Source organism: Curcuma longa, chromosome 18, assembly GCF_044706935.1.
Source record: "Curcuma longa cultivar G26 ecotype Majalengka, Jawa Barat chromosome 18, ITB_CL_G26_1.1, whole genome shotgun sequence".
NCBI classification, from domain to species: domain Eukaryota; kingdom Viridiplantae; phylum Streptophyta; class Magnoliopsida; order Zingiberales; family Zingiberaceae; genus Curcuma; species Curcuma longa.
The window spans coordinates 3,349,553-3,413,106 of NC_133878.1; the positions used below are offsets into that span (position 1 = coordinate 3,349,553).

Sequence of the window (63,554 nt, forward strand, 5' to 3'; positions counted from 1 at the left end):
GATAATACTGTGGAGGATACTGATTAAGATTAATCACCATAGTTTCATTTCACTTCCTCAATTACTTGAAGTTTGTGCCATTGTAGTATTCTATATTCTTACGGATAACTATGTAAAACTCATTCCTAGCATTGGTACAGAACCGATCATGGAAGATAGAGTCACATTAGAAACTATTAAGATTACTGGGATTCAGAACAATAAACAGAACATCCACAATGGAAAAATAACATTCCAACCTTAGCAAATCAACACCATCAGAATTTTGCAGTTTAAGACTCGGGCAGAGCCCATAAGACAAGAGATCTACCAATAAATTCAGAACCTGATGTTGATGGTGGCATGGCAGTGCATTCTGCTGCAAGATCTGTTTCTGAACTGATATACCTTTGGGTCCCCTGGTTGTAGGTGCAGTGTCAACAGTGAAGTCCTTTTGTTGTCAGCCAGGCAACCAACTGGATAAAATTTAAAAATGATGTGATCTGAAATAGTGTACTGAATATTATTCATGGATTTCAAACTTGGTTCGTGTCTGTAAACTGGTTCAGAATTTGTGATCTGATTTTCATCAAGGAACTTTATTGCATTAGTTTCTGTTTGGTCATATCTACTAAACTTAGTCCCATATTACACTGGTTCTGACCCCTCATATCTAACGGGACAGCATACAAGCAACCTTTCACAGCATGCCCTGACACTGATACTGAACTTCAGCTACATTTACAGAAACAGACTCTTCTTGTGGATATACTAATGCCTGGCTCTGTTTTACCAACTGCAGATCAGAATTTGCACTAGAACAGCATGCACGACTCTCTACTGCCTTATCCAATGCAAATGACATGGCTAGCACGCTAAAAGTTGTAGGCCAGCATCATCAAAAGCTAGTGGGAAAATGCTATACCTGCTGGCACAAAGTCAGTGGTAGTACTGCACATGACAGTTTCGTTTCTTTGACATTCTGAGATGGGAGGGCCATAAAATTCTAACCTCTGTAAACAGCAACAAACAAGTGATGAAATTAACAGCATTTCTGAAGTCCTGGAACCTTACAGATCAGTGAAATACTAAGGATGCTGAGCTTACTGCTATTGATACCGAACAGTGTATAATTGGCACAATTTCAGTTTCAGGTTTTGGTTAACAGATGTAACAACTTAATTTGTCCATATTTGAGCAACTGTAGGAGCAGCCACATACACTCCACATACTATACCAAAAACCTATTGTAGATAAAATAGTGGGTTGCTGCAACATTCAGTGTTCCAGACAGTAGCATGCAATCTCAAGTGGCAGTTGACAGTGGTCCACCTTACACCGTATGCAGAAAACCAGACCAGCCTCTTTCTAGCACCAGAGACTTACTTGAGCATAGGATTTCGATAATACAGCAAGAAGCACCATAAACAGCACACTTAACTAAGCCTCTGAATCTATACATGAGAATGGTGCCAAGTCACTCATCAAATTCAGAGAACTGTCCCAGCAGCATATGAGGCAGCTTGATTTGAATTTGTTATTGGTAAGAAACATTCAATAAGAGTTGGCACAAGGACTAGTTCCACTTAATGAGTTCCCTGCATTTTCCATATGGAATGTAGGATAGTTCTTTTATCTTTCCAGTATCCTTTATTATTGAATTGATAGAACTTGAATTCAATTCATATACTGGATATAATTAGCATGATAAGTTGGCACAAAACAGGGTTAAGATGTCAAATTGTAAAATTTTTCTGAAATCCTGTAGAACCTATGGAGAATATCTGTGCAGACATCTCTTGTGACCATCCCTTAGTATCTAATGCTTATATAGACACTAATTCCCAGAACCAAAGTGAATTAGTATTTGCTGGGAATGGTAGAAAAGACACTACTGCTGTCCTTCATACATTTACTTCTGATGCTTCTCTAGACAACAGTCTCCTGAAATTTACAGCACTAAGCAGCAGATTTGTAAATTCACAGATTCTGAAATTTTCAGCATTAAGCAGCAGAGAATTCAAAGCATGTTGTGGGGGAACCAAAATAGAACTAAGTGACTTCATCAAATGGTAGATACTCAACAAAAGTTCTGGGATTTTAACAGAATGAGATACAATGTCTTCATGAATCAATGCTTCAAGTTTAGCATATACAACTTCCATTAATTCAGAATTTAATTTGAGAGAGTCTGAATTTCCAATAATGACGGTGGTCTCAGTGTTTCTGTTTTACAAGCTGAGCTAAGCACATAGGATAATGATGGTGTCTCTCAATTTGATCTAGTTCACTGAAAGAACTAAGTATGCCAATATCTTCTAAATTAGAATTAGGCAGTCTGTAGCTTAGGTCAGATTACTCATGGAATAAAGTTAATCGGTCCTAGACCGACTTTATCCATAATGGCAATCGACTCAAATTTACGTCTTGCTAACTATAGCCGAGACTAGACTGTAAAAGGTATCTCTCGACTATGCATAGTATGCTCGGAAATTTCCGGCTCTACCGGAATAACAGATCGTCTAGATGATCGATCTTGTCCTCGGTGTACAGAGACTATATAATAAGATAGTACCTGATGTAACCATTACTATAATTTTCTAACCAATACAGAAGTATACTAGAAATACTTACAGCTTTATTGCCGGAGATCCTTTGCCGTATCAGCTCCATCTCACAACAGGATCGAGTAAACCGAAATCCGATAAACCCGATGCAACGACGAATCCAGAAAACGGTGGATCGTAAAACTATCAGATAGTCCAAAAGTACGGCAAATCCCAAAAGTACTAACCGTCTCTGATACCAATAAATTGGTATCAGATAAACTAAAATATAACGGTAAAATCCAAGAAACTAAGTAGGAACCCTAAAACTAATATGACGAACATCCTAAAATCTAATGCTTAGTCTAATATGAACCCTAAAATCTAATGTAATGATAAATCCCGATACGTCGACAAATCCGAAGTAAACCAAGTCAAAACGGAACTCAAAGCTCCGACAAATCCGAAATTCTAAGTATGATTCTAAACAAAACTAAATTGGAACTCAAATGTGCTATGATACCAACTAAATTGGTATCAAATAAATGCAAAATCCCGAACGGACTAAACCGCTCTGATACCAAATAAATTGGTATCAGATACACTAAAAATGCAACAAATCCCGAAAGATCGAACTGCTCTGATACCATTAAATTGTCACGACCCGGGAGACGGCCGTCCGAAAAATTTCGGCAGCATCTCCCCTGTATCTATGACAATTCCCTGGATACATATACATATATAAGGCCCACACGGCCAATCCATAACAGGCTATGGATTTATACAAGTACAAAAAAAATAAATGTGACCCACACGGTCACTCAACACATCCTACTATATATGAAATGCATCCGAAACTCTACTAACGAATAAAACTCGTTAATTCTTCGCAAAGAGATAGTAAGCAGCGGAAAACCCAATAAACCATAGTCTCGAATAGAGAACCAGATCCGTAATCACATATACGATGAAAACGAAACAATAAAACCCAAAGAGACAATACGATACATGAACTCAAACTGTAAGTAAGTAAAATCACTACAGAGACACACAAACCAACACATAAATCCACAGTACAAATGTATCATAGTCTGCAAGCTGCTGTGAGATGATAAGACGGGCAGGATCTCCTCGGCATCAGCTGTAGTCTCCTACCTGATATCTGGGAAGACAGAAAATCCCAGAGTCCAAGATAGTGAGTACAAATATACTCAGTGGATAATCAGAAAGAAGTACATGCTCAAAAAGGTAAATCATATAGAGCAGGTATGGAAGAGGCATAACAGTAAGCAACAGGAGACTAGTGTAAGGAACAGTAACTCCTACAGGTATCATATAAGCAATGTCATATCTCAGGTACATATAGTAATCCATATGCATGATCATGTTATGCAATGTGCCAATCAAGTATCAAACAAGTACACAATCATTTCATAATGTAACACATGCAAATGAAAGGTCCAATGCATGTATACAAATCTCAAAATGCAAATGTATGCATGATGCAGCTGTCCACACTCACTACAGCACCTCATGTATATATATGAGTCTGAGGGTGTCCGACATCGGGTGGCTATGGATCCAGCCCTACAATATAGTAGCCTGGTAGCCCAAGTAGGTAGCCCCGTCATGGCTACGTACATCCTATAGTCAGTACTGTCCTCAATACTCGTCCAGAGTATAAAACTCTCGACTGCGTACACTGCCATACAGTCGGGCTGCGTACACTGCCATACAGCCGAACGGAGTACCACCCCGAAGCGATGTCGAGATCAAGCTACTGACTGGCTGCGTACACTGCCGTACAGCCACCATCACCGCGATGGAAATAGGGTATCATAACCACCTATATCAATCTAGCACTATAGCCAACTACCAGCACGATACACCCAATCTTTGGGATTTACAATCAAGCTCATGCGTAATGATGACATGATCAAGTCAAAATAATCATCTCTACCATGTTAATTAACACCGTGTTAATTAACATACGTAGGTACTAAAGCAAAATCCTACTGATCACAGGTATCAAAATATGATGATGATCGTATAACAGAAATAGAAATAATCCAACCTAATCATAGGTAAACAATGATCTCAAGTATTGAGGTATCAATAGAACTGAAGCGAAGGTCAAAGAAATAAGATCAAGCATGTGATAAACATGAGTATCATAAGTGTCTAATCTATAACGAGTATAGGAGCATGATAGGTAATCTAATCAACAGAAATGAAAGAAAGCATGCACTAAAAGAAAGGAACTGTATTGACCAAATACAGTAGACTATCCACCTGTAACCGTATGTCGAATAGAACATCCAAAATATATCCTCGTATAGGATAAGATCCTATAATCGCTCAGGATCCTGCAAAAGAGTAATAACAACTCTAAATGTAATGATACATCAAAGAAGTCCTGATCCAAACTAAGAAAACTCTAAGGGTTACTTTAACCCTCTTTAACTAACTTTAACTCGGGTTAGACTAATCTAATTCTTAGGTCGATATTAACAAAGGTTTAATCAATCAATTAATTAGTTGTATTAATCGAATTGATCAATACAACTAACTTCATGTTTAATCAAACCTAAGCTAATCAATCAATCTTAGGTTAGACTAATCCAATCTTTAGGTTGATACTAATAGAGATTAACTAATTAATTAATTAATTTCATTAATCAATTAATATAGCTAATTCCCTATTTAATCAATCCTAAGTTAACCCACGTTAGATTTGATAGGCATAACCTAATCAAACTATTCGTGGTTAATTAGATCCGAGTTTAGGTTATCTTTAACCTAATCTAAGGGATAAGCTCAACCTTAGTTAACCAATCAATTTAACCCATTATGATATCTTAACAGATCCATCAAATCTTAAATTTAAGGATCATGTACATAACCAATCTCCTAATAAATCAGATCAAATCCTAATCTATTAATAGTTCTAAATCAATATAACAGTAGCTACTTGAACCGATCAATTTCTATGATTCCAAGTAAAATCTCTACCTCAAAACTCAAATCTTCAATCCTTCGAACGCACGACCAATTTAAACTGAACTCTCTGATCAGAAACCCTAGTCAAGCCAACTACTGAAACAAAACCAAAAGTCCAATAGAACAGTGAACTTCCAATTGGCCAAATCCAAATTACAACTAGAATTCAGATCAAACCTTAACCAGAATTCAAGATGAAAGACTTACCTCAGATTAATTGGAAGCCTTAGACTTCTTGGCTCGGCCCGATCAATATCCCTTCTCTGCCGATCCATAAGATTCAATATCAAGAAATCTTACATCGGAGCAGATCAATTACAACCCAACTAACACTCCAAAAATCCAAATGTAGAACGAAATAGAAGACACTTACCTGATCGGAAACCCTAGCTCAGCCCGATCACCGATCAAGCCGCCGCCGATCATCAAGAATCGCCCGATCATAGATCCGAATTCTAATCCAAAATCCAAGCTCTATAAATCGAAAATCATAGAACAAAGCCTAAGTAACCCTAGATTTAAGAATCCAAGTTGACCCTTACCTTCTTTCTTCCTCTCCCGGCCGATCCTCCTCTCCAACACCGCCCGCCGAATCGCGCCTCTACTAGTTAGATAGCGCCGTCCTTTAGCAAGGAATCGGCCTAGGTTGAAGCCTTCTTGACTCCGGCACCTTCCTCTGTCGCTGGCCTCCGCTGATCCGGTCTCGTGGTCGCGGGATCGAAGACGAAGGGGAAGAACAGAGGACTTGTGCGGGAAACAGAGTAGTGGAGATCGCGAGAATGAGAAGGAAATCGCGGATTCTAATGGTTACTTAACGGGCGGGTTCTAAAACGAGATCCGAATCCTATAATCATATAACCCATTAAACCATTAACCAATTAAGATTTGGATTTAGACCGGGTTCGGTTCAGACCTTACTGTAGCAAACCGGACCGACCTTGGTTCGCTTGGTTCACTAACCAATCGAACTCCGATTTGATCCAAACTAGATTTGTTCAATTCGTCTTCGCAAGACGATTCTTGAAGTAGAGAAACAACTTAACAAAAGTATTAAGATATTTCGATCTAATCGAGGTGGTGAGTACTTAAGCCAAGAGTTTCAGGATTATCTTAGAGATAATGGAATACTGTCTCAATGGACTACGGCGTATACACCTCAACATAATGGTGTATCTGAGAGGCGAAATCGAACCTTGTTAGACATGGTAAGGTCAATGATGAACCATGCAGATCTTCCTAGATCCTTTTGAGATTACACACTCGAGACTACTATTTACTTGCTAAATAGGGTTCTGACTAAGGCTATCTCTTCTACTCCATATGAGATATGGAATAGTAAGAAACCTCACTTATCTTATTTGAAGATATAGGGTTGTCCTACTTATGTGAAGAGGATTATGTCAGATAAGCTAGATGCTAAATCCGACAAATGTCTATTTATTGGATCTAAGGAAATAAGGAGTTACCAATTCTATCATCCTGTGGAACAAAAGATGTTTGTTTCAAGGCATGCTGTGTTCCTAGAGAAAGAGTTTCTCTTGCAGAAAAACAGTGGGAGTAGAGTCGAACATGCTGAAGTTCAAGAAACACAAATAGACATTGACGAGACGCCTAGTCAAGTACCACAGCCGATTATTTATAATGATGAGCCATCGGATAAACCTTCAGAGGCACAAGTCCTTCAAAAATCCAGTAGGACACGATATATTCCAGAGAGATAGATTTCTCGTAAGTGAATCTAGAGACGTGTTACTCATTGAAGATGAGGAACCTACTGGATATGAAGAAGTGCTGAAAAGTTCAGAAAGGGACAAATGGTTAACAGCCATGAAGTCGAAAATGGATTCCATGTATAAAAATCAAGTTTGGAACTTGGTAGACCCACCTGAGGGCATTAAGCCCATTGGCTGTAAGTGGATTTTCAAGAAGAAGACTGACATGGATGGTAATGTGGTTGATTTACTTGGTATCTAATAACTGCCTATTTGACCGGGTAAATTAGGATCATTTTGGGCTGATTTTGATTATATTTCATATCATGAATTAGGCTTTTACCTTATTTTTCTATCTTGGATTAATTGTGGTCTTCATTCTATTTTCTATTATTTTGAGGCATTTATCGATATTAATTTGTGGTAATTAATTTGGCAGGAAATTAGGATGAAGATAATCATATTTGGAGGCCCAAATTGGAAGAAAAATTAACTTGGTTCGAGTCTGATTCAAATCAGAGTCAATTTGGCTTAATTTGGTGCACGCATGGTTAATTCGGTTCAAAGGGGTTCAGTTAGATTCAATTTGGGCTCGAATCCAGATCAATTCAGATCAAAGTTCAACTAAATCAGTTCAATGTGGCTTGAATTGGGTCAGGTTTGGGCTTGGTTCATTGGGCCGGCTGATCAAAACCAGACTTAACTTGAATCCTAATCATGGTTTGGCTGGTCAAATCAAGTGGGGAAGGGAACAAAACGCGCAGCTCGCGTTCCACGAAGGTAGCTCGGATTCTAGGTTTTCCCCGATTTCTCTCTCGCAGCGTCGTCTTCTTCGCCGGGCTCCCGCCGCGACGAGTCCTTCCCCCCTTCCCAATCGCCAGCAGGGCGGCGACCGGCGTTCAAGACAGTCGACGATAATCAACTCTTCCGCAGGGGACTCCATCGTGAGTGATTTGCTCCGGTGGACAGCTCCTTTCCCCCTCCGGTGTCTTGGCTCTATGGGTGATTTGCTCCAGTGCTTAGGGGGCCGGTAGTACATCGAGAAGTCAGATCCTCTGCCGTGGGTGATTTGCTCCGGCAGATACTTACTCCTCTTCATTCACCGGCGCTAGACAAGGGACGCCTTGTCGGTTCCGATCCGCTTCATCCACCGGAGAAAGAGCAAGGTAAGGGATTCCAGTTTCTTGTTTTCTAATGATTGGTCTGTGATTTGCAGCTGAGAGTTAGGGCAGAGGCTGGATCCTGAGTCTTGTCGTCTCCGATTACACTCCGCTGTGGGTGATTAGCTCCAGCGCGACCCGTTTCCCTAGTTTTTGTGGTCTGACCGTATGAAGCTTGGATGCCTTCTGTGCAGATTTGGAAGAGCACAACCATCAGTTCACCTTTCATGAGTTGCATTTTTGTTTTCCGGTTCTTTACTTCCTGTTATCAGTTGCTTGAATCAAAACCCCTCTTCTTTGTGAATAGATTGTCCTAACCCTAATTATGGTCTAACCTGTAGTTCCTAACCCTAATTCTGATTTAATCTGACTTCTAATTCCGTTCTTTGTTGATGCTGTGTTGTTAGGATCTGATAGCATGAGATTGTGTAGATGTCGGTTTGGAATTGAATGATTTGTGTTGGCACTTTATAAGATTGTGGATTAAACTGTTGGTTAAATGTATTGGATTGTATGGAAATTGTTGAACAACTTGTATTGGTTGGAAATAAAAGTGATTAGGGAATTCATGTTATGTTAGTAGCTGATTTAATTAAAGAAAACCCATTTGATTAGTTGTTCTGTTAATTGTTGTTAAGTTGCTAGCAATCTGAGTATGAATTTGATGCATGGAATGTTGAATGAATCGGTGGGTTTAGTTGTGTTAGCTAATGTGTATATGATGCATTGAATGAGATCTTGTTATGTATGCTTGATAGATTGGAACATAGGTTGTGTTTTAGCCTTGTGATCATGAGTGGATTTCATGTCGATGTATTAAACTTTTGCTAGCAAGAATTAATTGGATGTTGTAGTGAATGTTGTTGAGCATGTTCAAGTTGTTTTGAATGAACCGGTTGTTGTATAATATGATGTCTGTTGTGTTGTATATATTTGATTAATTCTTGTGAATCAAAGATATTGGATTGTATGTTGTATAGTATTGCTATGGTTGTTGTATGAGTTGGTATGTTTAATACATGTTGTATAGTCTATGTATGAAGAGTATTGTGTGTTCTGTAAATGAAATCATGTTGTAGGTTGTATGATGAACTTGTATTATCAATAAATAGCTATGTTGCATGCAATTGTTGTTGTGATATCTATTGTATAAATTCTAATAATCATGACTTGATTGTGCAAGATTTGTAAGATTCATGTTGTGTAGTATATGTATGTTGAATGTATAGAATTCATTTGTATAATAAATATTGCTTTTGTATCATTGATGAATAAATGCACGATTAGGCATGTGTATTTTGTATATTTATGATTCTTTGTTAATTGTAAATTAAATTATGAATAAATGAATTATAAATAATTAGGAACGAATAAGGCATAATAAATTCTACACCAGGTTGTCTAGAATAAACATCCTGTCATTGAGTCCGAGAGAGACGACCCGGACCTCCCTATACCACTTAAGACGATAATAAGAGGTTTGGTAATAAAATAATTAATTAATTTTGATGGGTGTAAGTGACATTTAATAAGGGAAAATAAGTAAATATATAAATAAATATTCCCATACAAATACACCGCATCAGTATCCACCTCAACGAGGTGACTAATCCAAGGATCCACACACACAGCCGACGATTTCACTATGAGAAAAATCTCCTTCTCGAATCACACTTCGAAGGCGGAAAAACCTTCACAACACGACGTCTTCCTCGTACAAGATGTTTAGTGAAGTATGAGAGGAAGAGAAGAGCTTTTACAATGTCAGAGAGCAGTAAAGGAGATGAAAGAATGTAAATCTTGTTCTCTGCGACGTTGACCGTTCTTTTTATAAAATTCAGTTCACCAGTCGACTGCTCCTACGACCAGTCGACTGATGGGCTTCAACGGCAATTAAATATGCATTTAATTCGTCAGTTGTCACCCCAACGGCAGTATATCAGTCGATTGCTCCAACGCCAGTCGACTGGTTCCAACTGTCCACTCGACTGATCTTTCTGTTCTTGGCTGTGTGTTCTTCGGATCAACCCTAGTCGACTGCCGGCAGGGCCAGTCGACTGCCCAAGCTGAAAACTCACTTTTCCAGCTTCTTCTTCATCCCTTAGCCTTGACACAAATCTTCAAACGCCTTCCACAAGCCTCGTGCACTCCCTTGCACTCGCTTGAGACGTTTCCCTCGACTTTGTCGTACTAAGACTTCTCTTGCCAAGAGGCCTCACCTCCGGGACTTCACCTTTGCCAAGAGGCCGCGCCTCCGGGATTTCACCAAATGCAAGACTTCATTCCTGGACTTTCCTGTGAACTCAAGTCACACATGTTAGATCAACAACATTGCCTAACTTAAACTGATTTAGCCAAACATTAAAATCCAAGTCACTTGGGGAAAATTGCCCCAACAATTTCTAATTTATCAAGTCTTGATCTCAAGACTTGATTTTCTTTCTCTAAATCATTAATTTTTAACTTTTCATGGTTTACTTTGATATTTTTATTTTTAGGCATATGTCTAATCTTCCTAAAATTTTTACTTAAATCATTTCTATCCTTAGGTGAGATTGTTTTAGTATGATGTGACCTAAAATTATCCTTAAAATTCTCATGCTTCCTATTTTCATGATAATTAGCACCAAGATGATAAAACCTATTTCTAGCATGCTCATCATGATATAAGGCAATGGCATTATAAAATGATACCTTAGACTTTACCTTAGGAGCTCCCCCTAAGTTTGAGCTTTCTCCTTTGTTCTTGTTTTGCCGCCTCCCCCTTGGACATTGATTTTGGTAATGTCCTCTTTGGTTGCATGTGAAGCACACAATGTGCTCTTTGCCTTTTCGCACCAAGGGTTCAATTTCCTTTGGCTTCTCCCTTGTCTTAGGTGTCATTTAAACTTTCTTCTTGTTTAATTGTGGGCACTTACTCTTATAGTGCCCTTTGTTCCTACACTCAAAACATATGATATGTTTCTTATTTTTATTAATTAAAATTGATATACCTTCATAATTTGAGCTCTCTTGACTTGTTGAGGTGGTAAGATCTTCCTCATTGACTCTGGATGTTAATGATCCATCTTGTTCCAATGTCAATGTTCTATCCTCCCCCTCAATTCTTGATGTATGGATTTCTTCCATATCATCCCCCTCGGAGATTGAGCACCTCTCAACTTTCGACTCCGCAATTTATTGTTCCAAGGAGTCTCCCTCTTTGGATTCATCTTCACTTTGCATTGAGGTTGGAGCTTCATGAAGCTTGACCAACGTACTCCATAGCTCTTTTGCATCTCGATATTGACCTATCTTGCACAATATATTATTAGAAATTAAATTTACTAATATTTTAGTTACCTTGTCATTTGTCTTCAATTTTTGGAGTTGTTCCTTGGTCCATTCCTTTTTCTTGAGGAGCTTTCCTTTGCTATCCATTGGGGCTTCCAATCCTTCTATTAGATCAAACCATTGCTCAATATCCATCTTCAAGAAATACTCCATTCTCAACATCCAATGATCAAACTCTTCTAAGCCAAATGGTGTAGGTACTCGGATGTCGTATCTGAATCCATCTTGAGGATGCATTCTCCTTCTTTTTCTTCTAGCTTTGTACTCCTTCCGGCGGTTAGTCCGATGAGGAGTGGCCTCGCTCTGATACCACTTGTAAGGACCTTGTGAGTTAGAAGGGATGTTGAATAGCTTCACTCCAACTTGCTCGAACCTCCGTCGCTGAAGAAACTCCTCTCTACACACCCTCACAACTCAAACAATGCTAACACAAGAGGATTTTACTTGGTATCTGCCTCCTTGAGGTGACTAATCCAAGGGTCTTCACTCGGCTCACTCTTCCACTATAACTCTCCTTCTCGGACAAACACCGAAGGAGGAGAAACCTTCTTACAATAAGTTACAACAAGTTTACACAAATCGAGCACAAGAATGAAGAAGAAGGAAAAGATGTTTACACAATAGAAGACTTCTTCTTCTTCTTCTTCTTTACAAGATTGCTCCAAGCTTTTAGGGTTGATCACCAGATCACTTCTTGATCACTAGAGCACAGGAGCTTAGAGCTTCAAAGGTTGTGAGAGACTCTTCCACGAAGTGTACTCACCTCTTATATCGGTTCAGTTTTTAAGTCACCAGTCGACTAAATTTACCACTCTAGTCGATTGATATGGTCAAACATCGAAAACTGCTACTGAACTGCTGAAATCACGCTTGATTTTTGTCAGAATTTAAAATCCAGTCGACTGACCTTTCTCATCAGTCGACTGATGTGAACGACCAATCGAGTCTGTTTGCTTCTGTTCGCTGTCAGTCGACTGAAGCAAAACCTCAGACGAATCGATTCTCTTCTACCTGCTTCTAAGACAACCTCAGTCGACTGATCTCCAACCTCAGTCGACTGATCAAGGAATCCGATGTGACTGGCGTGTGTTTCAGTCGACTAACATAGCGTACTAGGCGTGCCAGTTGACTAACCTTTCCAAATCAGTCTACTGGATTCAGAATATAGTGGCTGAAATGAGATCTTACCGAGTTTGATCAAGTGTTTGGTCGTCAACCTTCTTGATCTTCATTCGCCTTACATCGTAAGGACTTTCCGTGCCAAGAGTCCGCTCCTCGACCCTTTTGGACTTCCTGTGCCAAGAGTCCGCTCCTCGACCCTCTTGGACTTCCCTTTTGCCTTGCCTCCGGTCTTCTCACCCGCAAGGACTTTCCATGCTTGATCAAGACTCTGGTCGTCGACCTTCTTGATCTTCATTTGCCTTACCTCGTAAGGGCTTTTCCGCGCCAAGAGCTCGCTCCCCGACCCTCTTAGACTTTTCTTTTGCCTTGCCTCCGGTTTTCTCACCCGCAAGGGCTTTCCCGCGCCAAGAGCTCGCTCCCCAACCCTCTTGGACTTTTCTTTTACCTTGCCTCTGATCTTCTCACCCGCAAAGGCTTCCTCATGCCAAGACTCCCTCTTGGACTTTCTCATGCCAAGACTTTCTCTTGGACTTTCTCATGCCAAGACTCTATCTTGGACTTTCCTGCACACTTAACACACAGGTTAGATATCTCATCTTGTGCTCTAAGATTTATTGGTGTCAAACATCAAAATATAACCTATGGGCATGATTGCAACAACACATTGGACATAATAGTTGTATCAGAGCGGGTCCATGTGGTGGGAGCTCCTATTAAGGGGGTTGTTGGGACCGTTAAGGGGGTGGGTCCGTTGGGATCGGTACTAATAAGGGGTCCATTAGGACCATTAAAGGGTGGATCCGTTGGGACTCATATCAATAAGGGGTCCGTTGTGACCGTTAAGGGGAGCTCCCAGTGGTCCTTTGTTTGAGTGGTAGATTGTTGGAATACAATCAAAGTCCCACATTGGAAATACATGAAAATGATCTTGGGGTTATAAGATGAAAAATATCTCATTGTTACGAGGTCTTTTGGATAAAGCCCAAAAATAAAATCATGAGGGTGTGTGCCCAAAGTGGATAATATCATACCGTTGTGGAGATATATAAGGATTCCATCGGATCTAACAACTTATTTGTGACAATAATTACTTCGTCACAAATATTTTTGCGACAAATTTATTTATAAAATTAAGCTTTAAATTCTTACCAAATTTACTATTTTTTATAGTGTCATTCTTGACTTGCAATGCTCTATTGCTCCCCACCCTATGGTCCGTTGGATGTGTCATCCTTCTCTAATCTTATGGACCTTGAGCTATCGAACCCTCATAATTTATACTTGGTAGGCCCCTACACAACTTGACACACATATCAGATAACTACAAAACTAACTTAAATCCTTTGTTAATATCATCAAAACTATCACAAATAGCGATAAAAATCCTAACATCTGCAATGTCATTGGGAGAGCTAGTTATCGAAATTTGTCTGAGTTCGAAGGGAGTTGTGAGGGTTGTAATCTCATCGTTAGTTACTAATGTTTGTTGGGAAGTTGTTTTGAGAGGATGGGAACTTTGTTCCGTCCATTTTTTTATGGATAAGAAAATAGAAAAAATAATTTTTTTTAATTTATCTATAAATCATTTTTAAGGACAAAAGTGAAAAGAATGTTTCACTATTTTTAAATCATCAAAAGAGCGTCTTGCTTTGATTTTTATCAAAAGGATGTCTTACCCTCTATAAAATGGCATAAATATCCTCCGGTACTGTTCCCTTTATTATCTCGCATATATCTCTTGCTTAAATTCTAAATTGAACGAGCGCATTATAGTATCTACGAAACCGTAGCTGTTATACATATTGTAGCATGTATGATATCATAACTACTACAACTACAATAGTTATAACAACTACAAAATCATAGTTGCTACAACATGAAAATAACCTTAAATAAAAAAGATTAAAATTTTTTGGAGCCTCCGAAAAAATTTTAAATGATGTTTTTTGAAACTAAGACTAGGTCATTAAGAGTTACACCTAATAACAAATGTAGATCTTTTAATCAACTTCGATTTGATATTTTATGCGCCCCATGATTCAATCTGAATTTAAAATTATAATCTATCAAAACTTACCTAATATTCAAATTATAGTAACTATGATTTTGCAGCCGCTATAACTATATGACAGCTCAATTATAACTACTATTAAATCATAATTATTACAATTATGTAACAATTATAGACTCGTAGCTATTAAAATGTGCTCCCTATTTATAATTTAGATGGAATAATATAGGAGAAAGATAATAATAAATATAATATAATGTAGAATAGTTGAATAATTATACGGAGGTACCATTTTAATAAAAAAAATTAAAATGTGATGTATAATTACAAAAATAAGCGGCGGCGTCCATTATTTGACTTTTGCCCCATTTTTAAATTATGTAACGAGCAATTCTATTTTAATTTCTGTACAATTAATGCCTTCCTTCGCTGCTTCGTCCACCACTCTCCAAAGTAACCAACGAAGGAGTGAAAGGAAATCACACATGAAATTGGTGGCAAGAGAACATTGTCGGTGCCTAAATCAAAATCTGGCTCGTGCAAGTTTCCTCCACCCGAAGAATATCTCAGTGCTGAAGAAGAGTAGAATTAAAGATTATGCAGAACGCAGCCGAAGCAGCTGAAGAAGAGTAGAATTAAAGATTATGCAGAACGCAGCCGAAGCAGCAGGCAGTTCCGCATTTCAAGGCTCCAAGATATGTGAGATTCACTGACCTCGACCTCCCGTTTGGCAAACATCCTTTTCACCCTCTGATATGATTAATTCAGATATCATCAAAATACGGCAGGTACTGCACATTTTATATATAAACTCGTATACATCCTTCTTTCTCCTCGCAACACAAACTTGATGCAACCAAAGAACGTGTGTTTGTGGTTGAGCATGCAGTATCTTTGAGAAAACGACAGGTACGCTCGCATTTATGCGCCATGGACAAGAAAGATAGCATTTGTGGAGAAGCAGCAGGATGATTAATTCCATCCCAGCATGCATTTAATTTCCTCTCCCTCATTGCTTTTAGCATATCTATCTCTGTGTTCTGATTCTAATCTCTGAAAAGTCGCAAGATTTAGTCTTCTGCTTCAAGTGGTTTTGACGTTTTTGTTGTATTTTTTATTGTTTGTTAATTGGTTTGCTCTGATAGTTTTCATGGTGATTTCACAAATGGGGAAATCAGTGGAAGAGGAGTACTTGTGCGCGATCCGAACCAGTTCCTACACGAACTTGTGCCTCCAGGTCGAGGAGGCCTCGTCGGCCGCGGCGCCGTCGCCGGACTACACTGTCCTTCTGCAGCCAAACCAGGAGACGCTCGCCAGCATCATCCGCGACGCGCAGCCGCGGCTGCCGCGCCTCGTCGTCGCTTTCTTCAACACAACCTCCCGCGCCTGCCGCTCCTGCGGCTCGCTGCTCGACTCCATCCACTGCGCGCGCGCGAACCAGGCTCAGCTGGGCGAGGCCCGCTTCGCCGCCGGGGCAGGCGACGGGTCCTTCGCCGTCGCGGGTCTCCGGCGGTTCCGCCGGCAGTGGAACCCCTTCAGCGAGGAGGTGGAGCTGGACGACCCGGTGGCGAACCAGCTGATGGAGGCGCACCGGCAGCTGGCAGTGCGTCGGGGAAGGCGGCGACGGAGGATGGCAGCAAGGTTGTGTGGCGGGAGGGAGGCGGCCGAGGAGGAGGGGAGGGAGGCTGCGCAGGTCGCGGCGGCGGCACGGGGTGCGTTCGCGTTGGAGAGGGACATGGACACGTTGGGGAGCATGGTGAGGAGGGTGCGGGCGGAGATCGATCACGCGCGGCAGGTGATCGGGATGCTGTTGGTGGCGGCGGCGGGGGAAGAGGAGGAGGATCAGGAGTGGCCGTCAGGGGCGGAGCGAGTGGTTGTGATGGCGGAGGAGGTGGTGCGGGAGTTGGGAGCGAGGGAGGGAGGGCTGATGCAGCAGCTGAGGGAGCTGGAAGAGTACGTCTTCTTGTGCTTCCTCAACATCAACAGGACAAGGAGAATGGTGCTGCACCACATACAACTCCGCCATACGCCTCAATGAGCACTATCCTACCGTCGGATGCCGCCAGCCACACTATCTATCGTATTGCTTAGATCAATTTAACAGTGGAGAAGCTCTTGTTTTCCGTTTTTTTCTCATTATGAATTTTAAATATTTTATTTTTCTATTTTAGAATCATAAATTAAAAGTGTTCCGGGGATAAACCCTGGGGTTGGCCATGATCAGACTCGAGTCTGAAGTTGATCCCGTCGTAGGAGTCCCCACTCGCTGGGTCAATCCCCTTGGGTAGCACAAGCTTACCTCGGCGAACCCCTCCATTCGGCTAACTACATGCCGAAGTCCTCCATTCGGCTAACTACATGCCGAAGTCCTCCATTCGGATGATTGCAGGCCGAATCCGTCCATTCGGCTAGTTACGCGCCGAATCCATCCATTCGGCTAGTTACGCGCCGAATCCGTCCATTCGGCTAGTTACGCGTCGAATCTGTCCATTCGGCTAGTTACATGCCGAATCCGTCCATTCGGCTAGTTACACGCCGAATCCGTCCATTCGGCTAGTTACAAGTCGAATCCTTCTATTCGGCTACACACATGCCGAAGTCTTCCATTCGGATGACTGCAAGCCGAATCCTTCCATTCGACCAACTACACGCCAAATCGAAGGATCGCTTCATATGGCTTTCGCCTACGTTCTGCTAGTCCTTTGGTACTACTACCCTCCTCTCAATGCCCTGGCCCACCTCATCATGATCTTTGACAAACCCATGGACGCCCTTAATCAATCAAGATTATATCTCCGCGGCTTGCTCCGTTGCACACTCAGATGGTGACAAGATACTGCTTTACCGGCGATGGGACAAGGAACTCGATTGTTCCTGCCACCTCATTTATCATGATGAGACATTCCTTAAATGATGACGTGACAGGTATGCACGCTTATCTCCCTTTAAAAAGACCACTCCGCTCCGCAGGTAAACTCTCTGGCAACTCTCATACTCCCAACTACTTTCTTCCTACTGTTCATCATCTTCTTCCTCCGTCCCTGACTTGATCGTCGGAGTGGTCGCGCCAGGGCACCCCCTGGCCATCCTACTGACGGTCCCTGTGAGTGCAGGCTGTCCCTGAAGCTGTTGCTGATCATCGTCTGCTCCGTCGAGGTTTCCGGTAATCGTGAAGCTGTCACTGCCCCCGTCCTCTGCCACTGTTCAAGGCCATCTACGAGGAGGTCCGGTGACACGTCCTGAAGCTGTTCTCAACCGGAACATATTTTGGCGCCGTCTGTGGGAACAGCTTCGCCCGGATTTGAGATGCCAACGGACGAACCTCCCCAGCCTCCTCAACCTTACTTCGTCGCCATGACACAAGAAGACTTTGATAGGGCGGTGGCCGCCGCCGTCCTGGCGATTTCCCAGCAGCAACAACAGCAGCAACAGGTACCAGCTGGCCCTTCAAGACCTCTTTCATTTTCTGCTGAAGCGCCCCCAGCACCGGCGCCGGCGCCGGCCCCAGCTCGCCGGTTGTTCGAGCCCACTGAGGCCCATCATACTCAAGCCCACCAATCTCCGGCCCATCAAGCCCCAGCCCATTTTGCTCAGGTCCATCATGACCCAGCCTATCAGGCTCCAGCTCAACAGGCCCATCAGGCCCATCAAGCCCATCAGGCTCAGGGCCCGCCGCAACCGTACCTATTCGAAGACTATGGAGGGACGTCCGTAGAATCCGCAGCTGCCCGGACCCCGCCTCGACGCCCTCCACGTGGCAAGGGTCCCGGTCCCGAGGAAGGTAGCAGTTCTCACAAATCTCCATTTGCCCAGTGGATATTGGAGGAAGAACTCCCGCGCCATTTCTGTGCCCCTCAGCTCGTGGACTACACCGGAGCAACGGATCCCGAAGATCACTTGGGCAAGTTTGAAAACGCTGCGACCCTCCACCAGTACACGGATGCTATCAAGTGCCGGGTTTTCTTAACAACTTTGGCTGGTGCTGCGGTTCGTTGGTTCAATCACCTACCTCCAGCCTCCATTTGCTCCTTTAACGATTTCAGAAGTTCCTTTCTAAGGCACTTCGCCACCAGTCGCGCCTATCGAAAGACGGTGATGGATCTCTTTGCCATCAAACAGAGATCCAAAGAGTCACTAAAGGACTACCTGCGCAGATTTAATCAAGGAGCACAAGAAGTCCCAGCAGCTCCTTCGGAAGTCCTCGTCAGTGCCTTCTCACAAGGGCTGATAGAGGTGGACTTCTTCAGGTCGCTCATCAAGAAGCCTCCGGAGAATTTCGATATGCTGATGGCCAGAGCCGACAAGTACATACATGTGGAAGAAGCTCAATCGGCTCGGCGGGTGAACGCCGACACCTCCTCTCATGGCGGTCCGAGTCGGCAGTCCGCTTCGGCTGTCCGAAGCGAGCATCGCCAACCACCTCAACCACTCAGAAGATCGGAGCCTGAACACCCGGCTAGACAGACAGGTATCCCCCGTGCCATCCAAGCAGTGGATTTTCGGTCCACTCAAGCTTCTGGGCCTTCGCGATGGCTGCCGCGCTTCTGTGCGTATCATAAGTCAAGAACTCACGACACTCGGGATTGTCATCAGTATGCCCGGGTCCTCCGTGAAATAGAAGACCAGCGTTCATGAGGAATGAGGCCCGCCCCTCAACACCTACAGGAGACTCATCATCAAGCCACTGCTCAACTGCTACCACCTTCTCCTCGAACTACCCCCAAGCGCCACCGTTCTCCGAGAGAGCTCACTCCCCCGGCACAGAATGAAGGGAGCCGCGGTCAAGGATCTGGCTCCCGTGACCCCCGAGCCGGCAACCAAGATAACGCCCCCTCGGTAATATTCTTATGATTACAGGGGGAGCTACTGACGGAGATTCCAATCGGGCCAGGAAGGCTCATAGCCGACAGCTGGAAGTCTGTGGTGTGGCCGGAGGAAGTCAGAGCACGGGGCCAATCATTGGTTTTGGACCCCAAGACTTAGAAGGAGTTGAAACTCCTCATGACGATGCGCTGGTCATAAGAGCCACCATCGCTAACTATGAGATTTCCAGAGTATTCGTTGACACCGGCAGTTCTGTCAACATCATATTCATGTCCGCCTTCAAGCAGATGCAAATCGACATGGATGACCTGGAGCCCATGGCTACGTCTCTTTATGGCTTCACGGGGAATGAAGTGCGCCCTCTGGGACAGATCCGTCTGGCCATCTCTCTTGGTGAGGAACCAGCTAGAAGGACAAGGTACTGCTTCTTCACCATAGTGGATGCTCCCTCTTCTTATAATGTGATCCTAGGGCGACCTACACTCGGCGCCTTCTCCGCCATCGTCTCTACCTACCACCAGAAGATCAAGTTCCCTGTGGGGGACTTAGTAGGGGAAGCGAGGGGCAACCAATTGACGGCGAGGCGTTGCTATGTTGACTCGGTCCGTACTGAGGTCAGGAAGACTCGACGGACCCAAGGAGCAGAGGTGCACGCTGTGCAAGAAGCGCCGAATCCTCGTGCTGCTACTGGAAAAGAACTCCTGCAGATATGCCCTGATCGTCCGGAAGCAGCCGTGCATGTTGCCGCCGAATTGCCATTTGAACTGAAGCAGGAGTTAGCCGAATGCCTTCGTCGGAACCAAGACGTCTTCGCCTGGGATCCGGCCAATCTGACGGGAGTTTCTCCTGACATCGCCATGCACCGCCTCAACGTCCTGCTGGGGGCTCGCCCCATCAAACAGAAGAGACGCCACTTCGGCCCCGAGCAGAACAAGGTGATTCGAGATGAAGTGCAGAAGTTGCTGAAATCTGGATACATCAAGGAGGTGCACTTCCCTACTTGGCTCTCCAACGTGGTGCTGGTGTCAAAGCCCGGGAACAAATGGAGGGTCTGCGTGGATTTCAGGGATCTGAACAAAGCTTGTCCGAAGGACTGCTATCCGCTGCCCCGCATAGATCAGCTAGTTGACTCGACCTCTGGTCATGAATACATATGTATGCTTGATGCTTATCAGGGATATCACCAAATCCCTCTTTCTGTAGATGACCAAGACAAGGTCAGTTTTATAACGGCAGATGGAACTTTCTGTTATACTGTGATGCCGTTCGGACTCAAGAATGCCGGAGCCACTTACCAACGTTTGATGGACCAAATCTTCCGGCATCAACAAGGCCGTAACATCGAAGTGTACGTGGATGATATACTGATCAAGTCCGAAAGGGGAAGCTCCCTCATTGCCGACATAGAAGAGACTTGCGGCACCCTACGCCAATACGGTCTGAAGCTGAATCCGGCTAAGTGCCTATTTGGTGTCCGAGTGGGAAAGTTCCTCGGCTATATAGTGACGGAAGAAGGAATTGAGGCAAATCCAGACAAAGTTCAAGCCTTATCTCATATGGCTCCACCTCGCAACCTCAGAGAAGCACAAAAACTGATGGGCCGGATCACTGCACTCTCTCGGTTCATCTCTCGGGCAGCAGAGCGAAGTCTCCCATTCTTCAAGGTCTTGAAGCGGGCACATAAGTTTGAATGGAATGCAGACTGTGATAAGGCTTTCTCCGAGCTCAAGGAATACCTTGCCCAGCTCCCTCGGCTCGCCAAACCTTCACCAGGCGAGCCCCTGTTCATGTACTTAGCGGCCTCCAATTTTGCAGCTAGCTCCGTGTTGGTCAAGCAAGAAGGTCAGTCTCAACATCCCATTTATTTCTCCAGCCATCTTCTTCAAGGACGCGGAGACTCGGTATTCTAATCTGGAGAAGCTGGCTTGGATGCTCGTCCTATCTGTGCGGAAGCTACGCCCCTATTTCTTGTCCCACCCAGTTACAGTAATGACCAATAGTAACCTGGGCCGACTGCTCACCAATCCAGAGATCTCCGGACGGCTTATCAAGTGGACCGTGGAACTTGGAGAATATGATATTCAATACCAGCCCCGGACAGCCATCAAGGCCCAAGCCTTGGCTGATTTTCTTATTGAGATGCCTGAAGGAGAGCCGGAGCAGACCTGGAGGGTGTATGTAGATGGCTCCTCAAATCAGCAAGGAAGCGGAGTGGGTGTCGTATTGATCTCCCCTCAAGAAGAGGAGATCCGGCTCTCCATCCGGTTAAGTTTCCGCGCGTCCAACAATGAAGCTGAGTACGAAGCTGTGCTGGCTGGTCTGCAGGCGGCCAAGCGAATGGGAGCTGCGCGGGTCCAGTTGTATTCGGATTCTCAGTTGGTGGCGCAGCAAACAGCAGGCACTTGCGAAGTTCGCAATGACCGACTTCGCCGGTATTCTGAAGCCTTCATCAAGCTCAAAGCAGAATTCATAGAAGTCTCCCTCTTGAAAATTCCCCGGACCGAGAATACTAAGGCTGATGAATTAGCCCGATTGGCCAGCTCCATGACCGAATGGACAGACGAAGGGCCCATCACTCAAGTATCCTTCGTCGCCCAAATAGACCAGGCCGAAGCCGCTTCAGAGCTAGAAGACTGGAGAAGTCCCCTAGTGAACTTCCTTCAGACAGGCATCACTCCCTCTGACCCCGGTTCGGCCAAAGTACTCAGAAGGCGCGCGGCCCGATTCACTCTGATAGGAGATCAGTTGTATCGGCGCGCCTTCTCCCGTCCTCTTGCTCAAATGCCTGGGACCAGAGGATGCCGACTATGTCTTGCGGGAGGCTCATCAAGGATGCTGTGGCAACCATCCAGGAGGAAGATCCTTGGCCCGGAAGATTTTATTGGCCGGCTACTTCTGGCCGACTCTTCAAGCTGATGCGGCAAAGCTAGTGTCCACCTGCCTGCACTGCCAGAAATATCAGAACTTCTCAAGGCGACCGACGGAATTGCTGAAGGCCTCCACTACTTCGTGTCCTTTCGATCAATGGGGCATGGACATTGTAGGTCCCTTCCCGACAGGGCCGCAACAGAAGAAATTCTTACTAGTCGCAGTTGACTACTTTTCTAAGTGGGTCGAAGCTGAAGCCCTTGCCCGCATCACCGAAGAGGCCGTTATCAAATTTTTATGGAAGAGTATTGTCTGTCGGTATGGCATCCCCCACCGGCTAGTATCAGACAATGGCCGGCAGTTTCAAGGAAAGAAGATTCAGTCTTGGTGCCAGGGACTCGGCATCCAACAAGCATTCACCTCTGTGGCTTATCCGCAAGCTAATGGTCAGGCTGAAGTCACCAATCGGGAGATATTGCATGGCCTCAAGACTAAGCTGGATCATGAAGGAGGCAGCTGGGTGGAGGAGCTCCCTTGCGTACTATGGGCCTACCGAACCACGCCGAGGGAAGGCACCGGCATGACACCATTCCACTTGGTGTACGGAGGAGAAGCTGTGGTGCCAATGGAGGTAGGAGTCCCCTCAGACAGAAGAAGGCTCTACGATGAAGACAACGGGGAGCGCCGAAGGATGGAGCTGGACTTCATCACGGAAGATAGAGACAGAGCCGCCTCACGACTCATGGCCTACCGACAGAGGATGTGCGCCAAGTACAACCGCCGAGTGATCCCCAGATCATTCCAAGTAGGGGACTTGGTTTGGAAGAAAGCGAAACCGGCAGGCGAAGTGGGCAAGCTTGAACCGCCATGGGAAGGCCCCTATCGGGTAACCAAGAAGACAAGCTCCGGCGCCTACTACCTCACCGACTCGGAGGGAAAGGACTTGATCAGACCATGGAGCGCCACGCACTTACGACCTTATCATACTTAAACTCATTTCGATACATTTCATTACTTGCCTATATTCATTCCCTCCATGCAATGACAAGTAGCGTTGTTTACAGGCCTCCCCCACTCCAAGGTTTCTCGGCCATTCACAATACTCTCCCGACTCGGACATAGTCGCGGATCGAGCCAACTTAGGTCTCGGACCTACTCCACCGACATAATTAGGTCTCGGACCTACTCCATCGACTCTGCATTAGGTCTCGGACCTACTCCACCGACATAATTAGGTCTCGGACCTACTCCATCGACTCTGCATTAGGTCTCGGACCTACTCCACCGACATAATTAGGTCCCGGACCTACTCCATCGACTCTGCCATAGGTCTCGGACCTACTCCACATCCAAGTCAGGAGGTAAGGCAACACTTGCTCTCCTCCTTTATGATGGTGACGCCTTCTTGATACAGAAGCGGCAGCCATCACCTATGCCTTCCTAACACGGAAGCATCCGCCCACACCAACTCATGTATAAACTCAAGGCAGTCGCTAACTCAGGCATTTCCGAATCGTCCGCAAGCACGGACCGTTCACACTTCCGAATCGTCCGCAAGCACGGGACCGTTCACACTTCCGAATCGTCCGCACGCCAGGACCGTCTACATTTCTGATCGTCCGCACGCCCGGACCGTCTACATTTTCGAATCGTCCGCACGCCCGGACCGTCTACATTTCCGAATCGTCCGCACGCCCGGACCATCTATATTTCCGAATCGTCCACAAGCCCGCACCATCCGAATTCCTGAATCATTCTCAAGCTCATCCCCCACACGCTAAGTTCCACGGACAACCCCATGAGGCGATTCGAGGGTAATTCATGTGGAATTCGCATGCCAAGACCCTCGGGGCGAAGCACCCATTGTTCGTCCACATGCGACATTCGTTCTGTCACTCGACACTCGTCAAACATGAGCACCCGTCCGAATCACTAGTATCCGCCATTCGGTAGAACATATCAGGATCCCCGTTTATAACCGTCTACTAGGCTGAACATGTTTAGAGCCGGATGAACAAGCTGCTCGGCTTTAAGTACCTTTTCCATGACTGCTCGCTTATAAGAGAGTTTGATTCTCTCATACTCCCCACTCATTCAGAATCTCCTTTTACATGACTCTGAGTTAGTCCGGCTATCTCTCTCATTTCGGTCAAGTGCATCCTAACTCGTTTCGGCTAGCCAAGAATGCAGTAGTGTACCCTAGAGGATATCTAAGGGTAATGACCAGAGACCCAACTCATGCAAACAGCTGACAAAATATTTCATTGATAACTCCAAAAAATGTACAAGTTACAAAAAGTATATGCGGGTAGCTGCAGTAGGAGGCCTCTATTTCTTCCCTTTCCCCTTGCCGGTTGGAGGCTTCTTCAGCACCGCTGAAGCTGTCCACATGGAAGCAGGCAAGGCCTTCCACACCTTTTGCGGATCTAACTTGTCAAAGGCTGCATCTGAAATAACCACGCCCGCCTCCTGGAGCTGCCTCAAGGCTCCCTCAAATCCGGCCTGGAGCATGCTGCCGGTCTTTTCCAGAAATTGATCAGTGAATTCTTTTGACTTCAGCCAAGTCTCCTTGGCCTCCTCCAGTCGGTCCTCTTCACTGAGCTTGTAGGCCGCCAGCTCACTCCGAGCGTCAGCTGAGACGTCTTCGACTACTTTAGCCGACTCGGCTAAGTCGGCCGCCTGCTTCTTCAGCTGGGTCACCTCGTCGGTTAGCCTGGCGACCTTCTCTTTCAAACCCTTAGACTCGTCGCAGGCGAAGTCCAGATCGGCGCATTTCTGATCTAACTGGATCTTCAGCTCTCTTATTTCTTCTTCCTGTTTGGCCAGCTGAGTATCCTGCTCTATCAGCCGGTCCTTCTTCTGCTTCAGCTCTTCCTGAGCCTCCTGCTCCTGGGACCTGGCCTCTTGCAGCTCCCGTTCCACAGTCTCGACTCGGTTCTCGGCGGTAAGCACTTGTGCCTTGGCCAGGCTAGCCTGATGCTGATGTTGGTCAGCTACGGAGCGGGATATGTATAGCTCTTTGGCCAGGTGCCTCCTTGGCCTGCAAGGAGTCTACTCCTCCAAGGAACGCAGTTGAGATTGCTGCTCTACTTGGTTGGCAGCTGACCGAGCCGCCTCAAGCTCAGAGGTCAAATCCGCTTCGCGAACCTTCAGCGCAGCTACTTGTTCTTCCAGGGAGCGTAGCTGTTCCTGATGTTCCGGCTGGCTGACAGCGGATCGGGCTGCCTCGAGCCCCTTCGTCAGCTCGGCTCCCTTGGCCTTCAGTTCGGCTTCCTTGGCCGTCAACTCGGCCACTTGCCCGTCTAGTAGCTTGAAGTGATTGTAGACGCCGGGCAAGCGGTTGTGTAGCTCCAAGTAGTTCAGCCAAAATCTGCAAGCGGATGGTTAGCTTTACTTATCTAAGGAAATAAAGGAGATAAAATATTAAGAAAACTTACCCGGTACATACTGTATATGGAGCGGCTGGTCATATCAGATAGGGTTAAAGGCTCGTAGTAGGCGGCCCCCGATGCCTGCGGATTGATCAAGGATATCACTGATTTCGGCCCGATGGAGGGGGCGTCCGCCGCGATGGGAGGCAATTGAACCTCACCAGGAGGAAATATGCCTCCGGGGTATACTCCTACCGCACCAGGAGGACACACGGCTGCTGGGTGGATGATGCAGCGGGGCGACTCCTCCCTAGTAATGCGAGGAGAAGTCTCCCGCATGTTCAGGCGCGTACTCCTTTCTGCCGCCTGCTCCAAGTCCACCACAGGAGCAGAGGGAGGGGTAGATGGCCTGCCGCTTGTAACCTCCTCCCGCCTCTCTAATAATGATGCCGAACCAACCGGTTCGGCCCTTGACGGTACTGGGCTGGGTATAGCGGCTGTTGTAGGAACTGGCGATTCGGCCGCAGAATATACTGGCGATTCGGCACGAGCAGTTAACGCCCGCGACCCTTGCTGCCCCTTCGCCCCGCGACTTGACTCGGCGCCGGGCGTCGCAGCAGCCACCCTCCGAGGGCTGGAAGATTTCTTCTTCTTCTTAGGTTGTGGTGTCGGAGCTGGACGAACCTTCTGCTTCAATTTGCCCGTCTCAGCTGCTGAAGGACGTGGCCGAGACGCTTGCTCGTTAGTCGGTTCGTTGATGGTTAGCGTCTTGGCCTTAGGAGCCTTCTCGCGTGGCTCCTCCACGCGGGGTTTCTTAGCTGTCGGAGCCGGCTCCTTGGACCTCTCAGATCGGGGCTCCTTCGCCTTGGAGGCCTTCTCGCGAGGCTTTTCCGAAGAGGGCCTCTCGCCCATTCGGCCTGATGGGGTGGCCGAATGAGACCTCTCTTCGGACTCTACTGCGGCAGATCGGTCGGCCGCAGAGGCTGTTGCAGCCGGGCTCTCTTCCGAGTGGTCGGGGGTGGTCAGCTTCTTGAAGGAGGCCCGGTCCCACTTGATGAACTTGTTCATGGAAGCCGCCATCCAGAGATCCTCTGCGAAGAAACAAGAAATACATGAAATTAGACATCAACAAGCTAAAGTAATAAGTATCTCTTACCAAGCGGCTGCGATAGCTCCGCAGCGATTGGACTCAAGCCTGCTCGGAATAGAAGGCCCTCCTCGCTAAGTATCCTCCCGGCGTGAAACATCAAGCCGTCCAGCACCTTCGAAGCCGTCAAGTAGGCGGCATCCTTCTTGTAGCCGCTCAGCCGAGGGGGAAGTGGTAGGTCGTCCTGCCACTCGGCTACTCGAACAGGACTAGGGGGACGCACGAAGAAAAACTTTGTCTTCCAAAACTTAAGAGAAGAGGGACATTCGGCCAAGAATTTTAGACGAGGACGGGCATTAAGGTAGAAAACCCCGTCTTCCTTCTTCTTCGGGAAGAAGAAGTAATGGAAGACCGTCGGGTTCAGAGGGATATTATACACTTGGAATACTATACTAACACAGGCTAAAAGTCGAAAAGAGTTAGGAGCCAACTGGTTGACAGGGACACCGAAATACGCGGCTATTCTAATATAGAACTCGGGGATGGGGAACCGCAGGCCTCCCTTCCAGTTGATCAAGGAAAAAGGTCTGGAAACCAGGAGGGGGAAGGTGTGGCCGATGGTGGCTTTTTGGAACCTTAATCTTATACTGTGGAGGAATCTCATATTGGATTCTCACCGCCGACCTAGACGCTCTATCAAACACAGACACAGCGGACTCGTACCAGGCATTTTCAGACTCCGACATTATTATAAAACCTAGGGCTGGACACAAAATAAACTCGAAAGAGAGAACGAAGAAGAAATGACACCAAAAGAAACTCGAGAAGAGAAAAGAGAAATGGAGCTTACGCCAGAAAACTCGTCGGAGAAGAAGATGAAGCAGCTTGAGACACTGAGCAGCAACGGACACACGCGAAGACGAAGACAGCAAATAACCCCGCCGTAATCTCTCGCCAGCTATATATTAAAACCCTATTTCATCGGGACCGTCCGATAAGCAGTATCGAAAAGGCAGGATCCGATGAGAACCGTCAGATCAACATGATTCCCCGAGCAGATCTGCTGATGTCAGACCAATGATATGAAAAGGCGGACAAAAGGCACGCCTCCTTAATTGCCTGTCTTGGGAAAGACATCAGCCCCTTTTAGCGCACGCACGCCGCCAGTCCCCTCGTTAATGCATGACCAGCCGCGTAGCGACACGTGTCTCTCGACGATTAGTCCCCCTCTGAACAGTGTAACGGCTTGATCGTCCTCTCTCTTTCTCTCATTTGAGGAGCCTCCGGATCGGACTCAACTCGAGTCTGATTCGGTCTAATCAGTCCGCCTCCTGCTCCCTTCGACTAGACTAGTGGGGAGGCTTATGTTCCGGGGATAAACCCTGGGGTTAGCCATGATCAGACTCGAGTCTGAAGTTGATCCCGTCGTAGGAGTCCCCACTCGCTGGGTCAATCCCCTTGGGTAGCACAAGCTTACCTCGGCGAACCCCTCCATTCGGCTAACTACATGCCGAAGTCCTCCATTCGGATGACTGCATGCCGAATCCGTCCATTCGGCTAACGCGTCGAATCCGTCCATTCGGCTAGTTACACGCTGAATCCGTCCATTCGGCTAGTTACGCGCCGAATCCGTCCATTCGGCTAGTTACGCGCCGAATCCGTCCATTCGGCTAGTTACACGCTGAATCCGTCCATTCGGCTAGTTACACGCCGAATCCGTCCATTCGGCTAGTTACAAGCCGAATCCTTCCATTCGGCTAACTACATGCCGAATCCTTCCATTCGGCTAACCACACGTCGAATCCTTCCATTCGGCTAACTACATGCCGAATCCTTCCATTCGGCTAACCACACGCCGAAGCCTTCCATTCGGCTATACACATGCCGAAGCCTTCTATTCGGCTACACACATGCCGAAGTCTTCCATTCGGATGACTGCAAGCCGAATCCTTCCATTCGACCAACTACACGCCGAATCGAAGGATCGCTTCATATGGCTTTCGCCTACGTTCTGCTAGTCCTTTGGTACTACTACCCTCCTCTCAATGCCCTGACCCACCTCATCATGATCTCTGACAAGCCCACGCCCTTAATCAATCAAGATTATATCTTCGCGGCTTGCTCCGCTGCACACTCAGATGGTGATAAGATACTGCTTTACCGGCGATGGGACAAGGAACTCGATTGTTCCTGCCACCTCATTTATCATGATGAGACATTCCTTAAATGATGACGTGACAGGTATGCACGCTCATCTCCCTTTAAAAAGACCACTCCGCTCCGCAGGTAAACTCTCTGGCAACTCTCATACTCCCAACTACTTTCTTCCTACTGTTCATCATCTTCTTCCTCCGTCCCTGACTTGATCGTCGGAGTGGTCGCGCTAGGGCACCCCCTGGCCTTTTTACTGACGGTCCCTGTGAGTGCAGGCTGTCCCTGAAGCTGTTGCTGATCATCGTCTGCTCCGTTGAGGTTTCCGGTAATCGTGAAGCTGTCACTGCCCCCGTCCTCCGCCACTGTTTAAGGCCATCTACGAGGAGGTCCGATGATACATCCTGAAGCTGTTCTCAACCGGAACAAAAAGCAAGGGCATAGTTGTACTCAAATTTGAACACATCTGCCGTGTTAAAGCTAGGGACATTCCCCACCACTTATACTACATTCAATGTGAGTGCATGAGAGGAAGACATCCGCCAAGGAGCATTCCCTTTTTTACCATCAAAATCTTGACCGATTATAGATAAAAGCTCTAAATCTGAATTAATTTTAGGTTAAACCCTCTTACTGCTCGTCAGTCAGTCCCACAATTGTCTCTGTTGTTTGATACCCAGGATTCTGAGCCCCTCCAGCTCATCAAGACCTGGCCACGTGGCTCAGTTCCACATTAGCAGATTTGTCATCGAGCCTGGTGCACGTGACATCTATCTAAATCATCTCCTAAGATGAGCACTCCTCTTAGTCTTTAGGGCGCTCGAATGCTTGAAGACTCGAGCACCCTTATTCTACCTCAAGAGTCTGATCGACCGATCACAACGGCTTGGCACCTCTTGGCATGGAAAGAATTTGTTCGACTTTGTGTCCGAATTCAGTTCATTCAGATCTATCCTCTAAATGGCATGGATCTCAAGCTACCCCTTACACAATTATTAATCTAATCCCTCAAAAGGACTACGGACGATTCAAGATTAGTAATATATATTGTTCCGGCTCCTTACCGACGACAGCTGAATCACCGGACAGGGGGAGGCCGCGTCACCCGATGTTTCCACAGCAGAGGGGAGAGGACCTGAAAAAGGGGGGCACTGAACGCACGGATTAGCGGGGCGCCGGGGAATCCCGGCGTGACCACTCCGATACTTAAGTCAGGACCAGAAGAAAAGCAAGTGTTTCCGACAGATTTCAAATGGGCGGAGTGTCATACCTGGGGGTTTATATAGGGCTGGAGGAGGCGCTGCCTTCGGATCTGTGCTCTTGTTATTGGAGGAGATAGCGGAATTGCTGGGTCACGCGTGTGACAGATTCCGCAGATCGGACGGTTTGTCCGTGTGGCTTATCCTTTATGAAGGGATGTGATTTGGCGGGGCCAGGTAAAGAGACTTGGTGTACACCTCGCCTCTTGTAGATAAAACCTTGGAAGGAAGAGGCACATCGATCCGTTGGTATCGTCTCTACGTCAAGAGTGGTTGGTATGTGCGGTTGAGATACGTGGATACAAGGTACTCTCAACTGCGTTGATACGGGATGTTTGGTCCGTCCCGAGCTTATTACCTGTTTCGTTGTTGAAGGAATCAATCCGGGATCCTTATCCTAAGGTAGGCACCTGATGCGGCGACCATGCCATGAGGTCGGCTTATGATATCGAGACCAAATCGTGAGGTCAGCGAGAGTTGTAGGATATTGGATACCGAGGTTTGAAGGAGTTCGGCTGGAATAATGATCTCCATTCTGACCTGTCAGGTAGGTAGGCGGGGGAATGTTGTGCCTACTTGGGCTTGCCGAACGCCAATAGCGAAGATATACGATCCCTTAGCGAGGTCGGTTCGTAGAGTATGCGTAGAGCGTTAACCCCAGCTGTAGGGGGGCGCATGTGAGATGCTGAGGTGTGTGCCGACCTCGAGGCTAGGTGGGCCCAGGGTAGTTCGTACCCTGGGAATAGGACTTCTTAGATGTGGTGCTAGGGAGGTGACTCCCCTGTCTAGGATCTGAGTTTACTTTACCTTCCTATCCTCCTAGGAGGATCAGCTTCTCCTTATTGGATGCCTCGTCCTTCTTACGTGTCTTCTGAGGGACCCCTTTTATCCTACGTGTTTGCCCACGTCATTCCATCCAGATCACAAGCCTCCCGACCTAGTTTAGTCGAAGGAGACGTAGTTCGACTGACTGAACACAAGTTTGGTTTGCTTCGTGCATCTGTTTATTTGGGCCCGTTCAGTTACGACCTTTACGTTGGTTTGATTTCTTTCATTGATCTCAGCGCCCAGCGGCTCAGATTAGTCACCTCTTGCCGCGTCGATTGCTTCAGTTTATTGATCAACGGTCAGGATTTGTTCGACCGTTCGACTTAAACCCTCAGCGTTTCGTCGTCTTCTTTACTTGTCGCTTCGAGCCCTAACTTCCGCGTGTTCTCGTGTTCCGACTTCCCTCCGATCTCGTTCGCGTTTCTTTCGCCCCCACGATTTCCTCATCTTCGCCCATGTCTGCTTCTCTTGTAAGTCTACTATCTAAGTTTAGTCGTGTTTCGTGTTGTTCCGTTGCCAAACCCTAGGGTCTTGTTCTTTTTCCTCTTCTTCTGCGTCGACCGACTTCTTGTTGTGTTTCCCCGTCCATCTTGCTGCTTTTACTCTTCCTGCTCTTCCATGGGAACCCCAGTCCACTGGTATGAGGTCGAGACCTCTTTGCTGCGGTCGGATGATGCTATGTTGCTTCGGGATCGATACGGCATCCCTCATGACCATCTGATTAGGATCCCTACCTCTTTTCAGCGACCCAATGATCCTCCTTCGGGATATGTTACCTTTTTCAAGGACAGTTGGAGGCGGGTTTGCGATTTCCCATTCCCCCCTTGTTCCAAGACCTAGCCACTTATTTCCGCTCCTCCTTGTGCCAATTGGCTCCAAATTCCTTCCGTTTGTTGTGTGGTACCTTTATCATTTTCCGAATTTACAACATACCTTTCAATTCTCAGATTCTTCATCACTTTGTTCATCCCAAGAAGGGTGAGCCTGGGGTCGTGTATTTCTCAGCCAGGTCAGGTACCAAATTCTTGGCTGGGTGTTCCGATTCTCAGAAGGGGTGGAAACGGAAGTTCTTTTATGTTAAACCTCCAACTCCCTATGTCTGGCCTACTTCCTGGGAGCCCCTTATGCCTCTTCCCCTACTTTAGATTCTTACCAGTCTACATTGCCCTTTCTGAGTGCTAAGGCAACCTTATCTCCTCTCCTGTTTGATGCCAACAAACTGGTGTCCAATGAGGCTCTGTTGTATTGTGCGGGTCTTAGTCCCACCTGTGTTCCGATGGCTACGTCCTTATGTAAGTCCCTTGTGTTTGTTATAGTTCTTATTTGAGCTAATTAAATTTTTTTTTCTGGTTTCTGGTCGCAGATGCAGTTCTAGTGGATGCCTCCGTGAAGAAGGCCTTGAATTGGGACCCCGCTACTACAGATAGTTGGTGGGTTTCTGACGAGGTCAAGGATTCTTTGGCAGCTATTCCTGATCCGGGGACTTCCCTTGTGTCAGATGCGCCAAAAGATTCAGAGGTCACGGCTGTAGAGGGGCCTAGGAGCTCAGCCCCTGAACTGTCTCCGCCGATCTCTCATGTGGACATAGCGCCAGTCTATGCTTCTTTTGGTCTTGATGAGAAAGTAGGGTTAGAATCTCCTCCGGCAAGGAAGGATTCTGCTCCAGTGTCCGTTCGGGAGACGCGAGCTAGGAGAAAGCTTCGGGAAGAGAGGGGAAAGGCTGCTGTGGCTTCCGGGGGGTCCGAGACAATCATTATCGACCTCCCGGAGGTTGAGGCAGGAGGGCAGGTTTCCCCTTCTGGTCAGGGGACTTTAGGAGTTTCTCCCTTGAAGTTGATGTCACAGGAGATGGACACCAAGCAGCATCCTGATAAGAGAAAGGCTTCAACTACTTCTGCCACTGCTTCGAAGAAGAAAAAATCCCGGGTTGTCCGACCTCCCTGGTCTCCTGCGGCTATTCATGTGGAGGAGACTTCTGAGGATGATCTTCAGAAGTACAGCCGTGAGGTTCTTCCTGCTCTGGACACCGAGACCATTTTTAGTCACATACACGGTTCCTTGGGCAAGGTATGAGGTTTTATCTTTTAGTGATGTCCGATTATATCTTATACATTTTTCCTTATTCGTGTCCAGGTAGTGAAGCAATACCAAGAGCTCCATCATCGGGTCCCTTCCTTGGAGGCTGTTAATCAGCGCCTGGAGACCCAAGTAACTGAGTTGCGAAGGCAACTTGAGGGTCTGGCTGGATTGGAGGAGCGTCGAACTGAAGGGGAAGCGTCTAGATCTGAGGTGGCGGAGCTAAGGCAGGAGGTTAATAAATTGAGAGTAGATGCTGACCTCCGAACTTCTATGCTTCTAGAATTAGAGCAAGAGTTGGAAGGAAGTCAAACCTCCACCCGTGCAGCCCAGTGGGAGCTAGGCAAGACTCGTCATGAGGTTGGCCTTCTTCGGAAGATTCAGTCCAAGCTAGAAGCCGACCTTGCCGTGGCTTATCAGCAAAAGGGGGTGATCCGTCATGATCTAGAAAAAGTGCAGGATCAGGTGCAGAGTCTGGAATCCCAACTTGCCGAGGAGAGGAAACAACGGGAGCTCCTGCTGGCTGACAAGGATAAAGCTATATCTGAGGCAGGAGCTCTTCAAAAGCAGGTGGCTGAGCTTCAGGGGCGTGAAGAGGAACAACAATTGAAGTGGAAGGAGTTGTTCCTGAGCTCTTCTGAATTTTAGGAGCTACTGGGAACCAAGACTGGTACCATGCTTCGACATGGATTTCAGGGGGCCGTGAAACAATTTATTCAATCAGGCCTGATAGTTAAGGGTACCAGTTTGAGCTTCCTTAGTCCGGAGAAGGTTTGAGAAGAGCTGCCCGCTTCAGAGAAACCTGGTTGCTAATTATGACTGTTTCCTTACTGTTGTAACATTAGATCTGATAACTCGTACTTATTCTCCCTGTGGGGAGGATGTTTTGCTGTAATTTTTTGGGCTTAGGATTGGTTTTCTGCTTTCTCTTTTATCTTCTTCTGTTTGAGGGATAGTACATGTTTTTATTATGGATGCTATTAGATCTTAACGTGTGGTTAGGCTTTATGGTGGTCCCTGGTTTCTGCGGAGGGGTTGATTGAGTGAGGGGAGTGAGCAGGGCGGCGGTGCCTTACGCAGATAATGTGGTCTCGAGGTCTGTGGGTTCTCATTAGAGAGGCCGACCTATTCTTTTTCAGCGTTTCAGTCTTAAGCCGTGCCTTTCTGACTTGGTTATTTATTGTGGGTCTCAACCAGGTTTGCCGAGCTGATTCTACTTTTCTTGTCTTTCGGAGAGGGGGGTTGGTTTGATTGCTTGCTTTATTAGCTCCGGTTTGGGCTTAGTTTTCGGGTTTTCGTTTCTTCTGGGCTTTGACCTCTCTGCGTGAGCTATTAGGCCTCTTCCCCCCGTTGATCTGCGTTTTAATAGTCCAATGGCTGCGATATGTTGATCTTACGGTTGCTTATCTTCATCGGGTGATCGGGGCTGGTCGAGATCCGCCGACCGTTTTTCCTTAAACCTCTATTCTTCTTTTCTCCTGCCATTTGCGAACCCTAACTACTCCGTCTGTTTTCGCTTCTTGCTTCTGCGTCCTCCACTCTCCTCGCCGCGCTCCCCTTTGCGAACTCCGCCTTCCTCCGTAAGTCTCCATCCTACTTCCTGTGTTTTTGTCGATTCTTATTATTCCTTTCTTCATAATCTTCCCCCTTTAGGGCAAGGGTATCTTCCTTTGCTCCGGTGATCCCTCTACCCTTTCTCCTGCACCTTATTATTTCTTTGGCCTCCTCTGCCTATGGCCAACTTGCCTCTTCTTCCCCCCTCGTTCCACCTTCATCCGATTGTTCGTCTGTCTAGGGTTTCCTTGGCGTAGTCTCGTCTTTGTTGGCGCAAATAGTCCCCGGGGACAAAGGGACACATGGAGCTCCTCTATTAGCACGGTAGGTGTGGACCTCACGCAAAATGTCCGAGCTCCCTCCTCTATCAGCACGGATACCTCATCCTCAAACCAAATGATAACCCAGCGGAACGTAAACCTCATCAAGGGAACAACATACACTTGGGTGTACAAGACGAGTTCTTCGCCGTATGGATGGCCATTCCACAATGATAATGCACCACCTCATAACCGACCTCATGATCCATGCCCAAGCTCGCATGCCTACCTTAGGGCAAGGTACCGGCATCATAGGCCTACCTCATGATGAGGTCGCACCGGCAACATAGGTTTACCTCTCATGACGAGGCTGCAGCATCGCATGCCTACCTCAGGACAAGGTACCGGCATCGCATGCCTACCTCATCACAAGGTACCGGCATCATATGCCTACCTCACAACGAGGCCGCAGCATCGCATGCCTACCTCAGGGCAAGGTCCTCGCATGCCTTCCTTATAACAAGGTCCTACCTCTACCTCACAATGAGGTCGCAGCATCGCACGCCTACCTCAGGGCAAGGCCCCAGTGGCGCAAGCCTGCCTCATGACCGGACCTCTGTAGCGCCCTTCCTCTGATACTACTCCCGTGAGGAGTTCAGGACATCCCTACGGAGACCCCTCAACCGAGGCAAGGTTAGCAGTACCTGTGCCTCCCTCCTACACTTACCTAGTCAGCCGTTCCCGACCTCAAGCCCGAGGAATGGATATCAACGGATCACCACGCTGATCTTTTCCCCAAGCTTGGCAACTCATCTGCAAGAATTGGAGCGCAGACCAAGTCCCTTACTTGGCCCAGCATGATCCCGACCATCTAAAGAAGATAACTCACGTGGTTAGAATCGTCAGATGAAGATTAGCAAATCTGAGCCACTGGATATTCAAAAACCCTCAAAGATTATCCTTATCACATTAATAACAGATCAATAGCCAATCACATGTGCCGAGATCCTAGGATATCGCCCCCGCCACTCCTATATAAGCTCCACAGGTATGACAATTGAGGCTCTCGGATTTTTTCGAAAAACACACTTCTTTTCTCATTGCCTGACTTGAGCGTCGGAGTGGCCACGCCGGGACTCCCCGGCGCCCCGCTAACCCGTGCGTTCAGTTGTTGTCTCCTCAGGCCTCTCTCATCGACGTGGAAGTGCAGGTTGACGCGACCTCCTATTGTCTGGTGGTGTGGCTATCGTCGGCAAGGAGCCGGAACATTTTGGAGCCGTCTGTGGGAACTCTGAGCTAGACGACACGATGGTGAACACCAGACGCACCGCTAGCAACCGAGAGCCCGTCGAGGAACGAAATCAGGAGGAGACAGTAACGATGACCAAAACTGATTTGAATCAGATCGTGCAACAGGCCATCGACGCTGCCCTGCGCAACGCTCCGACCCAACCGCCCCCGATACCGGCGGGTCCCGCCGCCAAGGGGAAACAGAGGCCTTCGCCTATTGGGGATGAACCAAGAGGATTAGATTCATGTGATGAATCAAATTGGGTTAAGTGTAATCCAAACTAGACTAGTGGAGTTGATTTGATCAACCTTGGAGATTAGAAGTCAAGTTTTACTTGACTTGAGAAGGAGAACTTTATAGTCAAGTTTGACTTGACTTGGGGGTCAAGTTTGACTTGACTTTGTGCCACATCATCATCAAGTTTGACTTGACTTTATGCCATATCATCATTCATGTTGACTTGACTCATGCCACCTCATGGTCAATGCTTGATTTGACCAATTGACTTTGAGTTGAGGTGGCATAAGTGGTGGCCAATGATGATGCTCCACATCATCAAGGGTTGCCACCTCATGGGGGTTACAAAGGAGGTTTGTAACTCATGGCAATTGATGACATTTATTGGCTTTGATGGAGCTTAATGTGGCCGGCCACTCTAAGGGAGGTTTTGGTTTTGGTTTTTCATTCTAACTCTCATTCTCTCCTTCTCCTCTCCTTAGAGTTTTCTCCCTTCTCCTCTCCTCTAGTGCTGGCCGAAACTTCCTAAGGTGCTAGCACATCTTGTGGTTACATTTTCCCCACCATATTGTCCGTGTGGATACCAATAGAGGAGCGAAACTTGACGTTCTCGAGATCCGGCATCCGTTTGGACGAGCGGGATACGCGAAGGGCACGCATCGAGGGTAAAATTTCTTTTACATGTAGATCTAGGAGTAAAAACATGTATGTACAATTTTATTATTTTTGCATGGATCCGATGGCATGGGTTTCGGGGTTTCCGCAATGCAAAAAGCGGTTTTTGCGGCCTGAAAAACCCAACAATGCTTCCTCATCTTCTTAGCCTTAGCTCTTGTAATTGGGCCTCCATTGATACATAATGGATCATCAACAACATCTAGAGTGGATTGAGCATGATCCATATTAGCTTGTTGGGCAACTTGTTCACTTAGTTTGACTTCATCAATCATCAATGTCCACAAAATTACCATGTTCATCATCATTGTCATCATGATTATGTTGCCTAGACCGTTATGTAGGAACTCCACCAACTCGTTTCTTTTGCAATCGAATAATTACAGCATCTTGTTTCTCCAATCTGACTAAATCTAATTTCCATGCGCTCTAAGTATTGTCTCGAGGCACGTTGATCAAGTGATTCTCTGGGTTTTGTTTCCTCTCCACTTGTCGCCATTAAAGTAATCTATTGTTATTCAATCACTCAGCTCACTAAGGTTAGCTTTTTAAAGAACTTAGAATTGAAGCAATTCCCTATAAGCATTTGTTGACTAATTAAAAATATCCAAGGATATTAGAATAAAAGATAGGAAATGAAGAAGAATGCAATTTGTAGAATTGATAACTTTTAAGTGGCGGCCACATATCTTTTGGCTTGTTTCAATCTAAAGCATAGTGAGGCTCTTACTTGTTGGTTCTTCATTAAATTAGAACTTATGAAGGCATTCCCTCATGACGTTCAAAGGCTTATCAACCTCAATCTAAAAGTTGTGGTGTCTTCTAAAATGATAAATCCCAGTCAGTCTCATGGACTCAATCCTTTGGGGTGGCCGGCCTGGTCCCACGGAAGTTTTCCACCGACCACCAGGGTAAATCGGGAAGTGCATACGGCGGCCAATCCAGATGCCCAGCATCCTTTGATTGCGTTCCCCATTTGGAGGAAAATTCTTGCAAATACGCCGTAGCTGGGGATCGAACCGCGTCTTCTATTTACTATACCAAGGTTCATGCTTTCTTAATTATTGAGTTGAGGTTCTTTTCATCTATCTTATCAATCTAGACTTTCCTAGGTTTCTTTCTTTAACTTGTTGCGGGTTTATAGCACATATTTCTCCTTGAATTCACTTAAGTAATATGTCCATGATCCCAAGTATCTGATCCTTCATACAGGTGACCTTCTTCTCAAGTCAAATCATGCGCTTCTCTAGAGTCAAAGGTGGTGAAGATGGCAGTCTGAATCTCTGGAGATTAAGGAGCTTGCCTCCCATCCTTCCAGACTAATGTGTTTTCTCTAAGGTCCATTTTATCTATAGTGAAGTCTCTAAGTCCTATACTATTAGAATTGAATAAGGGTTGAATGTTACCTTGCTAAATATCAATCTCGAATAATGCCAAGATAAGGGTCAACATATGACAGTAGGACATAAGGACTTAATGATTAGTAATGGTGTTGGAGTGTTAGATGATAGATTTGATTATATGCCAAACATCTTATGGGTTGTTGACAAAGCCAAGTTAGCTGAGGACTCAGGATAAATTGCTAACATGGCAGGTTTATTTGATCGATAAGGATGTCTGATCAACTAATAGACCATATCTATATCCGATTGTCAAGGGTTTTAGTTGATCAAACTAGGTGATGAGTCGGCCAGAAAAAGTTTATAAAAGAAGGCTTGGATAGAGGCTTCAAAGGATTAACTACTACACTCGCCTACTTTCGTCTCATGCCCACAACAAACCTTCTGTGCCAAATTGCCCTCTAACAAACTACCTACAACTTCAATCTCACCATTGTCGATAGATTTGTAAGAGGTTTAGTGAATTGTCCATTCATAAGTGATTCACGATCGTAGGCTTTAAAGTAGTGGTCGGTGGCTGTAAACCTACTAAAAATCGTGTATTGTACTTTCATTTTTTGTTCTTATTTTGCTGCATGTCTTATTTTGCTGCATATCTTAACCCCCTTCTACTTTCAACGATCCTAAGCTTCTCAATCACTTCCACCTTAACTTTGTCAACTAATGCTCCACTAAGATAGCATGTGTCCCAACACAATACCTTCCCTTACCATGAAATGATACTTTTCCCAATTAAGGACTAGATTTTCATCTTTATATCTCTACAACACTTTAGTCAAATTAGTCAAGCATAAGTCATAACTAGCTCTATACACAGAAAAGTCATCCATTAAAACTTCCATTATATTTTCAATCAAATCAAATAAAATTTCTATCATACAATATTGAAAAGTAACAGGTATATTATAAAGAACAAAAGGCATTTGCCAATATGCAAAAGTACAATAGAGAGATGTAAACATGTTCTTTTCTTGATCATTCGGATGTATGGGGATTTGTTAAAACTTTAATATCCATCCAAATAATAAAAATGTGAATGCTTAGTTAACCTTTCCAACATATGATCAATGAATGGAAAGGGAAATGGTCTTTCCTAGTTTCCTTGTTCAACTTCCTATTGATCAATAATCATTCTCTACCATTTAACCATCCTAGTGGGGATTAATTCATTATTTTCATTTGTAATCATAGTTATCCCTCCTTTTCATAGGGGCTATAACACTTACCAACTCACTATTAGAAATAGGATAAATTACTCCTACATTTAGCAACTTCAACACTTCTTTTTAGATAACTTCTTTCATGTTAGGATTTGATCTTCTTTGATGTTTTTAATTGAAGATTTATATTCATTTTCAAGTAGAATCTTATGCATGCATGTAGAAGGGCTAATTCTCTTAATGTCATCAATTACGTATCCTATGACTTTCCTATACAACCTGAGTGTCCTAAACAATTTTTCTATCTCAGTTTCATTCAAATTTGGATTAATAATTATAGAATATGTAGAGTGGGGTCCGAGAAATTTAGACTTGAGGGTCAAAGAAAGAGGTTTGAGTTCTACTTGTGGTGGCTTTTCTTCCTTACATTCTGTCAATTTTTTATCTAGCTTTCGCTCTTCAATCCTTACCTGCTTAGGAAGGCGTGAGCTTTCATTCAAGAGACAAGTATACTTACCAACATCACTATCACCATCTATTGATCCTCTACAAATCAAACACAACTCAAAAGGATCATCTGAGGAACATTTGTGTGTTTCTTCCACCACTGGCTATAACTAATCTACCCTGCAACAAACATTCTTAACAAATGGTTGTTTAACAGCCTTTGATAGATCAAATTCAATTTATCTTCACCAACTACTATAGAAAGTTTATGATTTTTAATATCGATTATGGCTCTAACAATGGTTAAGAAAGATTTTCCTAGAATAATGGGAATCCAAGGATCCTTATCCATCTCTAGTGCAACAAAGTCAGTAGAAACATCAAAATTTTCAACCTAAACATTCTCCAAAATACCCAATGGGAATCTAACAGAATGATTTACAAGCTGCAAAGTGATCGTTGTTAGTTTCAACTCACCTAAACCTAGTTGAGGATCGAAAATCATGTGAAAAGAGGCATGAGACTCACACAAGCATGAAGAACATAAATTTTTTTTATCAAGGACAATATCACCAATCATGTAAGGAATTGAAAAATTACGTAGATCTTTGAGTTTTAGAGGATTTTTTTTTGAATCAATGCATACAATCCCCTATCAAAACCACAGTCTCATACTCCTTAAATTGCATTTTGTGTGTCCCCGGGGCAATGGTGCAACGGTAGGACATCCGGGTTGTAACTCAGGGACCCGCGGTTCGATCCCTAGCTACGACGTATTTGCAGGAATTTTCCTCCAAATGGGGAACGCAATCAAAGGATGCTGGGCATCTGGATTGGCCGCCGTTTGCGCTTCCCGATTTACCCTGGTGGTCGGTGGGAAACTTCCGTGGGACCGGGCCGACCACCCCCAGAGATGTGGCTACTGGGATTATCATTTTTTTTTAAATTGCATTTTGTGCAATAGAATATCCTTCTAAACTTAGAATAAGTAAGCATATGTTGTAAAGTTTCAGTGAAGGGTATATTTACAACAAAAGGCTCTTGATCATTTCCATAAATATACCAAATTGCTTATCTAACTTAATCTTAGCTAACTGTTGGAAATGGTATGAGTGGTCTATAAGATCTTACCCGAATTATGGAATTAGGTTCCTCACCTCTTTCTTCATATTTTTCCCATTCTCCCCCCTCCTTTAGGTAGCATCAGAGTGTAGCTTCAACCTTTACATGTGTTATACCGATTTCGCTCTCCTTAATCACTTTAGGCTCCTCCAAAACTTTACCACTCTACTCCTCAAAGTGATAGCATGATGTGAACCCATGAGAGAAAAATATCAAGAATCCATAACGAATTGAAAAAAATAAGGAAAGTCTAAATCGATAAGAAGGATGAATAGAACCTTAACCCAATGCTTAGGAACACCGAACCTTGGTATAGAGGAAGAGGGAAGATGCTACAACCTTGAGATGGAAGTTGATAAGTCTTTGAATGCCACAAGGGGATGTCTTGATAAGTTCTAGTTTAATGAAGTACCAACAAGTGAGAGTCTCACCATGCTTTAGGTTGAAAATATACCAAAAGATATATGTGTGGCCGTCACCCCCTTTATTTATAACTATAGGGTGACCTAAAAATCCTAAAAGGCTAAAAGAAAGCCTATTTAGTAAAGACCTATATAGACTACTTAGCCATTTTAAGTTTATGACGTCATTACAACCTAAATAAAGCTAGAAATTGAGCCTATCCCTACTACATAAACATGAGACTTAAGTGGCTACTTAAGCCCATCTAAGGCTTGAATTAGGTTGACTAAGCCGTATGACTTGCTCTTGGTCAAACCTTCTTCAATTGTAACTTTGGCTTTCACATTTTCAATTAGTACATTATCTTCTTAGCCTTAGCCCTTGTAATTGGGCCTCCATTGATGCATAATGGATCATCAACAACATCTAGAGTGGGTTGAGCATGATCCATATTAGCTTGTTGGGCAACTTGTTCACTTGGTTTGACTCCATCATTCCCCCTCTCCTCAAAAGGATTCGTCCTCGAATCTTGATCACCTACATCAAAGGGAGAAAGATCAAAAACATTAAAAGTAGCACTCACACTGTACTCACTTGGTAAGTTAGTGTTTCTAAGCATTGGGTCGAGGTTCTATTCATCTTTTTTATTGATTTAGACTTTCCTTCTTTCTTTTTTTTCAATTTGTCTTGGGTTTTTGAGATTTTTCTCTCATAGGTTCACATCATAGCATTAATATTTAATAGGATTTATCTTGGGTTGATCTAGAAATCTACTTGGAGCTCTTGAGGAGAAACTAACAACCTGCGCAATTGAGTTTCGATGTAAAATACCAGAACTTTTAGGGATTTAATCATAAATATCCTTAGTAGTAGGGGTTTATTTGTAAATAAACCTATTTAAGGGGTTAAATGGAATTTTACTAAACTTAAGATAGATTAGATTAACCCTATAGTTTAATCTAGGGTTAATTGGGTTAAATGGATTGGGTTATTAGGCTTGCCCAAATAAAGCCCAATTAGAGTCCAATTTCAGTTTATAGGTTAAATGGATTAATGGTTATAGGGTCCGAACCCGTTAAGGGAAGATCCGCCCGTTAAGAAATCGATAACAAGCCTTCACCGCGACTTTCTCTTCCCATTTCGCGAGTTTCTTCCCCTGTTCTCCACGCGAACTCCTCTGTTTCTCTTCGAGCTCGGCGGACGACGGCGATAGGCGAAGGAGAAGCTGGATCGGAGGTCGCGGACGAGTGGTGATCGATCCAAGCCTCGCGTGGACGGCTGTTGATGACCAGCGATCCACGATTTGCGGCTGGTGGAAACGCGAGGCGGAGAAGAGAGATCGGTGGAGGAAGAGGAAGAAGAGGTAAGGATTCATTTAATCTTCGATGCCTAGGGTTTTCTAAAGCCTAGATCTATGATTGCCAGTTTCCATAGGTTCTTGAGTTTAATCTTGATTCGGGGAAGCTTCCCTGTTTCGGCCGAGAAGGAGAAGAACGATGGGAAGAGGTAAGCTCGTTTAGATCTTGGATTTCTAGGGTTTTCTCGAGCTTAATGCTAAGATTTCCGGATTGATTTAGGTTAAATTTGATTGGATCGGAGCTTGTTTGTTGGATCCGGCCGTGAGGTTTGGATTGTTCGGTCGAAGCTGGAAAAGAAGAAGAGAAATCGAAGCAACGACTCTAGGGTTTCTAGATCTGAGGTAAGATCTGAATTTAATTTAGGTTAATTGATGTAGATTGATTGTTTTGTTGGGTTTTTGTTGTGAGATTGTTGATCGGATTATAAGTTACTGTTGGATAGGGTTCTGTTTGATTTGAATTAGGGCAAGATTGTTGAATGTAAGCTCTTTCCTAGGATTCGATTAAGTTATGGATTGTAGTTTTGTTGGATAGATTAGAATGGATCCGTGAGTTATTTGTGATCAGTTGTGAATTTCTGTTGATTAGTGTTTAACCGTAGCTACTGTTGGATTGGTTGAAAGAAGAGGTTAGGTTTTGATTAAGCCAATACCTCTTGAATTATCATGGATTTAATTTGGGTTGGGAGTTTAGGAAGCTACTGTTGGGGTTGGATTATTCTAAATGTTGGATTAGAATTTACTTTATTGTAAATTCAATACAGTAGTATATTTAGTATTGTTATGTTGTTTAATTTCAGGACCGTGATTTGATTGGTTCTATTATATACGGAGTTTGGCTATATTTTCTGGAGGTTCTGATCAATCTACAGTTACCAGGTGGATAGTCTACTGTATTTAGTCAATACAGTTCCTTTCTTATTTTTGGTGCATGCTTCCTTTCATTTCTAGTGATTAAGTTACTTATCATGCTCTTACTTGATATAGATTAGATGCTTTCGATACTCATGTTTATCACATGCTTGACCGTATTTCTTTGACCTTATTATCAGTTCTGTTTATACTTCTGATGCTTGAGATCATTGTTATCCATGTTTATGTTTACTGTCTCTATTTCAGTTATGTTATCATCATGTTGATACCTGTGATCAGTAGGACTTTTCATTAGTACCTACACATGTTAATTAACACGGTGTTAATTAACATGGTAGAGGATGATTATTAGGACTTGATCATGTCATCATGACGCATGAGCTCGATTGTAAATCCCAATAGGGTGTATCGTGCCGGTAGTTGACCTATAGTGATATAGGTGGTTATTACCATATTTCACCAGGTACGGTGATGAGCTGTATGGCTTTCACGCTGCAGCTGAGTCAGTGACTTGATCTCGACACCTTGATGGTGATATTCGGTCTGGCTATAGGAGTTGTATGGCTTTCACACTGCAGCCGTAGCCCGGTTGTATGGCTTTCACGCTGCAGCCGAGGGTGTTTACTCTGGACGAGCAGTGAGGACAGCACTGGCCATAGGTATTGTACGTAGTTCTTGATGGGGCTACCTACTGAGGGTGCTACCAGGCTACTTTATTGTAGTGCTGGATTCATAGCTACCCGCTATTGTCATACACCTCCGACTCATTATACATGAGGCGCGGGAGCCAGTGTAGACTTGTCATACACCTCGGACTCATTAGACATGAGGCGCTGGAGCCAGTGTAGACTAATGCATTACATGCACATATTTGCATGATGAAATTTATATACATGCATTGGACCGTATGGGTGTGCATTACATTATGAAGTGATTGTGTACTTGTATTGATACTTGGTTGACACATTGCATATATGATCATGCATCTGGATTACCACGTGTACTTGAGATGTAGCATTGATTATATGATACATGTAGGAGTTACAATACCTTACATTGTTCTCCTGTTACTTACCGTTATGCTTCTTTCATATCTGATCTATTATGATTTACCTTATTGAGCATACATTTCTTTCTGATTATCCACTGAGTATATTTGTACTCACCATTTTGGACTCTGGGATTTTTCTGTCTTCCCAGATATCAGGTAGGAGACTACAGCTGTTGCCGAGGAGATTCTGCCAGTCATGCTACCTCATAGCAGATTATGGTTGTTTTGTATTTGTGATTGTTTGATTGCATATGTGTCTGTGTAGTGATTTTGTTTGCTTACCGTTCGAGTTTATACATCATATTGTTACTTTGGACTTTATTGCATTGCTTTCATCGTATATGTGTTTACGGAGTTTATTCTCTGTTCGAGACTTTAGTATACTGTACTTTCTGCTGCTTACTATCTCTTTTGCGAAGAATTGATGAGTTTTATTCGTTAATAATGTTACGGATGCATTTCATATATAGTAGGATGTGTTGAGTGGCCGTGTGGGTCACATTTACTTTACTTGCTTGTATAAATCCATAGCATGTTATGGATTGGCCGTGTGGGCCTTATATATGTGTATGTATCCAGGGAATTATCATAGATACAAGGGAGATGCTGCCGAAATTTTTCAGACGGCCGTCTCCCGGGTCGTGACATTCTAATATTCTAGTATGGTTAACAAAGTTGACTTTACCTGCTAGTTGTTTGATTGCCTGTCTTGTGGCTTGATGTTGCTGCTTGGACTCTGCGATTTGTTTCCTTAACTCCTCATTCTGCTTAGATTGAGTTGCAATAAGGTTTTCTAGCAAACTTTCCATGTTGGATTTTGGTGTCTGATGAAATCTTGGTGATGTCTTATAGTAACCTTGTCAAACTTGATTCTAATTATTTTTGTAAGAAAAATTTGGATGGTTCCTCCAACAAGAATTATAGGTGTTGGAATATGGATCATTTTGCGGTCGTTGGTTGTAGTTGTTTATTACATCTACTTGCTCCACCTGTATTCCTTGTGAAGGTGCAACTCCTATTTGGTAATTCATAGTTGTATAACCTATTGTCCTACAAATCTCATAAGAAATATTAGTGACATTCACAACACTAATATTGAATTTATCAAATCTTTTGGTTAGAGTGTCTGCACTAAGATCCAAGGTGTTAACATCATACATACTTTATGGGATTTCCTAGTTCGTTCATTGGTGGTGATTCAATGCCCCACTCTCAATGATGTTGAAGGCTTCATCTAATATTTTATCCATCAAGGTACATCTAACAATAGAATCTAATGAAACATTTGTTGAGTTTGTGATCCCATTGTAGAAAGTGTAAATAATCAACCAACTTTCTAGTCCATGATGGGGCATTGTTGAAACAACTTCATGAATCTATCTCATGCGTCAACAATGATTCTCCATCCATTTTGTGTAAAGTTTGTGATTTGGTTCCCATGCTAGGAGGAAAATACTTACCGAGAAAATGTTGTTCTAGTTGATTCGATACATCCTGATGTAAAGAATGTAACCATGCTCTAGCCTTTTCCCTAAAAAAGATAAGGAACAATCACAACCTAATAGTATCTGCAGAAGCACCATTAAACTTTAGTGTCTTACAAAATTCCAAAAATATCTCTAAGTGCAAATTAGGATCATCTAAGTACGCCTTCGAATTATTTCTACTATATCATGGAAAACAATGAAGGTTTCAACTCAAATTTGTTAGCATCAATCGGAGGTCTTGTGATGTTAGATCTTAATCCTCTTGCACTTGGTGCGGCATAGTCCTTTATAGGTCTATTCTCATCGTTAGCAACAATTATTGGTGTTTGTTGTTCTCTAGCTACTTTTGTAGGTTTCTTCTTGCATGAAAAGTTCTTTCAATCTTTGGATCCATGTTTAGAAGAACTCCTCTTTTATCAAATCTTTGAATACAAGAAAAACCTTTTCACCTATAAGGGATAAAATAAAAAATAGTAGTAAAATTAGATTAATCAAATTGCAAATAAGACTAATATTAAGAAAATTCAATCCCCGACAATGGCACCAAAAATATGATGCGTGTGGCACCACAAGTGCATGGTTTGAATACTAGTTACAAACAAATTAGGCTGTCTAGACGAAATCAAAATAAGTAAACAGTTTAATGCACATCAAGGAGTTGATCGTGATGCACATCAAACAAATGATCATTTATGACTTCCAGAAGGTCCAGTTATAAGACTTCGGGAATAGCATTTCAAGGAAGCACTAAACGGACTAATAGAAGGGCATTTTACTGATTATGAAAAAGAAGAGATCCAAATAAATCAAAGTATCAATCAAGGGAGCATTAATGTGATTGAGCTTATTCATGATGGAATGAGTACTCATTCTTACAATAAATGAGTAAGAGGACTAGTTTGATTTGAGTTGCATACTCATGAGTAAGAGGACTAGTTTGATTTGAGTTGCTTACTCATTAAATGAGTAAAGAGAGTTTAGTTTGATTTGAGTTGCTTACTCATTCAATGAGTTAGAGGACTAGTTTGATTTGAGTTGCTTACTCATGAGTAAGAGGACTAGTTTGATTTGAGTTGCTAAACTATTTAATTGCACGCATGTATTACTCTTACTTCTTCCCACTATATAAGGGAGCGAGTATGTTTATGGAAATAACAACTTTTGGGTGAAGCTCTTGTTTGTGTGATCTCTTAGTTCTTGAAAGAACTTTTGAACTCATCGAGTTTGTCTTGTGGTGATGTGAACCCATGAGAGAAAAATCTCAAGAACCCATAACGAATTGAAGAAAGAAAGAAGGAAAGACTAAATCGATAAGAAGGATAAATAGAACCTCGACTCGATACTTAAGAAAGTCGAACCTTGGTATAGAGGAAGAGGGAAGATGCCACAACCTTAGGATGGAGGTTGATAAGTCTTTGAACGCCACAAGGGGATGCCTTGATAAGTTCTAGTTAAAATGAAGAACCAACAAGTGAGAGTCTCACCATGCTTTAGATTGAAAATATACCAAAGATACATGTGCGGCCGTCACCCCCTTTATTTATAGCAATAGGGTGACTAGAAAAACCCTAAAAGACCAAAAGAAAGCCCATTTAGTAAAGACCTATATAGGCTACTTAGGCATTTTAAGCTTATGGCATTATTACAATCCAAATAAAGTTAGAAATTGAGCCTACATATCCCTACAACATAAACATGAGACTTAAGTGGCTATTTAAGCTCATCCAAGGCTTGAATTAAGTTGACTAAGCCATATGACTTCGTCTTGGTCAAACCTTCTTCGATTTTAACTTTGGCTTTCACATTTTCCATTAGCACATTAAGTGTTTCCTTTATTTTCTTAGCCTTAGATCTTGTAATTGGGCCTTCATTGATGCATAATAGATCATCAATAACATCTAGAGTGGATTGAGTATGATCCATATTAGCTTGTTGAGTAACTTGTTCACATGGTTTGACTCCATCATTCCCCCTCTCCACAAAAGAATTCGTCCTCGAATCTTAATCACCTACATCAAAGGGAGAAAGATAAAAAAACATTAAATATAGCACTCACATTATACTCACCTGGAAGTCAAGCTTGTAGGCATTATCATTGATTCGAGCAATGACTTGAAATGGTCCATCGCTTCGTGGATGCAACTTAGTAAGACGTTTAGCAGGAAATCTTCCTTTCTCATATGAACCCAACCTCAATCTCCTGGTTCAAAGATCACTTTCTTTCGTCCCTTGATGTCTTGTGTAGCATATTGTTCGGTCCTCTTTTCAATTTACAACCTAACTTTCTCATGCATTTGCTTCACAAACTTAACTTTTCTTGTACCATCTAAACTAGCATGCTCAGAGATAGGCAAAGGTGACAAATCCAATGGAGTTAAGGGATTGAACCCATATACCACTTCAAAAGGTGACAAATTAGTAGCAAAATACAAAGATCTACTATAAGCAAATTCAACATGTGATAAACAATCTTCCCAACTTTTTAAATTCTTTTGAATGATAGCTCATAATAATGTAGACAAAGTTCGATTTACTATCTCAGTTTGTCCATCGGTTTGTGGATGACATGTTGTAGAAAACAAAAGTTTTATTCCCAACTCTCTCCATAAAGTTTTTCAAACATAGTATAAGAACTTTATATCACGATCTAAAACTATACTTCTCGATACTCCATGAAGTCGCACGATCTCCCTAAAGAATAGATCAACAATATTGTTAGCATCATATGTTTTTCTACAAGGAATAAAATGAGTCATTTTAGAAAATCTGTCCACAACAACAAAAATAGAATCCATACCTCATTTTGATCTAGGTAAGCCTACAACAAAGTCCATGGAAATATCCACCCAAGGTTCACTAGGAATTGATAAAGGTGTATACAATCCATGAGATAAAGATTTAGATTTTGCTTGCCTACATGTAATACACTTCTCACAAAACTTGACTACATCTCGTTTCATGTGAGGCCAAAAGAAATGCTCAACCAAAACTTCTAGATTTTCTTATACCAAAATGTCTCATTAGTCTCCCACTATGAGCCTCTTGGATTAATAATTTCCTCAATGAACAATTAGGCACACACAACCTTTTGACCCTGAAAAGAAACCCCTCATTCCTTCTAAAACTTTCCAAATAGAACATGTTCACAAACTTCAAATACATTTCCAAAGTTAGGATCATAAGAATATAGATCTTTAATGTATTCAAAACCCAATAATTTAGTATTCAAAGTAGAGATCAAGGTATACCTTCGAGATAAAGCATTTGCAACAATGTTTTCCATACCTCGTTTATACTTGATCATATAAGGAAATGACACAATGAACTCCACCCATTTTGCATGACGTCTATTCAACTTACTTTGGCTCTTCAAATGCTTTAATGATTTATGATCAATGTGAATGACAAACTCTTTGGGTCACAAGTAATGCTGCCAAGTCTCTAAAGCCCTCACCAAAGCATACATCTCCTTGTCGTAAGTTGGATAGTTCAAAGTTGTTTCACTGAGTTTCTCACTAAAATAAGCAAGGGGTTGACCTTCTTAGAGTACAATTCCAATACCTATTCCTGATGCATCACACTCAATTGCAACAGTTTTAGCAAAGTTAGGTAATGCAAGTATTGGTGCAGAAGTTAACTTCTCCTTGAGTAAGTTTTAAGCTGAATTTTGTTCACTATCCCAATGGAAAATCAACATTCTTTTTAACAACTTCAGTCAAGGGTGTAGCTAAACTACTAAAATTTTTAACAAACCTCCTATAAAAACTAGCCAACTCATGAAAGCTATGTACCTCATTTATGGTTTTTGGTGTTGGCCATTCACACTAACAATATACCCAAGAAACTCAATCTGACTTGTGTAAAAGAACATTTTTGAAGGTTAGCATACTTTTCATTTCACAAAACAAGTAGAACTTTTTGTAAATGATTTAGATGCCCATCTAAATTTTTGCTATAAATCAAGATGTCATCAAAATATACTACAACAAAGTCTCCAATAAAAGCACCCATGTGCCTCGCCACGACCTGGAAATCAATTTCTTTGAACAAATTAATATGTATACATAATTAAAATACCTAAAGGGTTTTAGTGGGAAATTATGAATGCATAATTTAATGATGTCCTTAATTGGTTTTGTCTAAGAAAGTGGTTGATGCTCCAATAACCAAGAAGGCCATGTGCCTCGCCACGACCTGGAAACCAATTTTGGAATAATTAAATATGCATACATAATTAAAATTCCTCAAATCCAAATAACTAAGTGGGAGAGGGATTTTTTTAAAATCCCGCGGCCTCCATTACTGGTTTGATAGTGATGCATTCAAACTTATGTGTTGGCTCTGAGTGCCTTCCTCCCCATCGGATGAGTTTGCTTGCGGATCACTGGATCAAACTTCCTTAATGGATGACTATAGGAAATTATTTAAGAGCGTGTGATCTTCTCCATCTGAAGGGACACAATCCTAAATAATTACCTTAGTGTCAAGTAATGGTGAACACTTAGAACACATATAATAGTATCCTCCCCATCGGAGTCACTGCTATTATTTTGTGTGGCCAAAGATAAACCAACTATTAATTTTACTTGTCATAAAGTTAAGTTGACAAGATAGTAAAATTAATGGGTAAAACCTCCTCTTACAAATGCTTGAATTAGTAAACGTCCACACGATCGTGGCTTACTAAATTCCCGGTGTTTGAGGTGTTGGTGAATTTAAATTATATTGTTTGAGGAATCAATATAAATTTTAAAATTCTAAAGTTTTGACCAAATCTCATTTTGTGATTCTCAGGACTTTCAGAATGACTTTTAACCCACTAGCCGTTATACTCAAAGAAAACAAACTTACTGGTCCTAACTATATAGATTGGAAACGCAACTTGGACATTGTCTTAACTGCTGAGGAGTACAAGTTTGTACTTCACGAGGTCTGTCCTAGCGTGCCTGAAAGAGATGCTACCGAAGAGGAGAAAGAAAGACATAGGAAATGGGTTAAGGCAGATGAGATGGCGCGGTGTTACATTTTGGCATCTATGTCAAATGTACTGCAACATCAGCATCAGGCCATGACTTCTGCCTATGACATGATGTTCAATCTCAAGGAACTCTTCGGACATCAAAGTAGGGCCGCCAGGCAAGAGGCAATGAGAAACTTAATGACGACCACCATGAAGGAGGGGACACCCGTAAGGGATCACATCCTTAAGATGATGGCTCATTTAAATGAGATAGAAGTCCTTGGAGCTGAGATCGATGGGGAAACCCAGATCGATATCATTGCTACCTAAGAGTTTTGAGCAGTTTCGCCTGAATTATAACATGAATAAACTAGATTATACATTGGCGGAACTTCTGACAGAACTCCAGGCAGCAGAAGGACTATTTCGTCAAAGTTCTCAAGTTCACATTGCTGAGAGGGTATCTGCTTCTAAGCCGAAAGGCAGGAAAAAGAAGAAGAAACCAGCTGGTTCGGCAAAGACGGTGAATGGACCTCGAGTGGCTGGGCCACAGGCAGGTGTGAAGAAGCCAAAGGGCAAGTGCTTCACATGCAAGCAGTCTGGACATTGGAAGGCGGATTGTCCTCGCAAAAAAGAAGAACAATCAAGGTATATCCTATTCTCTAGTTGTTGAAACATGTTTAGCGGTGTTATCTACCGGAACCTGGTGTGTAGATACGGGTGCCACTGATCATGTCTGCAATTCTTTGCAGGGGTTCCAGGAAACCCGACGACTACGTGAAGGGGAGATCACCGTCTACATGGGCAACGCTACGAAGGTGGCGGCTGTTGCAGTGGGAGAAGTTTATTTACAGTTTGAGAGGAATAAAACTTTAGTTTTGAGAGATTGTCTTTATGTACCTAATTTTAGAAAGAATTTAATTTCAGTTTCTAAATTGTTTATGGATGGATATTCAGTTTCTTTTGATAATAAAGTTATTATTAAAAAGAATAGGATTAATATCTGTTCTGGTACATTGGACGACAATCTTTACACTCTCAATCCAATAAAACCCACGATGCAACAAACGGAAATTAATAGCACATCTTCTAACCTTAATAAGAGAAAAGAACCTTCACAAATGAACCAAACATATCTTTGGCATCTAAGGTTAGGTCATATTAACTTGAGTAGGATTCAAAGGTTGGTAGCCGATGGACCTTTGGGTTCACTGGCAGTTGAAAATTTTCCAACTTGTGAATCTTGCTTGGAAGGTAAAATGACCAAGAGGCCTTTCAAGGCTAAGGGGTATAGAGCCAAAGATGTGTTGGAATTGGTTCATTCTGATTTGTGTGGCCCTATGTCTATCCAGGCAAGAGGTGGTTTCGAATACTTCGTCTCCTTTTGTGGATGACTATTCGAGATATGGATACATATACCTGATGCGCCGCAAGTCTGAGTGCTTTGATAAGTTCAAAGAATTTAAGGCTGATGCGGAGAAACATCTTGGTAAGAGTATCAAGACACTACGGTCTGATCGTGGTGGGGAATACCTCTTGGGAGAATTTAGGGATTACTTATCAGAGGCTGGGATTCAATCCCAATTGTCCGCACCTGGTACACCCCAACAGAATGGTGTGGCGGAGCGAAGGAATAGGACTCTTATGGAGATGGTTAGATCGATGATGAGCTATTCAGAATTACCGAGTTCGTTCTGGGGACTTGCTCTAGAAACAGCGGCATATATTCTGAACTTGGTACCTTCTAAATCAGTACCCTCTACTCCCACAGAATTGTGGACTGGGCGCAAGCCTAGTCTGAGACATATTCGGATTTGGGGTTGTCCAGCACATGTGTTGAGGGGAGACGCTGATAAGTTGGAATCACGTACAGAAGTTTGCTTGTTTGTGGGCTATCCTAGAGGAACGAAAGGTGGTTTGTTCTATAGTCCTAAAGATCAGAAGGTCATCGTTAGCACGAATGCCCGATTTTTAGAAGAGGACTATGTAATGAACCACAAGCCCACAAGTAGAATTGTTCTTGAGGAAATTAGAGGAGATACATCCACTTCAGTACCAATAGTGCAAGATGAGATACCACAAGTAACTGCACCGCGTGTCACAGAGAATGCACAAGAACAGGTGGTGCCTCGTCGTAGTGGGAGGGTTGTTAGACAACCTGATAGATTCATGTTTTTGGGAGAGTCCTCAGACTTGGTCCCTGGTGAACATGAAGCTGATCCCTGGAATTATGACGAAGCACTCCAAGATAAAGATGCAGCATCTTGGCAAAGTGCGATGAATTCTGAAATAGAATCTATGTATTCTAATAAGGTCTGGGAGCTTGTAGAGCCAGCAGATGGTGTAAAAGCCATCGGATGCAAGTGGGTCTACAAAAGAAAGAGAGGAGTAGACGGGAAGGTGGAAACCTTCAAAGCAAGGCTTGTTGCGAAAGGGTATACTCAGAAAGAGGGAATCGATTATGAGGAGACCTTTTCGCCGGTAGCTATGCTTAAGTCTATAAGGATTCTCTTATCTATTGCTGCTCATATGGATTATGAGATTTGGCAAATGGATGTCAAGACAGCTTTCCTTAACGGAAGTCTTGAAGAAAACATCTATATGAAGCAACCAGAGGGATTCATTGCAAAGGGCAAAGAGCATCTTGTATGCAAGCTTAATCGGTCCATTTATGGACTGAAGCAAGCTTCAAGGTCTTGGAACATCCGGTTTGATGAAGTAATCCAGTCATATGGATTTATTCAATGTCCGGATGAGTCTTGTGTATACAAGAAGTGTGACGGAAACGTGGTGGTATTTCTTGTACTGTACGTAGATGATATTTTACTCATTGGCAACAATGTTAAAATATTATCAGACGTAAAGGTATGGTTGTCCAAGCAGTTCGATATGAAGGACTTAGGAGAATGCGCACATATTCTTGGGATCAAAGTTATAAGGGATCGCAAGAAAAGGATGTTGTGCTTATCCCAAGCTTCCTATATCGATACTATCCTAGCTCGTTTTAGCATGCAAAACTCCAAGAAAGGTTTTCTACCTTTTAGGCATGGAGTTCCTCTATCTAAGGAGATGTGTCCTAAGACACCAAAGGAGATAGAGGACATGAAGGCGGTTCCTTATGCCTCAGCAGTAGGAAGCCTAATGTATGCAATGCTATGCACGAGACCGGATATCTGCTTTGCCGTGGGCATGGTTAGCAGATATCAAAGTAATCCAGGACAGGGACATTGGACTGCGGTAAAGCATATATTAAAGTACCTGAGAAGGACTAGGAATTATATGCTAGTTTACCGGGCAGACAATTTAATCCCTGTGGGTTACACGGATTCTGACTTCCAATCGGATAGGGATAAAAGTAAGTCTACATCAGGCTATGTGTTTACATTGGGAGGTGGAGCCATAACATGGAGGAGTATAAAGCAGAAATGCATTTCAGACTCTACCATGGAAGCTGAGTATGTGGCAGCATCTGAGGCGGCCAAAGAAGCTGTATGGCTCAGGAACTTCTTGATGGACTTGGATGTGATTCCTGGTTTGCCCAAGACTATCACAATTTATTGTGATAACAGTGGTGCAGTTGCAAACTCGAAGGAACCACGAGCCCATAAAGCAAGTAAACACATTGAACGCAAGTACCACCTGATACGAGACATCGTCAAACGGGGAGAAGTCGCTGTAGTCAAGATTGCATCAGAGGATAACCTGGCAGACCCTTTCACGAAGGCCCTTCCGGCGAGAGCTTTTGATCGGCATGTGGAGGGGATGGGGATCAGATGTATGGCAGCATATGAGACAGCGTAGTCTTCTAGTATAAGTGGGAGATTGTTGGGATGTATACAAGAATCCTAGCTATCTATGTAAATAAACATTCTGAAATGAGAATTACTTTTGGTCAATGTTTGCATTTAGTTTTTATGCAAGTGTCCACTTAATCTATATTGTAGATAAACATGGTGTGCGGAGTCACACACAGAAGACCATGTTATCAGTTCCTTATAGATTATAAACAGTGTTCACAACCAAGATGGATTGGACAAACCATTGGACTGGTTGTAGTGTAATTTGGTCTTAGTCTGTCTTGACTATAGAATTACACTAGTACACTTAGTGTGTATTGAGCAGGACCACCTGAGGATTGTTCGATTTATACTGACTATATAATCGAACTAAACCTCTGTTACTATCGATGTACATGCTCTTAATCCCAATATAATAACAAACACATGTACTTAGTATATACTTCTTTGATTCATCAACGGGTGAGATTTAGAGCGATAGATCAAAAGGCCCGATGAGTTGGGAAGTAGTATTATGTACATGGTGTGTTGTTGATTATAGAAGGAAACTGTGTCCTATAATCTAGGCTGATGATGTCCCCTTGAGGAGCTCATAAAGGATTATCATGTAAGCCCTGCAGGCGGACTTAGTTCCACATGATAACAAAGGTTGAGTGGTACTACTCTTGGATTAGAAGTTAATTAAATTCGAGTTGTCAGTAACTCATTTAATTGACGGACATACGATATCTTAAACACAGGGAGATTAATGTACTTATAGTAAGAAGGAGCCCATATTATAATATGGGATTGGTGCGGTAGTGCAATAATAACTCTCTAGTGGAATGAGTTATTATTGATGGACTTAAGCTGTGTGTTCAGGAGGAACATGGGAAGCTTAAGCCCATCGGGAGGCCAAAACCAATTCCTCCTCGAGGTCCCTACTGTAGCCTCTGGAAATCCTCGAATCCACCTAAGGAAGAATTCATGGAGACCTTCGGAAGAATTCTTGAAGACCTCTCGGAGACCTTCGGAAGAATTCTTGAAGACCTCAGAAGACCTTGGAAGACCTCCGGATGAATTCTGAAAGAATTCTGAAAAGAATTCTGTGAGAAATTTCGGATAGGAAATTCTATTTATAAAAGAAAATTTCTGGAATTTTATTTAGAATTTTTTGAGAAAAATTCGGATAAGAAAGAAATTTTTTATAAGAATTTCCGCTAAGAAATTTCGTCTCTTCTCGTACAAAATTTTATTATAAAATTTTGTGAATTAATTTTGTTAAATTAACAAAATATTAATTATGGAATCTCGCTAAATATTAGCGAGATATAATTAAAAAGATTTTGTTAAAGATAAGAACAAAATTAATAAAATGGAAATTTATTAAAAAGATAACTAATCTTATCCATTAGATTTTATTAGATTTATTTCTAATAAAATCTTATTAAAAGATTTATTTCTAAATAAATCTAGATAAGATAAGATTGTTAGATTCTTTCTAATAAAATCTTATAAGAGATTTATTTCTAAAATAAATCTAGATAAGATAAGTTTATTAGATTGTTTCTAATAAATTTTTCTTAAAGATTCTATTAGAACTTTTCTAACTGAATCTGGATAAGAAAATTTATTAGAATCTTTCTTAAATTTCCATGATGGCTTGGCTATATAAAAGGGGGTTTAGAGGAGGCAAAAGACAATCAATCTAATTTTTTTTTCCTCTCCTTGAAGCCGGCGGCAACAAAGAAGCCTTTTCTCTCTCTTTCCCTTTCTCCCGCCGCCCCCTCCTCCCTCTTCTTCTCTTTAGGGCCGGCGCCCTCTTAAGGCTTCCTTCTCCTCTTCTATTCCCTTTAGGGCCGGCGCTCCTTGGTGGCTTCATCCCCTTAGGGCCGGCGGCTAAGAACAAGAAGGAAGGAGAAGAAAGAAAGGAAGAAAAGAAGGCTTGGTTGCTTGATTCCTTGCCATTGAAGAGAAGAGTTTTGGTGGAGATATCTCGAAGGATCGTTGTCCACACAACGTTCGAGAAGAGGAGAGGACATACAGCAGAAGATCAAGAGGTTATCTTCTTCCTCTAGGCATCCCGAAGAAAAGGTATAATTTATTGTTTCCGCTTTAAATAAATTATTTCCTTTTATCTTGGATCCTGTAAACCAAACACAAGAGCCCAATGATCTTAATGCGTTGATCAAACCTTGGTTTGATTAACTATGAGGGCAACTTAAATCCGTTTCCGGAAAAATTTTTGTTCTGCAAGAATTTACCGGAACGGATTTCCTAGTGTTTCCCAACAATCTCATCATCCTCACTGAAACGGGAAGGCTTGCACTGCTCGTACCATAGAACCTTGGTCGACATTAGGGCAAGCACAAAAAGCACTAAAGGGAAACAAAGGGCGAAGAAATCACAAGAAACCAACACCTCACGGAGCCAGGAAAACTCGCAAAGAGAACCCTAATCTCAAGAGGAGGCAAGGGTAGAGAAGACAACTCAAGGAGAATTAAGCCACAAGGATGACAAGAAGGAAAAAAGATAACCGAAGACGAAAAACTAGGGTTTTGAGAGAAACTTAAGAGGACAGGAAGAAGAACACGAAGAACGCAGGGAACACGGCAACGACGCTTAAGAAAGGGAAGGGAAACTTACGGGAAGCGTGGGGCTCGCGAGTGAAGTTGGAGCAGAGGCAACAGAAGGCGCGAAAGCAAGGGTTAGGGTTAGGCGGAGTGAATGGAGAAGGCGAAGGCAAGAAGAAATAAATCAAACGGTCAGCTGATCACAACCGTTGACACATCGAAACTTTAAATCGACGGACAAGGATTATCAATAAATCAGGCGCGGAACTTACTAGGACAACAGCGACAACACAGAAGAAATAAGAGCGACCCAAATCCAACTCAAGTTCAGTCAGTCAACTTTGTCTCCTTCGACTAAACTAGGTCGGGAGGCTTGTGATCCGGCGCAAATAGTCCCCGAGGATAAAGGGACACGTGGAGCTCCTCTATTAGCATGGTAGGTGTGGACCTCATGCAAAATGTCCGAGCTCCCTCCCATATCAGCACGGATACCTCATCTTCAAACCAAATGATAACCCAGCGGAACGAAAACCTCATCAAGGGAACAACATGCACTTGGGTGTACAAGACGAGTTCTTCGTCGTATGGACGACCATGCCACAATGATAATGCACCACCTCATAACCGACCTCATGATCCATGCCCAAGCTCGCATGCCTACCTCAGGGCAAGATACCGGCATCGCATGCCTACCTCATGACTAGGTACCGGCAACATAGGCCTACCTCACAATGAGGCCGCAACATCGCATGCCTATTTCAGGGCAAGGTACTGGCATCGCATGCCTACCTCATGACTAGGTATCGGCAACATAGGCCTACCTCACAATGAGGTCGCAGCATCGAATGCCTACCTCAGGGCAAGGTACCGGCATCGCATGCCTACCTTATAACAAGGTCACGACATCATATGCCTACCTCACAATGAGGTCGCAACATCGCACGCCTACCTCAGGGCAAGGCCCCAGTGGCACAAGCCTGCCTCATGACCGGACCTCTGTAGCGCCCTTCCTCCTATACTACTCCCGCGAGGAGTTTAAGACATCCTTACGGGGTCCCCTCAACCGAGGCAAGGTTAGAAGTACCTGTGCCTCTCCTCTACACTTACCCAGTTAGCCGTTCCTGACCTCAAGCCCGGGGAATGGATATCAACGGATCACCACACTGATCTTTTCCCCAAGCTTCGCAACTCATCTGGAGAATTGGAGCGTAGATCAAGTTCCTTACTTGGCCCAGCCTGATCCCGACCATCTAAAGAAGATAAATCACATGGTTAGGATCGCCAGATGAAGATCAGCTAATATGAGCCACTGGATATTCAAAAACCCTCAAAGATTATCATTATCCCATTAATAACAGATCAATAGCCAATCACATGTGCCGAGATCCTAAAATATCGCCCCCGCCACTCCTATATAAGCTCCAAAGGTATAACAATTGAGGCTCTCGGCTTTTTTCAGAAAAATACACTTCTTTTCTCACTGCCTGACTTGAGCGTCGGAGTGGCCACGCCAGGACTCCCCGGCACCCTGCTAACCTGTGCGTTCAGTTGTTGTTTCCTCAGCCCCCTCTCATCGACGTGGAAGTGCAGGTTGACGCGGTCTCCTATTGTCTGGTGGTGTGGCTATCGTCGGCAAGGAGCCGGAACACACACATATAGATGGTTCAAGATTAGTATTATATTTATATATATATAAAAGAGTTTGTATTTGTTTTACAACTCTCCTCCAATTATCAAATAATATTTGATTTCTAAAAAGTCAGTAGACAAAATAAATCGTCGTTCATCTAATCTATTATTTTCAAAATAAAATATCTATTATACAATAACGATTTGATGTGGCGGAACCCTACGGCTCCTACGTGACACATACAGTTAAAAATCAAGCTGATCTACTGAGTCAAAACTTAAGAAAAAATAAAATTTATCTGAAGACCTAATGTGCAAACCTCAGCACAGCTTGGCCACTCTGTCAGCTCGGCACAGCTCGGCCACATGTGCAGTTCACCTCGGCCAGTTCTGCTCGGGCATACATTTAGGTGAGCTTGACCACACGCTTAGTTTATCACGGCCAGTTCAGCTCGATCGCACGCTCAGCTCGACTAGACGTTCAGGTCAGCTCGGCCAGACATATAGTTCAACTCGTCCACATGCTCAGGTTAGCTCGGCAATACATAGGTGAGCTCGAACACACACTCAGTTCAGCCCAGCCTCACATATATAGGTGAGCTCCGCCACACGCTCAGGTGAGCTCCGCCACACATATAGGTGAGCTCGACCATATACTCCTATAGCTCGGCCACATGCTCTCACAGCTCGGCCACTCCTACAACTCGGCCACATGCTCTCACAGCTTGGCCATTCATACAGCTCGGCCACATGCTCTCATAGCTCGGCCATTTATACAGTTCGACCACACATCTTTCGACCTCATGTGTCAGCTCGGCCATCAACATACAAACAGGCCGATCCTTCTCCTTGGTTCAGACTTATCATTTCATCCAATAGGATAAGGACGGTGACCAAGTTACCAAACTTGGTCCCCGAAGATCCCACACACTTATCTACACAACTGTCGAATGAAGATAATCTGTTGGTGCAGTCTTGCCCCAAGTATCATTGGATTTTAATGTTTGGCTAAATGAGTTTAAGTTAGGTATTGTTGGTGATCTAACATGTGTGAATTGAATTTATCAGAAAATCCAGGTTTGAAGAGTTGGCAAATGGTGAAGTCCCGCAGGCGCGTCCTCTTGGCAAATATTGAAGTCTCGAAGGTGCGACCTCTTGGCAAAAGGAAGACTTAGCATGACAACAAGGAAATATTTCTAGCAAGTACAAGGATGGACACGAGGTTTGTGGAAGATGTTTGTGATGGGAAACACTAGGAAATTCGTTCTAGTTAATTCTTGCAGAACAAAAATTTTTCTGGAAACGGATTTAAGTTGCCCTCATAGTCAATTAAACAAAGTTTGATCGACGCATTTAGATAATTGGGCTCTTGTATTTGGTTTACAGGATCCAAGATAAAAGGAACAATTTATTTAAAGCGGAAACAATAAATTTGCACATTTTCTTCGAAGGTCTCCAAAAATTCTTCCTGAGGTGGATTCGAGGATTTCTAGAGGCTACAGTAGGGACCTAGAGAAGGAATTGGTTTTGGTCTCCCGATGGGCTTAAGATTCTCATGTTCCTCCTGAACACACAGCTTAAGTCCATCAATAATAACTCATTCCACTAGAGAGTTATTATTGCACTACCGCACCAATCCCATATTATAATATGAGCTCCTTCTTACTATAAGTACATTAATCTCCCGGTGTTTAAGATATCGTATGTCCGTCAATTAAATGAGTTGCTGACAACTCGAATTTAATTAACTTCTAATCCAAGAGTAATACCACTCAACCTTATTATCATGCGGACAAAGTCCATCTGCAGGGTTTACATGATAATCCTTATGGGCTCCTCAAGGGGACATCATCAGCCTAGATTATAGGATATAATTTTCTTCTATAATCAACAACACACCATGTACATAATACTACTTCCCAACTCATCGGGCCTTTTGATCTATCGCTCTAAATCTCACCCTTTGATGAATCAAAGAAGTACATACTAAGTACATGTGTTTGTTATCATATTGGGATTAAGAGCATGTACATCGATAGTAACAGAGGTTTAGTTCGATTATATAGTCAGTATAAATCAAACAATCCTCAGATGGTCCTACTCAATACACACTAAGTATACTAGTGTAATTCTATAGTCAAGACAGACTAAGACCAAATTATACTACAACCAGTCCAATAGTTTCTCCAATCCATCTTGGTTGTGAACACTGTTTATAATCTATAAGGAACTGATAACATGGTCTTCTGTGTGTGACTCCGCACATCATGTTTATCTACAATATAGATTAAATGGACACTTGCATAAAAATTAAATGCAAATATTGACCAAAAGTAATTCTCATTTCAGAATGTTTATTTACATTGATAGCTAAGATTCATGTATACATCCCAACAGTTTGAAGGCGTAAGTCAAGGCCAAGGGATGAAGAAGGAAGCTGAAAGGTGATTTTCAACTTCACCAGTCGACTGATATTCCCATCAATCGACTGGTGTTCTGATCCAAAACACATAGGAAGTTTGGTCGAGTGAAAATCACTGACCAGTAGACTAGTGGAGACATCGGTCGATTGATATATGAACGTTAGACTAACAACTGGAGAATTAATCTCAATCTACAAGAGCCGTTGAAGCCCACCAGTCGATTGATCCCTGAGGCAGTCGACTGGTATCGAGAAAAATATAAAAAGACAGATTGAAATTGGAGACTCAAGTGTGTTTTCACTTTTTCTTCCTTACACGATCTTCAAGCTTTGTGACTCTCAAATCTTCCCCTAAACCTTCACTACACATTTGTAAGAGGAAGAGATCATTTGTAAAAGGTTTCTCCACCTTCAAATATTATTTTGAGAAGGAGAAGTTTCATAGTGGAACGTTCGCGTGGTGTATGTGGATCCTTGGATTAGTCACCTCATAGAGGTAGATAGTTAAATTTTATTTTACTTTTATCTTGTGCTTCGCTAACGATTTTATAGGCAAGAGAAAAGTTGTTATCGACCCCCTTTAGCAAACGCAACGGTTCCAATAAGTGGTATCAGAGCAGGTTAACTTTGGAAGAACTCACCTTCAATCAAAAAATTTAGATGGTGTTTCAAGAGGGATACAACACCGCACGACCTCCATTCTTCGATGACAATGGTTTTGCCTATTGGAAAGGTAGAATGGAATACTATTTAATGAACGATATTGAAAACTGATTTAGTGTTGTAGATGGTTTCGAAAAACCAAAGGATGCATTTGGAGTATCTCTACCTACCAAGGACTGGTCGAAGGAAATATGCAAAGAAGGCTCAAGCAAATGCAAAAGCCACAACCATCTTGCAATGCGGATTCTCCAAAGAGCAACTGAGCAAGGTTGGACCCTTCAACTCGGTTAAAGAGCTTTGGAAGAAGCTCATTGAATTAAATGAAGATTCAAGTAAATCTAGAAGAACCAAGAGGTATCTCTTGGTTGGACAATTTTAAACCTTCAACATAAAGCAAAATGAGACAGTAAGTCAAATACATGGACGGTTCAAAGAGATTGTGAATGGACTTCATGTGATAGATGAGAAAATAGACAATCGAGACTTGGTAAGGTATGTACTTCAACCTTTTCCCAGAACCACTTTATGAGCATCAATTGGTGATGCATATAAAGTATCTAGGGATCTTTCAATTGTTAAACTAGATAAATTATTTTGTGAATTTGAGCTACATGAACAAGCTAATATGTCTACCAAAGAGAAATGTATTGCCTTGATTGTAGAAAGAATGAGAAGAAGAAGAAGGAGGAGGAAAAGGAGCCTTCATTTGAAAACCGATCAAGAATCCTCGGATAGTGATGAGGAGATGTCGGCAAAGGAGGTCGCTCATTACGTAAAGAAGATGATGAAAATGTCAAGGAGATTCACAAGGAAGATGTAAAGAAGATGTTTACATCACCACATGGTTAAAATCAATCAAAGTTGAAGTTTTAATTCTAACGTTACATG

General features: G+C 43.5%; 1 protein-coding gene and 1 long non-coding RNA gene across 4 annotated transcripts; one reads left to right on the forward strand and one right to left on the reverse strand.

The window, feature by feature from the left end:
* Positions 1-3,431: 3,431 nt before the first annotated feature.
* Positions 3,432-6,277, reverse strand: LOC141812381 (uncharacterized). 3 transcript variants are annotated; one of them, XR_012600266.1, is made up of 6 exons: positions 6,068-6,277; positions 5,899-5,980; positions 5,733-5,788; positions 5,538-5,618; positions 4,818-4,891; positions 3,432-3,687 (listed from the first exon to the last, which is right to left on the reverse strand). It is a non-coding gene; the product is annotated as an uncharacterized LOC141812381 (long non-coding RNA). The 3 variants fall into 3 exon arrangements; XR_012600264.1 differs by having other exon boundaries at positions 5,538-5,621; XR_012600265.1 differs by lacking the exon at positions 5,538-5,618.
* Positions 6,278-16,013: 9,736 nt separating this feature from the next.
* LOC141812078 (putative UPF0496 protein 2) lies at positions 16,014-16,901 on the forward strand. The gene has a single exon (XM_074700127.1). It carries the CDS (start codon positions 16,014-16,016, stop codon positions 16,899-16,901), a length of 888 nt encoding a protein of 295 aa, XP_074556228.1.
* Positions 16,902-63,554: the final 46,653 nt, after the last annotated feature.

Excerpts from the sequence above, each read along its gene's own strand:
- LOC141812078 (XM_074700127.1), top strand. The coding sequence starts at position 16,014 with ATGGTGATTTCACAAATGGGGAAATCAGTGGAAGAGGAGTACTTGTGC.